At 36.6% G+C, this 53,777-nt stretch overlaps 2 protein-coding genes across 2 annotated transcripts; both read left to right on the top strand.

Annotated features, from left to right (window-relative positions):
- The first annotated feature begins 4,679 nt into the window (after nucleotides 1–4,679).
- On the top strand, nucleotides 4,680–6,132 carry LOC133336741 (ruvB-like helicase 1). The gene is made up of 2 exons (XM_061545020.1): nucleotides 4,680–5,702; nucleotides 5,770–6,132. The coding sequence occupies exons 1-2, from the start codon at nucleotides 4,687–4,689 to the stop codon at nucleotides 6,122–6,124; spliced, it is 1,371 nt and encodes a 456-aa protein (XP_061401004.1). The 5' UTR covers nucleotides 4,680–4,686; the 3' UTR covers nucleotides 6,125–6,132.
- Nucleotides 6,133–10,633: 4,501 nt separating this feature from the next.
- On the top strand, nucleotides 10,634–52,497 carry LOC133336745 (serine/threonine-protein kinase par-1-like; the record flags this gene model as incomplete). Its single annotated transcript, XM_061545023.1, has 7 exons — nucleotides 10,634–10,657; nucleotides 43,796–43,971; nucleotides 44,045–44,244; nucleotides 44,320–44,537; nucleotides 44,612–45,209; nucleotides 46,546–47,829; nucleotides 51,697–52,497. Coding segments are annotated over exons 2-7 (3,250 nt in total), but the record flags the coding sequence as incomplete, so codon positions are not given.
- Nucleotides 52,498–53,777: the final 1,280 nt, after the last annotated feature.

Here is a 53,777-nt window from a genome sequence, read left to right as displayed (position 1 = left end):
ACTGACTCACTGCCTTTCCATTCCCTCTATTTATATGAGCCCTGCCTGTCGCTACAGAAGTTTCTAGACGATCTGGTAACACCTAGATCACGAACAATCTACCAATGCAACAAACACATTGAGTAACAATAACAACAACAAACTTACTGAGTGAACAATAACAACAACAAACTTGAGTAAACAAACTTACAATAACAACAACACATATACAGGCGAGGGAATAACAAAGAAAGAGGAATAACGTTTAACAAGAATTGTACGACAATAACAAAATAGAAAATGAAAGAGGAAATGGAAGGATGTAGAAAAATCTATACAGTGGTTGTTGTTGTGAAGTTATTCAAATAAACTGCGTAGTAGAAATTTACGTTACAATTCAAATTCTTAAATTAACGGAATTCATCTAAATTAACTTAAATCTAAAGTTATATTCGTAACATTGCCCCCCGCTTAAGCCTGTTCGTCCCGAATAGGCACAGTTCCCGTTCCGTAGGGGGTCAGCCGCTCCAAATGTACAACTTTCATCTTCGACCTGGGACTGTCGCTCCTCTGGATGCGATAAACGACGTCATTTATTTTCGTGACAATCTTGTAGGGTCCTTCCCAGTGCGTTTGCAATTTGGGGCATAGTCCTTTCTTTCGTTGTGGGTTGAACAATAGTACCAGTTGCCCTTCTTGAAACCCATCGGTATTTGCCGCTCGATCGTACCTTGCCTTCATGCGGTTGCTAACCATTTTTATTCGATGTCGGACTGCATCGTGGACTTTACTAAAAGAGTTTTGGCTGTCTTCATCTTGGTTCACATCGTCGTTTGGGGTAGCGCCGAATATCAAATCGCCAGGTAGCTTTAATTCATTTCCGAACAGAACTTTGGCTGGGGTCCGGGATGTGGAATCATGAATGGCCGATCTATAAGCCAATAAAAACTTTGGAATATGCTCATCCCAGTCTCGTTGGCCACTGTCCACCACTTTCCGTAGATGTTCTTCAAGGGTGCGATTGAATCTTTCCACCATGCCATCTGATTGTGGATGTAGGGGCGTCGTTCTGGTTTTCTTAATTCCGTAGGAGTCACACATTTCCTTGAAGATCGCTGATTCAAAATTCCTACCTTGATCGGAATGAACCTCAGATGGAACACCATAGCGACAAATCCAATTTTTGCTGAACACATCCACAATTGTCCTGGCTTCTTGATTTGGGATAGCATAAACCTCCGGCCATTTACTGAAGTAATCCATGACCACTAAGACATACCGGTTCCCAGAGTCGCTTGTGGGGAACGGTCCAGCTACATCCATTGCGATTCTTTCAAAAGGGGCTCCTGAATTATACTGCTGCATGTAGCCTCGACTCTTCCGTGTTGGACCTTTAGCTTTTATGCACCTTTCACAATTGGCGATCCAGTCGGCAATGGATTTTTGACAGCCGACCCAGTAGAATCTCTGCTTTACCTTTTCAGCGGTCTTTGCTATGCCAAGATGTCCTCCACTTGGCCCATCGTGAAACTCCGACAAGACATCTCTTATTTTGGAGTCTGGGACGACGATCAAGTTCCGGTGGGATTTACCGTCCTCACTTTCCCATTTGCGATATAGGCAACCATCTATTATAAGTAGACTGTCCCACTGGGCCCAATAGGATTTTAAAAGAGGGCTTTCGGAGGTAATTTCTTTGCGACTAGGTCGCTTGCCCGTTTCTATGGCCGAAATTATTTTGCCCAGAATGGGATCCCTTCGTTGTTCCGTCGACCAATCTTCTCCCGACTCAAACTGCAATCGTCGGACATCCACGATATTCTCTTTGCACTCAGCCTTTGAGCAGTGCCTGTATTCTACCTTGCATAGCCGACGAGACAGGGCATCAGCATTACCGTGTTTTCCGCCTTCTCTGTGCTCGATTCTGTTTAACGGTGACTCATTGGTGGACTGTTGAGCCATTCTTCTACCATCTTTCGTTGGAGGTGGTGACGATGACCTGGATCGTTTGCGCTTAGCTCTGCATTCGCGCGCAATATGACCTGCTTTATCGCAGTTGTAGCATCTAACCCTGTGCTTAGTCATCCCAACTAACTTTGTTTCTTCTATTACCCGCCTCATGGCGTCCTTGATCAAGTTAACGAGATATTTGTGTTCGCAACATTCGGTCTCCAGTTGGCTAATCTTGTGGGTCTGGGGCTTAACAATCATTCTTGCCGTCTCTTGGGCAAGGGCAAACGACACAGTTTCGGCAAACGACGCTTTTGGTGACGCATATGTTGCACATTTAATCTCAGGGTCACGTATGCCATTCACAAAGGTTTCGATTTTCATACGGTCCAGCAATGGGTGATTCTCTCCTGGATACGCCATTAGCACCAAACGTTCCACCTCAGCTGCAAAGTCTTGTAGCGTCTCGTTTGCCCTCTGTACTTTTCCCCTTAGTTCCATAAGGTAGATGTTTTGTTTATGTTCGCCACCGTACTTACGTTCCAGTGCAGCAATAACATCTTCATAGTTGCTTCTAGAAGCGACAGGAATACTCTGTATAACATCCGCAGCACTGCCCTTCAATGCCAGAAGTAGTGCAACCGCTTTGTCGCTGTCGTTCCACGAATTTCTAGAAGCCACTGTCTCGAACTGTAACTTGAAAACATTGAATGACGTAGAGCCGTCGAATACAGGAGGTTTGATTTTTAGTGTGTTACCAGGAGCTCGCACCGGACCACCTTTAATTTCCAGTTCCGAAATTTTCTTCTCCAGATTCGTAAACCTGTTGTCGTGGGCCAGAAATTTCTCGTCAACCGACTGCACTTTCTTATCCAAATCTTTAATTTGGACCTCCACGGTTTCCACTCTCCTTCCAATAACTTCCGTAATGTTCCCGAGTGTCTCGTTCATTCTACAATTCTCTGCCTTGAGTTCATCTAACTTTCTGGAATTCTCTTCGAACATTCGTCTCGTGTTTTCTTCTAACTTTCTGGAATTCTCTTCGCTCCTTCTGAAATTTTCCTCAAACATTTTGGCCAGCATTTCTCTGAAATCGTCACCCCTGGCAGCTACTGACGAGACTTCCCCACCGTTGGATTCGCCCATTTCCGATAAATCCACTTCATCCTTACTGTCAAACTCATATGTATCGATGTTCATACCACGGCGCTCGAACTCATCCAACAGACGTTTTTGTAGTTCAGCCTTGTTGCCAGTAGAGGACAATTCCAATTTATTCAGCTCCTTCTTCAAGTCTTCCACTCGTAGATCCTTAAACTTCATCGTAGTACTATCGTAATCTCACTTCCGACACCAATTGTTACGTTCTTGGATTTTACTAAATCCCGTGTAGACGTTGTTTTATTTCCCGATACAGTTCGTACCAAATAAAACGCGGGTTCGTTCTGATTACGATTATTACAATGATTTTATTCACACAACTTTACTTTGCACTTCACTTTACACGACGGTTTCAATTCGCGATCTGATTCACAACTGACTCACTGCCTTTCCATTCCCTCTATTTATATGAGCCCTGCCTGTCGCTACAGAAGTTTCTAGACGATCTGGTAACACCTAGATCACGAACAATCTACCAATGCAACAAACACATTGAGTAACAATAACAACAACAAACTTACTGAGTGAACAATAACAACAACAAACTTGAGTAAACAAACTTACAATAACAACAACACATATACAGGCGAGGGAATAACAAAGAAAGAGGAATAACGTTTAACAAGAATTGTACGACAATAACAAAATAGAAAATGAAAGAGGAAATGGAAGGATGTAGAAAAATCTATACAGTGGTTGTTGTTGTGAAGTTATTCAAATAAACTGCGTAGTAGAAATTTACGTTACAATTCAAATTCTTAAATTAACGGAATTCATCTAAATTAACTTAAATCTAAAGTTATATTCGTAACAATATTTTCTTTACAAGCAACAATGACGCGTAATTAGTCACTACGGCGTAGTTTATGCTTCATTCATACTGTGTAAAAACGGCCAAAACACTTTTCATGCTCTCAGAGACACAAAGCCTATACTCCCAATTGAGAGGGAATATAAAGGTAATTAACGAAAAATAAATAAAATGTGAAATAATTCCCACATTACTTAACTATATTTATTAAATTATTTACATTTTAATACATAAATAATAAATAACACACACTTATCTGCGTTTTTACAAAACCTCAAAGTAGGCAACATTTTGCCGGCAAAACAAACCAGGGATCTATAAGTCGATAAGTAAATAGCCGACTTACCTAGCCCTGGAAAATAACAATGCTGTTTGATTTGATTTCCAAATAGTTCCTTTGCTCCATATAGTTCCTTTGCTCTTTATAGTTCCTATGCTCCAAATAGTTCCTTTGCTCCATATAGTTCCTTTGCTCTTTATAGTTCCTTTGCTCCATACAGTTCCTTTGCTTCAAATAGTTCAAAAAAGGAACTGGATCAGAGAAAGGAATTCTATTAATTAAAGAACTGGAACTAGTTCCGTTCGTTCCTTTCTCGGAATAGTTCCAATGAACTAGTTCCAACTCTAACAACGAGCCAAACGTGCGATTCCGACTCAGTTGCCTTAGAAATAAACAACAAACAAACGTTTTCCGGGACAACGACGGAAATTCTAGAAGAAAAAAGTTATTAAAAATAACACACTTGAATCGAAACCCTTTGCGCCAGTGCCATTATTGTTGAATCATGAAAATCGAAGAAGTTAAAAGTACCGTCCGTACACAACGCATTTCGGCCCATAGCCATATCAAAGGTTTGGGTCTAAATGCCGAGGGTGTCCCACTGCCCATGTCTGCCGGTTTGGTTGGTCAAAAGGCGGCACGTGAAGCTGCCGGCATTGTGGTGGATTTAATTAAAACCAAGAAAATGGCTGGACGTGCCTTACTACTGGCAGGACCACCTGGTACCGGCAAAACTGCAATTGCATTGGCTATTGCTCAGGAGTTGGGTAACAAGGTGCCCTTCTGTCCAATGGTTGGCTCGGAGGTATTCAGCAGTGAAATCAAGAAAACCGAAGTTTTGATGGAAAATTTTAGACGTTCGATTGGTTTGAGAATCCGCGAAACCAAAGAGGTATATGAGGGTGAAGTTACCGAGCTGACACCAGTGGAAACAGAGAATCCCATGGGAGGTTATGGCAAAACTATCAGCAATGTTGTTATCGGCTTGAAAACCGCCAAGGGTACAAAACAATTGAAATTGGATCCCAGTATCTTTGAGGCATTGCAAAAGGAAAAGGTTGAGGTTGGTGATGTCATTTACATCGAGGCCAACAGTGGTGCGGTGAAACGTCAGGGACGTAGTGATACCTTTGCCACAGAATTTGATTTGGAAACGGAAGAATATGTCCCCTTGCCCAAGGGTGATGTCCATAAGAAAAAAGAAGTCATACAAGATGTTACCCTACATGATTTAGATGTGGCAAATGCTCGCCCGCAGGGTGGCCAAGATGTTTTGTCGATGATGGGTCAATTGATGAAACCCAAAAAGACTGAAATCACAGATAAATTACGTATGGAAATCAATAAGGTGGTCAATAAATATATTGATCAGGGTATTGCTGAATTGGTACCAGGTGTACTGTTCATTGATGAGATTCATATGTTGGATTTGGAAACATTTACTTATTTGCATAAGTCATTGGAGTCGCCAATTGCACCAATTGTCATCTTTGCCACTAATCGCGGTCGTTGTGTTATACGGTAAGTAAACATTTAATTTTTTTGGAATTATATTGCTTATCTTGTTTCTTTATTTTCTTTTTTATAGCGGCACCAATGACATTGTCTCACCACATGGCATACCCTTGGATTTGCTCGATCGTTTGCTAATCATACGCACCTTACCATACAGTTCCAGTGAAATGGAACAAATCATTAAATTACGTGCCCAAACCGAGGGTCTACAACTGGAAGAGCCAGCCTTTACTCGTCTCAGTGAAATTGGTAGCAAATCAACATTACGTTATGCTGTGCAGCTGTTAACCCCAGCCCATCAAATGGCCAAAGTTAATGGTCGTACACAAATCACCAAGGAAGATATTGATGATGTTCACGCTTTGTTCTTGGATGCTAAACGTTCATCGAAACATCTCTCAGAGAAAAATAATAAATTTATGATGTAAAACTAGAATTGACATAAAACCTCAATGACATAATTTTACTATGTTCTTTATTAATATATAATACAAATAATTAGATTTAGAAATAAGAATGTGAAGATTTTTGTTATGTGGGAATCATGGGTGGGAGGTGAAAGAAAAATCAAGAAGGTTACATAGGAAATTTATGTAAATGTCTAGGCTATAGAAGGAAAAGAAGTTGTTATTTCAAAGCATTCACTGCACCGGCACTGGGCAACAAGGAAACTTGACACGTTCTATTGTTTTCAGAATGCATTCAACTTAAGAAGTATACCAAGTTAAAGTGGCCGAATTAACACCAGCCATTACCGCCCTATGGGCGGTTATGACAAAAATATAAGTAATGAAATCGGCTTGGGAAGGGAAAAAATAATTGAAATATTTTAGATTATAAAAGGAAAATATTTTTTTTCAAAATCATTTTTGTACCCTTCGCAAGGATATTACAGTTTTGTGTGGCCCTAAGAGTTTGTAACGCTCCTAAATATTTTTGTATACCAAACATCATATATCGACTAGCTGAGTCGATCTAGACATGTGTGCCCATCTATCCGTCATAATTTGTAACAGGCTACAGGTTATAGTTATGGACCAAACGTTGTCTTTAGCTCCGGTTCTGACCTAGGGAGATCAACTGGACCAAAAACTTTATTCGTATCTGTTTTTCTGGTCGCTCTAGATACCAAAATTATCTTCCGAACGAACACCACGCAATTTTACATGGGTAAGGGAATGGAGACAAAGAATAAGTAGGATTGCTTAGATGAAGATCGGTCAATGTTGCAGGCCCTCATAACTGCCTAAGTCCGTCCCTGCACGCAAAAAATTGCGTGAAAAAACCTTTACGTGAGACCTTTTTGCCTCCATGGCGGTCTCCAAACCATGCTTATTAACCCTAACTCCCAAATGGGCGAAATGATGGGGGAGCTAGGGAAGCTAAAAATGTTAAATAAAAACTCCAGGACACTGAAATTGGGATAGCAGGGTTGGGACTACACCCTAGGGAAAAGATCGACTATGTTAGCCGGAGTCAGAATGTCGCTATACGTTCCAAAGACAGAGGCACACGTAACATCAATATCTAGCTGTTAAAATTGTCCCAGACTTTTATTTGATACTCCGGAAGGACCTAGACCGGAGAAGTTGTTGTATATCCTCGGATGATCGATGTATACTTAAATATGTACAGGTATACGTATTCTGATAATATTATGAAAAGAAGCGCTAATGGATGGAAAATTTTGCATTAGGCCTCGGTTATGATCAAGGTCGATAAGGATCTGATGATATTCTAAAATGAAATGGACCGAAAAATATATTTTTGTCTCTGTTTCTAATCGCTCTAGAGAAAACTATTATAAGCCAAACATCGCGACAGTTCCACTGGGAGGGTGGCCGGACCAACTTTTCGATAGTCAATATATAGCTGGTCAAATTGTGCCAAGACTGTTATGGGTAATATAATAATTCGGAAAAAATGCCAGGGTAAGGGAAAGGATCCGTTGAACCCTTATCAGTCAAGCGGGTGCCAATATCACGAAATATTTCCCATATTACCCAATGGTAGTTGTGTGGGGTATCATATAGTCGGCCTCGTCTTTCTATACTGCTATGCTGTGTTATTTTATTCAAATATCATTTTGATCAAATTTTCCTAACCTCCTCTAGACAGTATAGCAATCAATATACACTGGCGATTCCAAGATAGAAAATTATAATATCGCGATCGTCTGCTGTCAAGCACTATTCATCAATATGAGCCACAGTCTATTGATATACCGATCCACAAGTCTGTTAGAACACACCTAACTGCTACAAGTGCCGAGTGTTTATGGTGTAAGGTAAATTCGGGCGGAAAATGCGTCTAAATTTTTAAATTTAGCAATATCTGGTTGGGCGTTATCGTCGGAAACCCTGAGGCACGTCAGAAGAGATCTTCATGACCTAGAAAAAGAGGTCGTAAATTACAACCGTGAATATTGTCACCCCTGTCAAGTCCTAATGGACATGGAGACATGTATTTCAGGATCAATTAAATTGTGGACTCTGGAAGACACGCGCATACATTGTTACTACTCCAAAAGATTTTTGAAATTGAAAATGGGATATATCGGTCCTTATCTCGGTATAGATCCGGTCTCAAAGTATTCGGTATTTTGACACATTTTTAAACTGAATCGGCTGTAATTTTGCATTTTGTGTCCTAATTGGATTTCGAAATCTTATTCCAAAAATTAGATTCCTATTGGGTGTCAAATTCTCCTACCAAAAATGGTCAATCCCAAGGCAGAAGGTTCTAGGAAGCCGGATTGGCCCGATACTTCTAGGCCACCGGCTTCCACCCTATTCATATATGAATTTATTCAATTACGTTCAGGTTGGTGTAGTCGTCTCAGTTCGTATTGGCCACTGATTGATGATCACGTGCAGAATAGCTGAATTTCCTAACTCGGAGACAAGTCCAGAGCCAGACTGAATCGAACAGGAAGAATAATATATGGTATGTTCCCGTACCACAAGAATCTACTGCATTTAACTACGATAAAAAAACTAGTAGATTCTTGCAGTACGAGAACAGAACAGATTTTGTAAGAAATTCACAATCGCATCGCAGGCTTATAAAAATCAAGATCGATTTTAAATACCCGCCTTATGGTGAGGATATATAAAGCTGTCCCCGGCTGAACTTAACTACTTGTTTGCGGATGATTTCCTTTACTCCCGAATAAGCCGGCCCAAAATGAGACGGTGCCATTATAAGTCCCAATTTAGATTAGGCGAGTTTACTTGCAGCAAGTCCTTGTTTGTAGGAGAGAGGGGTAAGGGGAACAGAAATGGAAAAAAAAATTGCTCGTACCGGCAATTGTCTGGCAATTCGTTTTGTGTATTTTGTTTGTAGTGCCAGTTTCCACAAAAATAAAAAATCACAAAATGTCAAAAAAAAATTTTTTTGAAACCGACTTGCCTTGTATAGACGCCTAAAGCTAGTTCAAAAGAGAACGATAATAATTGTCGCAAGTGAACTCGCCTAATCTAAATCAGGACTAAAAATGATTTTGCAGTTGTTTTTACCTGGTATCGATTCCTGTGAATCTCTTTGTGTTTCATTGTGGGTGAATTTATTCGAATTATCCAAAGCTTACCTTTGGTGTCTGCCTGATCCCACAATATTTATGAATATGCATCGACATTTATTGCTGTATTCGGAGGCATGCTAGGTGCTAAATACAATTGAAAATTAAACTTTTTAAAAACCCATAAGAATACACCATTTGTTAGCAATAAAATTAATTAAATTATTAATTTCCAATTAGAAAAAATCTTACTAAACCGTTAAAATATCTATCAGCTGTTTTAAGGTTAACCATTATTTGATTTGATCGATTTGTGTTATCACTTCAGTGTGAATGAAAAAAGAACAATGTTTCAGTAAGTAGAAATAAATAATAATATAACTGTTTTTATTGACTTTAATAGAATATTATAAATAATAAAAAAATAATACAATAATTTATTTGTAATTCTTTTATTGATTTATATATCAATAATTAATTTATTTATTAAAACAATAATCGATATCTTTGACCAACCGGCATCCCTAATCGACAATTCTCGCCATGTCTCTCTTTCTCAACAATACGCTCCATAAGCGGTGTCCATCCATCACACTTCATTCGTAAATTTTACTTTTCACTTTGAATTTCTTCTTTATCGAACATTTTTTTCTCCCATATTTGTGCAGCAGCTATGGAACGTTTTTAATTTAGAGCCGACTGACTTGTGTCACTCTGACACTAGTTCTTATAACATAACATTTTCTCATTCGAATCGAATAAGACGCAGCACCACCAACCAATCACGCAGAAACATTTCTTAATTAAAAAATACTTAATTAAACTAAATAACAAAGTGCAAGACAAACAAAAAAAAATATAAATTACAACAAGAAAACCGACATCGTATAATAATATTAAGTGAAAAAACAAACGAATAGAAATTATTAAAACAAAATAAGAAGCAATCAATTTAAACGAAATTTATTAGGTGGTGTTTGTGTGTGAGTGCGTGAGTAGTGATTAATAAAAATATATAGTGGAGATCTCCTTTTTAAAAAGCCATAAAATTAAAAGAAAAGAAGGCTAATTGAAATTTTTGTGGTATATATTGCAAAAAAAGATTGAGCCAATCGATTGTGGAATAATGGCTGGTTTAATAAAATGATGATAAATGATGGAAGTGTGCTGCTGCAAGCAGTCAAAAGCAAGAGGATTGTGTAATTTTGCCAAGAATTTTTGACAAAAAAAGAAAAATACGAAAAGATTTTTTATTGTTTGTGGCGTTGAGTGAGTAGAGTAGGTGGAACAGCAGCAGCGAGCGAAAGCGTTAGGCGTAACAACAAAAACAATCGTTGGCCGCAGCAGCAGCAGGGTGGAGGAGACCATCAAAAGTCAGCCAATAAACAAAAACAACAACAAAGGCAGGAGGCATTGCTGGTGACGACAACTACGCCGAAAAGTGAGTATTATTGCCCAAAAAAAAAAACAACAACAACAAAATAATTTTACGAATGACAAAAAAAGAGTGACACCGCGCCCGCCTTTGTCAAAAAAATGAAATACCAAAACGAAAATGAATTAAAGAGCATTATAAAATTCGTGTTGATTTTCTTTTTTTGTTGGTGACTGCCGGCGCCGCTGAACCCACCCACACACAAAATTGGGTGGGATTAATAATCATGAAAGAGCAGAGTGGGGGTTTTGGCAATTTTAATGAGTTTTTTTTTTTTAAAGAATTAATAGAAATATTTTAATAAAGGTAAAGTTGAAATAAAGTAAAATCAATTATTTTTTTCTTCCTCTTGTTATATACATTAGACTTTCTATAGTTTTTGTTGCTTTTCCATTTAACTAAAGTGCCTTTTGTTATGTTTTGAGAGTATTGATGAATGACATTGTAATCACAGTTAGGAGTGCTGTCAACTCTCATTGCGCCATTGATGAACATAATGAGCCCGCCAGAGCACATATGGGTTATTCATTTGACAGTTCATTTGTAAAGTAAGAAGGGTTTCTGTAAAATAAAATAGGATTTTATTAAAGGTATAATTATAAAATATTAAAAAATAATGATATTTTTAATAATCTATTTCTCTAGTTATTCACATTAGACATTTTCAACAACCTTTCATTGTTGTTGCTCTTCCATTTAACTACAGTGCTTAATGCTTTTTTGAAGAGCATGAATGACATTGCAATCACAGTTAGGAGTGCTGTCAACTCTCATTGCGCCATTATTAATAAACATGTTTGAGCATAGTTGGGTTAATCATTTGGCAATATCATTGTAAAGGAAAGACGTTTTCTTTAGAAGAAAATAATTAAGGATCAGAATTTTTAAAAGGCAAATTATAAAATATTATAAAAAAAAATATGTTTTTATAATTTTCTCTACCTCTCCTTAGTTTTGCAATTGCATACAATTTGGTGTTTGCCTTTCCCCATTTAATTTAAAGTGTGTTGAGTGTATTCATTGGATTGTTATGAAGTGCTGCCTTTCATTCCATAATAAGCCACTTGCCTGTGAACTTCCTTCATCTAGATGATGGATTGCAGGTACTGCTAATGCTATGCTTGTTCTTTATGCACCTTCAACTTCATGCTAAACAGCCAGCCATCCATCCATCCAGCCAATCCAACCAGTCAGCAACGATTATAACGAGTAGGCAAGGCAGCCAGCCAGCCAACCAGTCAGCATCACCAAGGTGAATACTAAATTTTTTTGCGTCCTTGTGACCTAAAACAGCTGGGCACACAAACAAAACCTTGACGATTTCTATTCGTTATGTAGGTCAACATACATTCGTACGCCTTTGAAATAAATCCTGTGTTTATGTTGATGTGTGGTGGTGATGATGAGGTTGCTGCTGGTAGTTATGGTGGTCGTCGTACTTGTCGTCAAATGACATTTATATTTCTGGAACATTAACAAAAGGATGTATAAATGTCTCCGGTATTTGATTGGAGGGATGGATCGATGGTTGGTTGGTGTCGATATACCAATATCGATTATGTTTTAATATGCACAATTTGTTGTACATCCGTTTAGAATGGTTTGTATTTCATAATCCAAATGCATGCAACCAGATATGATGGAAGGCAGAGGAACTTACCACAGCTATGTGGATGTTGTATTGCAATCTTTGTTGTTGTTATGATAGGTACTAGCATTGAAAAAGTATTTTTTACCACAATTCTGTATATGATATTATTGATTTTTAGTATTATTTGTTGTTATTGCTTGGCTTTAAACAAGAAATCGGGTTAACATTTTAATCAATGTCCTTCATTTCATTTTTTTTTTGTTAAAGCAAGCAACATAGTTATTTCTCGTTTTTTTTATTATATTTTCATTCATTCTACTTCTACTCCTGCTCTTTGTTAACAGCTCGTTTTTTTTTTTTTGCTTTGACCCACAAGTAGTTCTATGTGAAAAAATTCAAAAGAGCCTTTTGAAACATAAATTATTCTAATAGAAAAAAATAATTTTTTTTCTTTTTCTTGTATGAACTTTGCCACTTAACATTGGCGTGTCTTTTTTTCATGTTTTTTATGGACTTCTATGACAACGTGATTTCTTGGTGTAAATGGAAAAATAATTGGTTACAAAATGCGGCAACGTCTTGCATTACTTGGAGACTTATTCGTTCATTTTGTTTGCTTCTTTCGAATATAATTGGTACTTAGTGTCCTGATTATATATGAGTGTCAAGTATTTTTGGTCTATTGGATAAATTCCAACTATGTTGACACTTTCTCTTAAGTGGTTGTACAGGATATAATAAATTAAATAAATAAATTACTATTAGGAAAATTGTAGGAATTGTATGGGTTTTAAATCTGTTATTGAGGACAATATTCTATGATGTCTGAGAGGCCGTTTTATGTAGACATTTCTTTCTTTTCTTTTTAGTTTTTGTTTATATGTCAGTATGCCTTGATGGCTGAAGCGAACGATAATTCACGAAAGGAATTTGATATAAATTTTATTTATTGTAGCATACCATTCAAACTTAAATCGAATATGAGGATATATATCTGCAGATAACACCGACCACTAATGATTTCTAAACTTCGTATAGTGAAACAGAGAGTTCCCCAGGGATGGGTCATATCTCCGAAATTATTTCACCTCTACCTTTCTGAAATTCCATAACCACGGGACGGCATAGAAACTGTAATGTACGCGGATGATTGTACGATTAGGGTGTAGGGTCCCGTAATTGATGACATTTGTGAGAGACTAAACTTCTTCCACATAGCTGATCTTGTAAATTTCTTCCTTCTGACAAATATGAAAATATTCGCCAACAAACTGTTCACCAAATAAACGTCTGAAATGAAGCTGCCGCTGAGCTGATTCCGACCACAAATTACTCCCAGATACTGGGTATAACGTTCGACAGGTGATTCCAATCACAAACTACCACAAGATACTGGGTGTAATGTTCGACAGTCTTTTCAAGTCGTCTGTGCAAGCCACTGCTTTATGCGATAAATTGAAAGTAGGAAGAAGGCTTCAACTGGCAGCACTTGGGGCGCTGATTAAGAAATCTTCTTGACCTCTTATAAAGCAATAGTCCGGTCAGTGGTAAGCTATGCGGCACCAGTGTTGTTTGGAAATGTAAATGATACGCAGTGGATGAATATGTAGACCTGCCAGAATAATCTGCCATGAAAGCAGGGCGTCTCCTCTTGACTCTAGTGGACCATCTTCATGAGAAGACTAAAACCTTACCCGTCCATCGACATAACCATATGATATGAAAAATGAAATGAAACGACAAAAATAAAGCTCCCGCTCGATGGAGACCTGATTTTATGCGATAAGATGGAGGCGCTGACAAAGAAAACCTGTTGACCTCTTATTAAGCAATAGGACGGTCAGTGATAAGCTTTGAGGCACCAGTGCGGTGTGCGAATATAACTGATACTCAGACCTGCCAGAATGCTGGCCTGAGAACTGCAACGCCGTGTACAGTGGACCATTTTCATTTTACACGGTCATCGACTAAATCTATGTTATGTTCTCGATGCAGTACGTGTATGTGTTTGTATTATCATTGGGAACACATTTGTTATAGCCTTCTGAGCAAAAATCACCCACCCAGATATGTCGTTAAAGATCTTCGTAATCTATAGAGACAGAGATAGGTCCAAAGGTACAAACGTAGATCAACATGGCTATCAAGCAGGTCTGAATTACATTCACACAGATGATGCAGTCGCTCAGGCAGTAGAACAATATCGTGGGAATACCATAATTGAGGACCATCCCACCACCCATCGGAGCAGAAGAGAAACAGCTGCCCGGACAAACACGAGTAGTCTTTGATCATGATTGGTTTAGATCAGGATGGTGCAACCGCCTCAATTTCTATTGGGCACAATTTGACGGCTCGATACCTTACAATTGTCCTGCATGTGGACTAGGATCACATAACATGTTGCACCTCTTCAACTGCCCAGCTAAGATTTACCTATCACCAAATTCCCTACGGACACAACCCATTCATGTTACAACATGTTTATACCCTCAGCAATATGGCTAATGAGGGTATATACACTTTGATACGGTGAAAAAGTGCCTCATGGAAGGGAATAATCGATGTCATCCAAACTTTGCACATCTTAATATTTCTTCCAAACTTAGTTTAAATTCGAAGATGGGGAATATCGCTTCATTCCTTCTAGTACTTCCCCCACAATATGATCAAAATTGTGTTAAAAATTGATTTTATAATAACATGCAAAAGGACTATCCGATTTTAACCCATTATCATTATCAAACCTAGATCAATGTAGGAAGATGGGACCCATTGATCCACTCCTTCTGGTACCTCCCCAACAGACGGTCAATATTTTCAACATTTATAAATCCAATATAAGGCTTATGGAATGTCCGATTTGAATACAAAAGGACTATCCGATTTTAACGAAACTTTGCAGAACATATTATCTTTACTTAGCCTAGATCAAGTTTGAAGATTGGAGTCATTGCTCTACTTCTTCTGGTACCTCCCCCCACAAATAGTGAAAAAATGTTGCACAACCTATTATCTTTACCAAGCCAAAATCAAGTCCGAAGATGGGACCCGTCTGCCCTTTCATCTGGTGCCACCTACAAAAAGGGTCAATATTATATATTTGATCAAAATAAAATCCAAAACATCTTCAATTAAACATATACCTTATATAAAATGGATAATAAATAAAACCTGTGTATAGCTCCGAAGACCTCCTATCTTTGTTACCTCCCTTTTAGAGGCTATGAAATAAATGCCTCTAATGATATTTTAATGCATTACCAATTTCTGGTCCAAATCGTTGACCTTTATTCAAATGCATTTCAGTTTGCTTTCATTACTCCTCGTTTACTTTAGCTACCCCTACTGTTCTTTAAAAATTATTATTCTATTTCCGAATTGAATTCCATAACTCTAACTCAAAAAGTGAAATGTTTTGTTTTGTATTTCTTTTTTGTTTTTGTTTAGTTCAAAAACCAAATATCATACTTTATTTATGGTTACATATCAAATTAGCCGGCTGCTCCAATAGATAGCAGCGGGTATTATTGGTATTTTTGTCGCTTACGGTTCAGTTCAGTTCAGTTTCGATTTGTTTTTTTATTTTACTTCTTCTTCTTGTTCGCCGAATAAAATTGTTGATGATTAATGTTTTCGAATTTTTGCTGTTCTATGTGTATGTATGTTATGTTGCTTATAATTCCCCGATTGGTATGATTGTTTAAAAATATTTAATGGGTTTCATAGCCGAGCAACACCAAGCAGCAACAACAATTCGACAAAACAAAATAAAAGAACTACATATTAGAGAGCACAAAAAAAAAATAGAGTTGTAAAACCACCCACTAACATTAGTTTTACCACAGCATTGAATAAAAAAATATAGGCACGCACTCAATACTAATAGTAGATACATATGTATCGATGTGTGTGGATGCATGTATTTAGATGAGACGAGATGATGAGGCGTGTTCAACACGTCACTTTATATAGAATTTTGGGTTGTAAAAAACACAATTGTGGATGTGATTGCCAGTCATTAGTCAAATATAGATCGATTCCATGTTTTTTATAAGTTTGCTTTGTTGTTTTTTTTTCTTATACTCGTGGTAGACATTTGTCTGACAAAGTATAAATATTATGACGCTGTAAATTGTATAGTTGAGGAGGTAACATTATGTTTCTCAGGACAATGATTTGTTTGATTATTAACATGGTGACAATAAATCCCACATAGGGCAGATTACTAAAATTTGAACATTGGTCCTAGTGGACCATCTTCATGAGATAATCTGAAATATAGGAACAAGGTCTTCCAGTCTCTAGACGTCACAAAGAAACCTTTTTGACCTCTTATAGACTGGTTAGTGGAAGGCTATGCGGCACCAGCGGTTTTGCGAAATTAAGTGATACGCCTTGAATTGCGAATTGAAGTGATACGCCCTGAGAACTGCCACACCGTATCCAATGGACCATTTTTATGAGGAGACGAAGATCTTACCCGTCCATCGACACAACCGTATGTTATCGATACAGTAACTGCATGGGTATTGTCAATGGGAACGCACCTGTAATAACCTTATGGACAAAAGTCACCCTCCCAGGCACGTCGGGAGAGATCTTCGTGATCTAGAGAGGCAGACCGAGGTCCAAAGGAACAAACATGAACCCCTATATCAACAAACCTATCAAGCAGGTCTGAATTGCATTCACACAGATGCAGTCGCTCAAGCAGTAGAACAATATCGTGAGGACCATCCAACCAATATAATTCAGGACCATCCAACCATCGATCGTAGCATAGGGTAGATTATTAAAATTTGAACATTTATCTATGTGTACAGGTCCCAGTTAAGGCTTATCGTCGTCAAATGTTGTATGGAATTCGGGTTCAGGCCAAGGTTATTACTGATGATGATTAGTATTAATAAGTAAATGGAAATGTAAATCGACTCATACTGACAATTTTCAGCAAAGATGTTTTTACAATCCACCAAGCAATATAGCCAAATTACAAAGATTCGGCTGCAAATTGCCACTAAAACTTAAAAAAATACTCTTAAATTGGAGGGTAACTAATATGAGGACTATCTATATATGAAAGCTACCTACATCGAATATTTTCTGCAAAGATATTTTCTTTTAAAATACAGAAATTGGGCGGAAATTTATATATTTGGGAAAATGCCAAAAAATAATCCTATATTGAAGATTTTAGGCGACGATGTTTATCAGCCTTCAAGAATTTGAGATACCAAAGTGCAGCTTCTTCGCTAGAAAAAAGTTTGAGATCTACATCATAACATGGACCTAGATCGAATACTTTCTCCAAAGATATGTTTTACCACCCACTGCCTCATTGGAGCCATTTCCTTTGATTCCATTCATCTGACATCATTTTTGTATTTTTTGGAAATCCGTATCAGACAAGGATTCGATTTACAAATGTGTGTTCTTCTGTCTGACCGGCTGGTGCGCACGATAACTCTCGAAGGGTGTAACCGATTTCATTCAAAATGTAAACATTTGTAATATTTATTCCCAACTTATATCAAATTGGAAGATGCAGGATATCCATCCACTTCTTCTGGTGGTACCTTCCACATAAAAATTGAAACTAGTTTTACAATATCACGCGAACGGACTATCCGATATGAATCAAACTTTGCAAAACCCATTATCCTTACCAAGTCTTATGTCGATGTCGTCGGCCTAGGCTAGTAACATATGCTGTTTGGTGTACAGAGTGCCATTTCTGTTCACATTTGCATCGCGTTTGAGCTTTTCAAGTAGGATGTTGAACACATCACACGACAAACTGTCACCTTGTCTGAATCTTCGTTCGGTATTGAAGGGCTTCGAGAGGTCCCTTTCTACTTTAACTACTGGCATTGTACCAGTTAAAGTTATCCTGCAAAGCCGTATTAATTTCGCAGGAACTCCAAACGCAGACATGGCTTTATACACCTCTGAACGGATAGGGCTTTCGAATGCGGCTTTATACTCGACGAATAGGTGGAATGTGTCGATGTGTGGTGGATTTGCCAGGCCTGAAGCCGCATTGGTATGGCCCAATAATGTCATTGACCATTGGCTTCAGTCGTTCACACAGCACGCTGGACTTATTCCTCTATAGTAGGCACATATTGTCTTGTCTCCTTTTTTGTGCACGGGACACAGCATGCTGAGGTTCCAATTATTGGACATGCATTCCTCTAGCCAAATTGTACAAATCAGTTGGTGCATGCTCCTGGCCAGCATCTGGCCACCGGTCTTGAATACTTCGGCTGCCAATCGATCGGCACCTGCTGCTTTATTATTCTTCAGCCGATTAATTGCTACTCCGACCTCATCTTGGCTACTACCACTCTATACCGTCATCTCTTATTGGTTCTGGGGTATGTTCGTCACCGTTGTTATTTGATACCAGAAGCTTTTGAAAATGCTCCTTCCAGATCCTTAATACGCTGTATGTATCTGTCACCAGGTTTCCATCTTCATCTCTACAGGAGGATGTGCCTGCACCAAAGCCTTCGGTTTGTTTTTTACATCTGTAGCATTACGACACTCCTGATGGTACCATGGGTTTCTTGATGGTGTTTTTTGGTACCCAAGTGTTGCTTTTGCTGCAGTTTGTAGGGAGTGGGCAATTCTTTGCCATTGTGTTTTTATACTATTATCGGGACAAGTGCTTTTGTCATGCAGGTGTGTAAGTTGAGCGGAGTAGGTCTCTACTACCTGTTGTGTTTGTAGCTTTTCGACGTCGAGTTTCCGTGTTACATTACATCACACATTTGCTGCTACATTAAGACGAATCGATATTCGCTCCTCGTATATTCGCTATCACAACATGATTAATTTGATTTCTCGTTACTTGATCAGGAGAAAGGAGAATCTGGTGCTGCTAACTACCATGTTTTTTTGCTGCCGCGAAGTCAATCAACCTCATGCCGTTGTTTGTTTCTATCACAACATGATTTTTGCATTTTAATGCCCGTGGCTAGGGCAGCGGTCATATGCAGTTTCTAGGCACTCGTAAAAAATGTCTTTGGTCTGTTCATCTTTGTCTTCCGTCGGAGCACGGGCGCAATTAAGTTTGATGTAATCATCCGATTTACTTACGCCAGTCCCTTTCCATCGCATTCCTGTAAGGCAATAATAATAATTCTTGAGTAGATCCGCCAAGGCGAAAACTGTGCATGTTCTGTACAGCGCATTCCAAGTGCAAATTCGCAGATCGTGGTCCTTTATACGTTTGCAGGGATCGTCAACAGGCAAGAGAGGTTTTCAGAGTATGGGCAGCTAATCCGACGTCTCAAACATTTTTTTCCAGTTCTTATGGGTGAACTCGCGGCACATATCAGCTCACTATTGAGATGAAAGAGGGACCAAGATAAGCCTGGGCTTCGCCATGTTAAAGCCAATCAGAGCCCCTACGTCATCCTTGATTTAGTTAATAATATAATAAAAATGTCATGTCCGATTTTTGCATCAAATCGGATACTATGTTCGCATAATATTTGATTTTCCTCAACATTTTCGCAAGAAGGAGAGATATCGGAAAATGTGTTTTTGGGTGAATTCAGTTATACCTTGGTGAATTGTTTCTAAATCGACTCCAAATTGTCTGAAGGGACTTCAGTCACAAAGACTGGTTATTTAAAAAAATCACATACATTTTTTGAGATGTATATACTATACTCCTATTATATATCCTCTAAGAGACCTACTAATAGCCTATAACTGGAGAGCGTCTTCTATGAACAAACATATTTGTATCTGTTTCTTCATTACTTTCCGCTACACCCTCTAACGTGGTTACATTTACACAATTCAAGTTCAAGACTGCGATTGGTGGAATGTCATTAAGAAGCTTTTGTTTCCACATTTCTCATGCCCGACCAGGAGAAGGAAGGGGGGAAATACATTTTCTAACTTGTTTAAACCATAAAACAAATATAGGCAAAATATTCGAATTAAATGACTGCGACCACCCGGTTAAAATAGCAGCACACACATCGACACACTAGCGCACAACATATCGATGACGATTGCAAGTCAGCAGAAAACACAAAACAACAGCAATTTGGAATGGTATCCACTTATATGGTAGGTACAAGTCGTCTTGTTACTCTTTCGGTGTGGAATAACAGTGTGTGGTAGATGGGAATGGATCTGTTTGGTTGACTGTTAGGTTTGTTGGGGCATTAGTAAATTATTCTCAGATTCAAATGTTTGCTCTCTCTCGTTATGGCTGTCAATATGTTTTCTCTTTTGCAAAACATCGATTACATTGATCACTACTTAGACACCCGCTTAACATTGCTGTTGTGCCCCATACTTGTCAAGAAAATCTGATTCATTTTTCATGGGAATTGTAAGCCGCCATAAAAGACATTTAAATTAATAATACTTATTTGTTATTATTGCTATCCCGGTCAATTGCCCGCGTTATGCCTTGCTTTGCAAACGCATTCTAAGATTCATCGAAATTCCAACGAAATAAAAAAAATCACCACCAAGCAAGTATTTGAACGTAGGCTGTTTTCAGATTAGATTTTAGTACGACAATACATTCTGTAAATATCGTTGTGGTAGCTGATCAGCAAGGCGTTCCAATGACAAAATGTGGTCGGAGAATTTATACTTATGTTTATGGTATTAAAAAGTTGTTTTTTATTTGCATTGTTTTATATAGAATTATATCTTGCCACCTGATCCAGAGAGCTAACAGTTAGTAAGTTCGGCATGGAGTGTGGGGAAATTTATCCTTGACATTGAACTTCGCATAAAACTCCATTTTGGGGCATTATGAGATAGAATTTACACCAGTCATGCTTAAACATGCTTAGCTACCGTAACTGAGCGTCGATGTTTAAACATGCATTATATTTTTTCTCTTTTCGTCAGTCGATTTTAACGATGCTAAAGATGATCACCCACACTTTTTCTTAATTTTGTTATGCCCACCTGATTAACAATAAAACTCTCAATAGGGTCTCCAAAAATTGTCTCTAGGACGCTCTCTCACTAACTCTCTCTCTAGTTTCCTCTTTCTATCTCAGTTGTCCGAATGACTGTAAGAATATTTCTGTAAGCTTTGGGGACTCCTCCATCTAACTTCTGTGTCATTTGCTAAAACATAGCAGGTCAATTGAAAAGATTCCGCCGGTCTACAGCAAGACATTTTTGTTAACCCTCAGGTTCTATTCACTTTGACATTACTACAAATAATTCTCATCTCGGTAAATGTCTTTCGACAATTCGACGTATTTTGTGTATTTTTAACATCCCGTGTTTCCACCACAATTGGTCAAGACATTTAAAATCTCTATTTGTATATGCCTTCTGAGCTGGGGCATCCTCATCCATTCATACAACATGATCTATCCACCCTAGTCGCTGCAGTTCGAAACGACTGACTATGACTATGTCCGTGTATAGATGGTAAAGCTCGTGGTTTATTCGACGCAGATCGGCTCGTAAATCTTTCGGAGAATTTTTCTCTCAAAAACTCCAAGAGCTGCCTCATCTGCTTGCGCAAGTACCCATGCTTCTGATCTATACACCAGCACGGGTTGTATCAGTGTCTCCGCTTCTAAACTGGAGGTGGCTGTTACCGCTCTCAATGTTCCTTTCCGACTTTATCCTTGTGGTAGTTAAAGATACCCTGCCTAATTTATGTCCATGTGTTTTTCATGGTGGATTTGCCAGGTCTGAAGCGGCGCTGGATAGCACTTTATATTTATCTATATTTGGTATATATTGTCTCCTTTTTGAGCACGGGATACAGGATGCTAAGGTTCCAATCATTAACCCGACGCCTCAACCCATTTTTTATAGTTCTTATTGGTGAATTCCTTTATTTCAACGGGTGTTGAAAGTCAACACCGGTCAGTGTCCACAAATGATATGAAAGAGGGACCAAGATAAGCCTAGGCTTTGCCATGAAATAAATAAATACTTAATGAAATAAATAAATATAGCCAATCAGGGCAGTTGCTTGGTATCTTTCATCCCCTATGTGGACCAAATCCGTTTCACACAATTTGGAGTCGATTTACAAATGTTTGTCCAAACTTTGTGCATCACGAAATTTCTTCCAAACTTAGTTTCAGTTCGAAGATGTGAAATATCGGTCCACTCCTTCTGGTACATCACCAAAAATGGTCAAAATTTCGATTTGAACCAAACTTTGCACAACCTATTAGATCAAGTCGAAGTACAGGTACTGACGGAAGCATTAAGGTGGCAAATTATAATTAAGATTTTGCTAGATTATGGTGTTTTCAGTTATGGAAGTTCGACTGTAATTTATATATAGGGATATACCTGAGCGTGGACCGATGGATAATTTGTTTAGGAAGATTTTCCACCCGACGAGAACCCGAAATATTACATTGCGCAAAATTATGTTGATTAACGTGTCTAAAATGTTTTCGAAATACGAGGTTACCCTTATATGAAGGCTATAACAAAACGCCGATCCACATATCATACTTTTCAAAGTTTTACCTTTAATATCTTCAACGTGACTTCAACACATCGAATATATACTCCATCTCGTGGTAGCGGGTATAGAAATTGTTATTCAGATTCTACACTATTTTGATCAATAATTGTTCATTCCTAAAGTTCTGAACAATTTTGATCTTAAAAAAAATCAGGTGACATTTCCTGCAGGCAAAAAATTTACCTTAGTTAATGATAAATTTTCTTCTATAGAAAAAAAAAATAATCCATAGGAACTGAAAACATATTTTTTCTACTATTTTTCTATTTAAACATGAGTTCCTGGGCAATTTGTTTCTATAAAAAATCAAATCTATAAAATGTTCAAGTTCCAGTACTGCGATTACCAGGCCAAATTCCTGCTCAATTCCTTCATCGAATACCAATAGTAGCATATTTAGTACCTTTTATTACCATTCGTACACTTTTGCAACGATGTGCAATAAAACATTCTGAATCGACCATTACCACCATTGCGAAAAAGTCTAGATGATAGCTTTAGAAGTTACGTCTGGGAGTTGATGGTTCTCTGATCTTCATTACCTTAAATTATTTCTTCAATATGAGCATTTCTTTCTGTGTGGGTCTTCAATATCATCTCTAAAATTTAAATTAATTAATTCCATTATTTTACATATCCATTACCCTTTCTCTGGTTCTCATTTGATATACGACCTTCAGTATTAAATTTGGTTAATGATAAAAATCTTTTTGTCTAACCTTATCTCTTTGGGGGTTAAGATTTTGTGTGTTATGTTTTGTTTTCATTTCTTCTTCCCAAATACATACATCAAAAGAAATGAAGAACAATACCAAATAAATTAATTTATTAAATTTAAAAAACACACAAATCACAATGCTACTGTCGGCATCCTCCATGCTTCGTTGCCACCGTTCACATTCATGTCGATTGGGTGTTAAATGCAGCTAATTAAATATGTATATCTTTCTTTTTTGTTCTGTGAATGATTAAATCTGAACCAACAAAAAAAGCCTTTTCAAAATCTGATACAATCAACAGCCAACATTGGAGATGAGTCACCTACCTATTCGTTAATAAAACTGAAAGCCCATACAACAATTCATGAATTGTTTAATGCCTCAAAAATTAGCCAAAGTAAAAAAGAAGAAATAACGTATTTGTTATCTATTAGTTGTTGCTGTTTTTGTTTTGTTATCTATCTTCTTCAAGTTTATTTTTTCTTGTCTACTAAATTTCAAAGTTAAAAAAAAATTAGTCAAAAAGTAATAGAAGTTAATTTTGGTAGGTTGTTGGTGGTATGTCGCCGCACCTCTTAAGACACCGGAAGTTGCTATTTAATTTGTTAGTCAATAATGGGTGTTACAATGTTGATTTTTGGTCATACAACTTGATCGGCAGCGGCGGCGTCATCGTCGTCGAGCTACTTAAGAACAGTAACAGTTTTACTTGGTAGCTGACTGGATGGCTGGCTCAAACGCCGACTTAGTTAAGCGCCGCTGCCACAGCTCCGTTACTAATGCGACGACCACACTTAATGTTATTTGACGTTTAATTGCCCGAAACTAGCGTCTAGTCTCGTCTATTCGTCGTTGTCGGTTAGTGATTTAATTGATACGCATGCTTAACTTTAGCTTTGAAATAGTCAGAAAGCATATAATGGAATCTTGCTATACGAGTATTACAAAGAGGATTTTTAACAAATCGTGAAACCTTTATATTCGGACATTGCCACTTGCACGTTACCCAATCCAAATAAGTCCGACCTCACGAAGATTGTGATCATTCAAGATTTCGTTTTCATTGCAACTTCGATCATGTAGCCCATCACGAAAGAGAAATAAATAAAAACTTTACATGGAGGATTTTTTGCTCTAAGAAAGACATAAATCTCAAAAATTCAGCTGAAGTCCAGCTGGGATTTGGTTCCTATGGCATCTCTCAAGTGTTGCCCCGCGCCTTAGCATTCAAAGCCAAATCCATAACTTCCGAAGGTTGCGCATTATGCAGTTGAATACCATGCAAAAAAGTCTGTTACTACAAAATCTGCCCTGAAAAGGGATGTTCTGGTGTGATGACAAATGTCGAACTTTGATACGGTTGTATTTAATTCTTAGATAAAATTTCGAAAGAAATTCGACATAAATACAAAACATCAAGCATGGACCATTGTATTCCTGATGAGCCGCTTAACCAACGGATGAAACATGTCGCATACCTATTGGTAATGTATCTCTCTTGCTTTCCGTTCCATTGCAACTTCTATCATGTAGCCCATCTCGAAAGCGCTGCTAGAAATATATACTCCACCATAATGTAGCGTTATAAGAAATATATCGTAGGGTCCTTAATCAGAATAAAATTCGATATACATTTAGTTCTCTCTATTGATCACTTGATAGATAGATATACCAGTCTAGGTTTTGGTGTAATTCTAATTTAACTATACCGCCCTCTTTTGGACATTTTAGGTTTTAGCTTTCCTTTCCATTGCAACTTCGATCATGTAGCTCATCTCAAAAGATAAAAAAGGAAATTGTCACGGTCAGGCAAATAGATGGCGCTGCTAGCATTAAATCAATGTAATTATATTATCCACTATAATGTAGGGTGATAAGAAATATATCGGCCCCCGATATATTTCTTATAACCCTACATTATGATGGTCGCTAAAATAAACATCTTCGAAAATGATCAACTTTGGACCATATTTGACAGCCTACATAATTATCAATTATTTTTATAGACCTAGACACATTTTTCTACCAAAGAGGCAGTAATATCGGACACGAAGTCAACGACCACACATGTGGCTACTCAAGATTCTAGGATCTAGGGCTCTCGTTTCACTAGCCTGTAGTGTCTGTAGAGCAAAAATTCAAGCCTGCTGACAACATATGCCATAGGGCGATCTGTAATAAACTATGCGTAACTTATGTGGTTATGCAATGGAAAACGAATAGAACCCTAAAACAATATGTCTTCTTATGACTCACAAATACCACTTCCACAAAAAGACAAATATAAGTTCTCTGATGCTAATGGATAGACATCCACCATCCAGGCACATCCGAAAAGATGTTCGCCCTCTAGAGAGTAAAAAATAGAGGTTTAGAGATATACAATAAGTACTCTAAAACAGAGAAGCATATACATCGAAACTGCTGAGTTATTTTTTCCTGTTACTCCTCTTGTGAGCATAGGGCTTTAAGAAACCATCATCATACTTCGATTAGTCCTTGCATTTGTTTCGTTATTCATCGTTGTTTTCGTCATATGATAGTCTGTCCATCTAGAATTGCCTAGAAATAACATCTCTTAAAATTGTATGCAGTGGTTGTAATCCTTGCTTATTTAGTGTGGCCAATTTCCTCTTGGTGGCGATACCTCCTATAACTTGTAATATCCTCATATTTTATTTTATTTTATCCTTCTGTGTTGACGAGGTAGATTACTATAATATAAGGTAAGGAGGTACCTGGAGGAAGACGTGAGCTAATTTTTACAAGAAATCGACAACCACTTCTCCTTCGATCTATCGTTGTCCCCAGAAACAATGTCCCCATATATTGTATGTGGTTGGGTTCCTTACTTATTTAGTGTTTCCATTTTCCTCTGGGCGAAGCTATCTTCTGAGATTTCTATTTTGTTATACGATCATGTGTTGATATTATGATTGGTTATTATCAGGCGGCTTTGGATGGATATATTTCATCCAGAGGGAGAAGTAAATTTTTTTTACAAAAAAATCCACAACCACATAGAACAAAATCTTTCTCATCCCAGGGGCTGTCATCTATCATTGGCTAGAAACAACGACTCCAGGGATTTTATGCAGTGGTTGGGGTCTTTGCTTCTTTAGTTTTGACATTCTCCTCTGGGTGGCGTTATCTCCGATCATTCCTATTGTGTGTTGATGCCGAGGTTGGCTATTATAATATTATGGGGCTTCGGATTTATATATTTTATATTTCATCTGGAAATGTGTGTAAGCTTATATATTCGAAGACGATTTTGAAGGAATTTATTCTCGTCCAAATGATTGCCGTCCAAATGATTGCCAGAACCAACGTCGCCTTGAATTTTGGGCAGTCGATAGGGTACTTCATTATTTAGTGTCGCCATTTTCCTCAGGGTGGCGCTAGCTCCTGTCATTCCTCATGTGTTTATGCCGCGGATAGTCATTAGATTATCAGGGAATTTTGGATGGATGAATGTCATCCAATGCGCCAGATTTAAAATGTTTACCCTTTGTGTGATTCGATAGGCGGCTCAATCTTTGGATTATAGGTTACTCTCCTCGGAAGTTATTTTGAATACTAATCCAGATAGACGGAAACAGATTTGGCTTCTTATAAAAAAATCAAATAACGAGAGTTTTATTATTTTGTTGATTTTTTTCCTAAGGAAACCACTGTGCACAATTTTTGTGTAAACTTTTCAATAATATCAAATTCCAATAAATTTATCTTTATTTTTTTTTGTACTTATCTTTTAAAAATTCTTTGTTCCTAATTGTTGTTTTTATTTTTTTTTTTTTTCAAAAAAAAGTGTTAATCACAAGTCCAGACAAGCCTTGAAGTTCAATCCAATAATTGATTGTCATGACAAAGAAATACGGGTACATGCTGAGTAGAAAATCCCCCATCGAAAAAATAATGTATTCAAAACAAACAAATTTTGGTGATTTTGCAATATTTCATTAATTGAAATATTGTGAAAAAGAAGGAGGGAAAGAGAAAAAATGGAAGAATATATAAAAAAAAATCCCATCTATAAATTACAAGAAAATACTATCGAATAGCTTTATGAATTTGCATAAATTTGCCGTATGGCTGGCGCGGCAGATGTCAGCTGCACAAAAGGTAGGACAGACAGAGAGACAAACCTACCAGTTGAACAATTGTTCTGTTCGCCTATCCGCCCCTTTTGCATATCTTATGAATTTATCAATGCCATTGTAAAGTGTTTTCACCTTTTTCAGATTGCATTTCGATGGCGACAATATTTTTGGTAATATCACAACGAAATTTATCAGGCCCAAAATATGTTGCAGCTTATGACGCTGATAGGACATTTGTGCAAAAAGTACGAAGTGTAAGACATTTTTCTTTGACATTTATTGAAAAGGTAATGGCTTTTCTCATCACTTTCAATGAGATGCTCGGGTATTTTTTGTTTATATTTCAAATTAATTGGCTAGAATGTTTTTTTGTGTAAAACAAATACACAGACACACTGAAGTGTGTTTGCCATCAAGTGAGTTGATTCGTTTTTTGGCTCACAATTTTATTAAGTCCAATGGAATGCAATATTTTAGAACAAAAGGTCAATTATCTTTATAGGAGATTTCATAAATATTTATAACAGATTTCCTTAAGAATTAGAGACCTATAAGGTGACCTTTAAGTCGATCTATAATTTATATGAATTCTCATGCGTCTTTCAAAATGTTTAGACACCAATCATTTAGCATCGGGTTTCTATCGGAGACCCTTGATGTGGATGTGGATAAAAGGCTGCACAACATACCTTAGAACTGGGATACGGAGGAGAAGATGGACGGACAGTAACAAAGAAAGGAAAGCGACGTACAAATTTACGTTTATATTGGACCGACTAGGATCTCGCTTCGACTTAAATACTGGTTTTCAACTGATGGGTCATGATTCTCCGATTTTTTGCAAACAATAATGATGTGATATGGTAGAAGACTCGATGCATATACCGACGATATGCTAAGACTTTAACGAAATTCGAGATTTAGCAAGTATGGGTATAAAGAATGAAGGATCAGGATGGATTTCATATTCCTTCAAGAATGTGTTGTTAGTAGAAGTATATATAGATGGATGGACGGTAACAAAGAAAGGAAGGCGACGTACGAATTTATTTGTAACGCTACATTTATATTGGACCAATCAGAATTTCGCTTCGGTTTAAGTACTGGTTTCCTACTGAAGGACATATACATAAATCCAAAACGGATTTATGTATGTGTTAGTTGATAGAAGACTCGATGCATATGCTGACGGAATGCTGTCACTATAATGGTATTGGAGATTTTGCAAGTATGGGTATACGGATTGATGGTATCAACGCGCAAGACGTCTAGTAGCTTTGAAATCCGGAGGAGAATAGTGTTGATCAACAGATGCTACTATGGTCTGAGTAAGTAACTCAAATGTAAGCCACCTCTCGCCAGACCTAACTCACACTCTACAAGATGCTGATATTACCCGTGCTGTTTAATGGATCTGAAGCATGAGTACTTGCGCAAGCAGATGAGGCAGCTCTTGGAGTGTTTGAGAGAAAAATTCTCTGAAGGTCGAAGGGCCGATTTGCGTCAACTGTGAATTAACCATGAGTTGTAGCATCTATTCTCGGACATCGACATAGTCAGACGAATCGAACTGCAGCGACTACGTTTGTAAGAATGGATGCAAAATCCCCATTCAAAAGGCATATAAAAGCGAGCCAAGTGATGGTTCACGCAGAAGGGGAAGGCCACGAATGCGATGGATCAGGTAGAAGACAACATCTCGGAACATGGTATTTTAAATTGAATGAGATGCGCACAAGATCGACGAGCTGGGAAATCATTTTTAAGCTCGGCTTATGGAACAACCGTTCTGTCACAAGCCAGCTAAGTATGTAAGTAGAGTATAACGAGCGTGACATTTGAGTAGGGTACTTGAAAACCATGCTACCGATGACTGCTGAAGATGTTTTTTCGGTTGTACATTGTGGGTAGCTATGTTTTCTGTAGTGGATTCAACCTTTTCCCATCTATGTGTATGTTGTATCGACTACCAGTGAACGATGTGCTGCTTGGCACAGTGCAGTTTGATCTTGAGGTGAGATGTATAAGTATCAAATACAAACCAGGTTTAGTATCGAGAGTAACATTATTGTCTCAGGCCTATACCTCAGGCGGTACAGCACTATCCTTCAGAAATGTGTTGTTACTATGTGGAGTACTATATAGTCGGACAGAACCAAAGAGAGGGTGACGTACATGTTTTTTTTGTAACGCTACGATGGTACTGGACCGACCAGCCGTGCCCTTTGGCTTATATACTGGTATTCTACTGACATATGCATAAAAGAGAACCATCCCAGACGAATTTATATGGGTGTGGGATGACAGAAGACTCGAAGCATATAATGAAATTAGGGATTTAGCAAAGAATGGAGGAGCTGGGTGGGATTTTAGTAGAGTGCTCGACGACGATCGAAAAGTTACCTGCTTGTTGACGAAGTTTTATTGTTGTATATAGGTGGTTGCGATGTTTTCTGTAGTGGATTGCGTGAGACTACTTTAATATCCGTATGGTGATGGTCCGACGTTGCGGTACTAATGGTCGCTTTGATCCAGCATTGTAGCTGGTTCTCTTGTGTTATTTTGGTTACGATACCAGAGCCCAGTGTCAACTTTTAAATTTTTTAATACAAAAAGTCGATTGACTAGTTGAAAGTCGATTTACTCATCCCTAGTGGACAAAGGGTTTGGGATTGGAAAATGTTTGATATAGCCTTCAAAAAAAAAAAAAAAAAATGTTCTAGAGATCTCCTGTCAATATATATTTGCAGGTATTTTTCGTTTCGCAGGATTTAAAAGTAAGGTAGAGCTTCAAATTTTATTCATACATAGGTACAACTGCCAGGATGTTTGGAACTTAAAATGGAAAATATCTTTCCACGTTTTCATATCTTTTGGCACCCTTCGGAGGGTTGTTGAAACCATCATTATATAAAATGGATTCATGATTGACCAAGGCGTTTTTGAGGATCCTAGATGCAATATCCAAGTGAAGTGACTTATTTGGTATTCGGTTTATTTTTCAAAAAATGGTATTATAGCTCCATGTTTCTACAAAGTCCTTCTGAAAGATCCTGCCTCATTTTCGGTATTTTGAAGGTTCTACCCGCATTTTTTTTAATTTATGGGACAATTGGCGATATTAATGCCCAACAAATGGGGGAGGGTATACAATCTCGACTTTATCTAAGTTATCGATTTCGTCCATGAAATTGTTTTTAGCGTGTCAGCCAATGATAAAATGACATTAATTAACCTGATAGTTAAATTCGAGTATCTGCAACAACATTTTCCTTCCATATGGTCCGTCGACTTGTTTTATGTGAAGCAATAACTTCATATTCTATTCGAGCTCCCTAAATTTGTTATTTTAGTGTTATATAGTGTATCTTCCCCTTCGATTCCCCATCTGTGTTTCGCCTAGAAATTTATCTAGAACGCATATAATTATTACATGACGATTTTTAAAGTCGCAGTCTCTGCTAGAAGTATTTTGGAAGTATATATTTTATTGGCTATAAAAGTCTTATTCATGCTTTTAAAATATATTTAATATTTATCTAATATTTTCATTACAATTATTTTTCTCTCAGAATACATGTTTTCCCAATATGACGCAAAATGTCCAAAATCATTAGCACAGACAAATATGTACTTCTAAATCGCAATTTGTCTGGCAATGGTTTTCTATACATTTTTCCTCTTCTTCTCCTCCTCATCCTCCTTGGAAGCACATTGCAACATTGTTGCATACAATACAAAATTAAAATATTTTCATTATTATTATAATTCATTAAATAACATTAGCAATCGAGCATCACTCAACGATTTCGGAATTGTATTCTGAGGCCAACTAAAACCGGCCATCAGTTCTCACGAAAATCTCTCTCGCACACACATTCCTTTTCTCTCTATTGTTGTTCGGTGGGTAGATATGGTCTAGCCGGCTAGTTAGAGATACATTTCCTACAAAACAGAAACACAAACATCAATTAAAACGGTAGCCAGTCACATCCTCCTCCACCACCTCATTTTGTGTTGTGTGCTATGAGTTCGAATGGTCCGTCCACCCGCCGAACATTTCAAGTCATTTCGTCAGACCGTCAATAGTAAATATCAGGGATAGAATTTGACAAGTGCAAATGGGTCAATACTAAACGCGCAATGTTTACGACCTTTAGAATTGACGGCAAACAAACAGACATGCATACACACACACTCACTCATATATCTGTACAACAAAGCAGACCTAAAGACGATTGCGACAGTTCTTCTTGTTCGTCTTATTCGAATTTTACAAATAAAAAGCAAAGAACTACAGTCGCACTCACAGTAAATAGATATATTCATGTGTGCACTGCAAGAAAATTTGAGGTCTCTCTGAACCAAAGCTGGGTCTTCAATTCGTCGATGACACGATAGAAGTCTTTTTTAGGGTCTTCTATAGATAGACGACCTTGTTGGAGATCTTTTTACAGTTTTTTATAGATAGACTATCTTTTTACGCCCTTCTATTTATAAAACCCGTTTTTACGGTCTTTATAAGATAGAAGAACCTTTTAAGGTCTTTTATAGATAGAAATCCTTGTGGATACTTCTTTACGGTCTTCCACAGATAGAAAAACTTTTTACGGTATTCTATAGATAGGAGACCTTTTTATGGTCTTCTATAGATAGAAAATATTTTTACGATCTTCTGTACATAAAAAATCTTTTTACGGTCTTCTATAGATGGATACAATTGAGGATGGAGAGAAATTTGTATAATAGCTCTTCAGTTTTCCAACCTCTTTTTCGAATATGTAAAGTTCAATTACCCCACTAGACATATTTAACTACACAGTGGGCCCATTATTTTCCTAACATTATTTCTCTATTGGAAGACAATAACCTAAGGGATACTAATGGGTTTTTAATGCTCAGCATGAGTTGTGGCATTCCGTCTTACGTAATGACCAGAAGGGAAAATTGCTGGCAAAACAAATTGCTAGCTCTACGTTCTGTATGGTAAATGAGGAAGCCCCCACTAGAATCTGATAATCTGTCACTAGGTTTTATAAATGACGTCAACTGTAGCCTCACAATAATAGTCTCCAACAGCAGATCGCCCGATTTCATTACCTCTGAACACCGTACTTTACTTAACCAACTGGCAAAGATACAAAGAGTTCACCAAACATATCTTCTGAGAACTTTCCATTCCTTCTGCTGTATGTGTAGCATAATACAAATTCCGGGACATCATTGCAGCTGCACTCGCTAGATTTATACTGGTCGAATACCCGAGATTAGAGCTAATTTCCCAGCAGCTCGTTCCCACCATTGAACGAATTGAGAAGGAGTATGCCAAAGTGGGACTGGCAGTAAATGGTGAGAAAGCCAAGCTGGTGGTATCAAAGCTCAAGACGTCCAGTAGACTCGGAACTTTACAACTATAGTTGGGAGGTAGTCAACGATTTTATATACCTCGGTACCGCCATAAATAAAACTAATGACATCAATTTTGAAATTCGGAAAAGGATAGTGTTGGCCAACAGATGCTACTATGGTCTGAGTAAGCAATTTAGGAAAAATACCACCTCTCGCCAGATCAAAGTCATACACTTTTAAAATCTGAGACTACCCATGCTGGTGTATGGATCTGAAGCATGGGTACCTGCGCATGCAGATCAGGCGGCACTTGGAGTTCAAGGTCGTCGTGCCTGGAAATCTTACTTAAGCTCGGCTTATGGAAGGTAGCACAGCATATTAACAGCGCTGTACGCCATCTCCACACATATTAGTCGAGGATTTAACGAGAACCGGCTGTGCATGGAACAGTGTTGGCAGTGCTTGACCTACGAAAAGCCGTGTGGCAATTATGCCACACTGTTTGAGGACATCGAGAACACTTTCTCACGGCCAAATCTGACGGTATTGAGATCGTTGCGTATGCAGATGATTCTGTGTCAGGTTCTATCGTTGATCACATACATCTCGCCGATTTTACAGGTTTCTTCTACGCGAAGAATATAAAAATATCAGCCACGAAATCTTCGGCCACATGGACTGGGGTTATAAAAATGCCATTGGATGTGAAGGGGTAACATTCGACAGCATGTTCAAATCTTTCTCTCAAACCACAGCTTTCGGTAGCATATAAGGAAATCTTGTTGTCTTTTATATTTCGTTAACCAGCTATGCGGCTCTAGTGTCGTTCGCGAATACTAATGCTACCCAAATGAAGAAGTATTCAGACATGTCAGAACACCGATGTGGTAACTGCAAGATAGTGCGTCTTCATGACACCTGTGGACCATTTACGTAAGGATAGAGGATAGTGGTCTCTCCGTACGTCAGCATAGTAATGTGAAGGAGGAGCAAATAATTTCGAAAACCAACTACCCCCAAAATTATCGGGGTCACATTCGATACCATGCTTAAATCGATACCATGCGCAAAGCACAGCCATCTGCGATAATTTAAAAATAGGGTGCAGATAAGGTTTTAAAAGATAGGGTACCAGTGTGGCTCGTGAATGCTAGCGCTTCGCTAATAAGTGTGTGCAGCCGTATCAGAAAGCCGAACTAAGAACTGCAAAGCGATGCCTTATCCTGACACTTGTTCATCACCTACATTAGGAGACGAAGATACTTCCCTTACGTCAGCATAGCAATATGTTTTGGCAGTACCTGTTTGGGTGCTTCAGGGTGCATCGTCCTAACCTTCATGTGGTGGGTAGTACTTCTATAGAGAAAGAAAAGAACATATAGGTCAATATGCCTATCGAACTGCTCTGAATAGTTTTTCAGCACGACAGCAGTTGTTGAATGATGAATGCCGAGTATTGGCATTGAATGAAGAAGTATTCGGACCAATCAGAACCCCGAACTGAAGCAGGGTGCCTCCTCAGGAAACCTGTCGACCATTTACATGAGGAGACAAAGATCATTTCCTTCAGCATATCAATATGCTTTTGTTGCAGTACCTGTTTGGATGCTTCAGAGAGTATCACCCTATCCATTATATGGTGGATGGGAACAATTTTCCGTATTTTCCACCGGACGAGACTTCGGTATTTTGAACCTTTAAAGCTCCATTTATCAACCTTATCGACAGTATGTGGCCATATAGGGACTCATACTGAATACAAATTTTCTACAAATAAATAATAGGTCTATATTTATGAAAAGCCACCATACAAAGGACCCGCTGCTTAATGGTCGATATGTTAAAGTTCTTAGACCAGAAGTCAAACTATGATGACAGTCGATATCGAGTGAGTTTGTATTCGAATATACATTTTGATACGAACATACCTACAATAATGTCCAAGACAAGTTATAGATTGTTCGAGAGTAACCGATAATCCATCTGTCAAAAATATATTTATAAAGAAGCCACAAACTTACAGGCATATTGGTCAGAAAAATTTGTCCGAAATTTGGCCGATATCGAATGTAGTTATAGTAAGTTCAAAAACATCGTACCGATTGTCATAATTTGACCCCAAGTTTTCCAATCTGAGTGCCTATAAAGATCTCTGCTGATTTAAGGAAACCCTTTTTGACAATCTTATATTCTACATTTTTCCGATCTTTTCTTCTGTGTATTCAAATCAAAATTTAGCTAACAAGAGTATTTTGAAATCCGTCAAGATCTCTTTCTCTTTATTTTTGTATTATTTCCTGCGTCAGCTGTGTCAGTCAATTGGTGAGTTCGTTTTGTATTTTGGTGGCGGCTGTTGTTCATTATTTAGTTTTTTGTTGTTGTTATTTTTGTTGCTGCTTTTTTTAGTTTCGGATTTTGCTTAAATGTTGTTTTTCTTCTTAATCGCCATTGTCGACGACAACAACGTTGTCAGTTTGCCTTCTCATTTATTTGTGTTTTCTTTTTGGGGAATTTTTTGGGGGAAAAGCTATGTGAGTGCGCCCGATGCTGCGATGGATGCATTCCCATCCCTGAAAAAGAAATACATTTTTGCTGATTTGTGTGTTTCTCGCGCTCGTGCCAGCAGCAGCAACAACAACGAACGAGCAGCAGCGACTCTTTTTCGTCGTCTCCCATTCTAATTTATTTTTAGGATATTTTCGTCTGATTCGACGATGAGATGATGATGATGAGGATAGGAAGATACCAACCCAAAAAGAAATGTTTTTCAGATTCAGTCGATTTTCACATTTTCTTTCAATTCGTTCGTTTTGGGGTTTTCTTCTTTACGCACAAGTAGAATTGCTGCGGCACATTTTTATTCTCATCAAAAAAATTTTAAATAAAACTCATTTAGTTTGTCGGTTCGTTGGGTCGCGGTTTGCATCGATCGATCGCGTTTCTTCTCTAACTCAGTTCGTTGGTTTTAAAAAGAAGAAAATTTTTTATATAGAAGAAAAATTTTAATTTTATAAAATTAATTAATTTTTTAAGTGCAATTTAATTAAAAAAAAATATTGAAAAAGAGGAAAGATAAAAATATTTGGAAAAGTGATGAAAGAAATGAAATCATGAAATCTCAAAATGATAACTTATTAAAAATATAAAAAAAAATTATTGAAAATCACTGAAAAGAAAAAAATAGAGATCCATCCCCAACGTTTATAAATTTTATTGTTTAAAATTCTAAAAAGAAAAAGAAAATTATTTTCTAATTGGAAAAAAGTGTCATCTTCATCGCAACGAGAATTGAAACAATAAAAAGTAATTTTTATTTTATTTAAATATTTTTTTTTGTGTTGCATTTTTTGTTGAAATAAAATTTTAAAACATTTCAAAACCCCTCTTTAAAAAAAGATTCACGGAAATTCTCGGAAAAATTGTGTATCTATAATAGATTTTCTTCTCTTTTTCCTTGCCTTATAGTAGTTTTTCATTTTATTTTTTCGGTTATATTTTTCTCGTTACTTTTTTTTTTGAATTCGTCCGAATATCGCTCTTTTAAAGAAAGCGATTTTTTTTTGAAAAATTCTTGTTGCGTGTTTAGCTAAAAGCTATTTATAAATTGCCACAATAACAACAAAAAAGAAAGGAAAATAAAATCCAAAAGAAAAACAGAACAAAAGGAAATAAAATATGCCGAAAAAATAAACCAAACTAACAAAGAAGGAAGAAAGATTTTCCTCCTCACTACACAAATGAAGAGAAGTGGCGGAGAAAGTGAAAACTCAAAAAAATCGTAAAAGAAATGAAAAAATATAAAGTTTGAAATATATATTTACTCATTGTTGTAGTGTGCTGAGTGTTCTGGTGTTTGGAGTAATGCATTAAAAAAACAACAACAGCAAACACACACATTAAGTTCCACACGCAAGCCAACAGCATCACCCATCCATCGTCGATCGTCGAGAAAATCCAACCCATCCGAAAAAATAGCATTCCTCCCTTCCGTGTGTACACAACATTTATATATAAAAAATTAAAAGAAAAAAAACAACAACATCATCATCAGTATATTTTGTAGACAAAAATTCCGAACAACAGCCGGACAATTGGACAGATATATCTTTTTTTTGTTTTGTCTGTGCACATCTTCTCACATATTACGAAAAGTAATTGAACTCAAATCCTCCCGAAAAAAATACACGCACACACCAAATCAGTGATACACACACATACATATATACGCACATCATCATTGCATGTTTATATAAATATATATGATTTTCAAAAAAAAAAAAGCGAGAGAAAAAATCTCAACATTCCTGCTAAATGATGATCGAACTGACCGGCTGCTACTGCATCTTTGTCCCATATAGGGGGCAATAATTAAAAAAAATAACATTTCATAAAAATTTATAACCACAAAAGATGGAAGAAAAAAACAGTGACCTGAAAAAAATTAATAAAATATATGTCCATAAATTCGCTTAAGTGATTTAATAATTGTATTATCTTTTTGTTCGTTGTGATACAGTGATCTTATTGTTATTAACAAAGAGTATATATTATTAATATATAAAATAAATTGTTCATAAAATTTTTATAAGTGGGTTAAATCATATAATTAAATAATGGAGAATTGAATAATTGTGTCAAGTGTTTGAATTCATTACGAATAAATCAACTTTCAAAAATCCAGGACTCTATGGTCTTAAACATTTAATAAATGAAAAATAAAAATGACACTATGTTCGGACAAGATCCTACTGGATAACTTGTATATCAGCTCTAGTGGTATTGACTTCAATGCGTGATCTGAGAGTACCCTATACTTTTATTTTTCGAAAGTTCGTTTTTTGTTTATCATGTATTTTTCTCAAAAATAACACATTGATTATAGAGACCCTCCAAAATTTCGATACAATTTTTGTGGTATAATTTATATATAATATAGCTCAGTTTTGAAGATCATTTCTATATTTTGCAAAATTTTCTTCTCAGTGATCATTCTTTTGGGATTTGAAAAAAAGGGTGCTCGATTTGAAAAATACGGAAGCGAGTGAAATGGTGACTTAGGAGTGAAGTGATGGCCTTAGGTACCTAAATTGTCCGGTATAGAAAATATGATATATCAGGTCCACGTTTTACTAAAGTGTAATTTTTCAATTTATTATTTAATTAGGAATTTACGAGCTTTAGCACTTTTCATGTTCATGGCGGTACTTTTAGTGCCATAATGTATAATGATAGTACTTTTTAGTACGAAATCCGATACACTCTTTTTTAACCTTAGATGAACGGTCATTACCGATCATTTTATACGTATCGATGTAAATTTGTTTGTAGTTTTTGTATGAATTTCCAACCCATTAGATTTAATTTTTATTCAAGAGACAATATTGAGGACATTTTTAAAATATTCGGCAATTTACGTTTAACTGGAACCATGAATTCAAAATACGAATTTTCAAAAACTATTTTTTGTCACTTGCTGTCTTTACATCGACCATGCAAATGTTCAAGATTCACGCTTCAAAACCCAGGCGATTTTTTGCACATACATCTTCTAACTGAGACCACCTATACTGTAGATGCGATACACCCGAAGCCAATATACAATGTCAACTTACAATTACACAGTGATGGCCTAGGCCGTCATATGAGTGTGAAATCGGACGACAATCTAAGCGAATGTAAGAAGGGTTCGATCATCAACATTGTAAGCGAATGTCGGATGGGTATTATTAAATGGTGCCTATTAGGATCTACAATGGGATGGGTGAAACTAAAATTTCAATAGTTTTATTCTCAAATCATTTTTTTATAAACAAGTTAAAACGATGTTAAGTTCGGCCCGGCTGAACATTTAATAGTATGACATTCAAAATAAATAAAATTAATAGGAGCTCCTGGAGAAAATTCATGTTATGAGAGGACTTTGAATATACCGAAAAATACGTAAGAAAAAGATGATTGCCTATGGCGCTATACCAAAACGTGGATCATTACTGATCAATTTGGGTAGTGATAGAAATGTGAGGGTACTGTTATATGGTGGCTACACTCAATATTAATACTTCTTAGTACAATAATGTGATATACAATGAGAACCCAAAATAAACAATTTGATTGAAAAACGTGTCCAAAATCTCAAAAATACCGAACATTGGGGGTACCGTTATATGGGGGCTAGCCTGAAACTTGAGCCAATATTAATCATTTTTAGTACAATAACAACCCTAAATATCCCAAAACCTAACTAAATTTCAGCCAATTTAGTTGAAAGAACGTGTCCCAAATCTGCAAAATAACGTATATGTGGAGGTGCCGTTATATGGAGTCTACCCTGGGTCAATATTAATAATTTTTAGTACAGAGATGTGTTATTCACTGAGAACTCAAAATACCAAATTACAGCCAATTCGGTTTATAAACGGGGGGGCTATACCTAAACGTGTACGTGTATATATCTCATTTCAATATCAAACATCCTAGGAGTACTAAGAGTGACTGAAAGACGGACACCTATAAATCGACATAGAATGTCATCCTGATCGAGAATATATATATATATATATACTTTATGGGGTCTCTGGTGAACAACAAGCAATGTCCCTTTTTATTGTGGGACATTGTTTTGAAGTGTCTGGTCCTGTGAACTTTGAAATAATTCTCAATTGTTTTGGCGTAATTCTTTCAATTTGATCTCTGACATAGGAAAGCTTCTGAAATAAAGAAACAACACATATCACTTACTATACTGTTTATTTTTTCATATTTATATTTTATAACCACAATTTACAACACCTTAGAAAATGTAATTTCACTTCAAAGAATTATAAAAACAAAAAGGCATATATTGCCTAATGGAAATGTCGCCATTATACCTCAAGTCTGTTTGGAACAAAAATTCAGACAATTTTGAATCGATTTCGAAATGAACGTGCATTTCTGTCTCGATAAGATTTAATCTATGAATATACATTTTTGTTGAAATCTAAGGTTCTGGGATGATAAAAAATGTTTATATGCGGGCTGTATCAAACCATAAATCGAAAAATTTCGATGAAAAATGTTTTTACTAGCAATAGCCCAGAATTCAAAATTACAGTCATTTTGATGTATTGCAAACGGATTGTTTTTGAACAACATTTACGAATTTTTAGGTATTATTAAGGGAACGACATCGGTCAAAAATAAACAAAATGGCGGACCTTTGAAAAAATATTTTTGGAAAATCGCCTATTTTGGATCACAAACTAAGTTAAAAAATAAAGATGATCTCCACCGATTGGTATTATCCTATTTCATATGATAGCTACACACTCACAGAATAACGTCCCAAAATTTGGAATCGATTGGGTTATTAGTTTTTTAATAATAAATAAAAAACAATAAATAAAAAACAATACAATCGTACCTATTCTTAATTAAAAATGATGTAGAATTTTCAATAATAGAGATATTTCTATAAAATTTTAAAGAATAATTCCTGAGATGTTTTTATTTATAAGTGTTGAAAAAATTATAAATATTTTCAATATACAATCGCTATATATTTTTTATAGCTATTACATACGTAGATCCGTAATTGGATTTTTTTATATGAATCCAATTTAGGTGTTTCCCAGTTCCTCTGCAATTTTTTGTGACCCAAGAGAGTATAAGACCATCAGGACGCGATACGTCCGTAACTACATCGGTTTTCCTTTGGCATCGTGTGATTACAACAATGCTTATTGTCCTTTATTCTCAAATTATTCTTACTTTTTTCTATAATCAAATTGAAATGATTTATTACTTTTCAGTGTCATCAATGATATAAAAACTATCGTAAAATAATGTTTCAAAATGTGCTTAAACACTTGAATATTGCTTATATAATTGAAAAAAATTAACAGTTAATAACGGACAATAATCATTGTTTTAATCACTTTATACCAAAGAAAACGCGAGGTGTTTGCGTAGAGGGGCTGGGAAACGCCGAAATTAAATTCCTTTGAAAAAGAATTTAAAAAGCTAAACTCATTCAAAAGATATAACGAAATTACTATGAGTGTTCGATATACATTTAAAAATGGAAGTTCTTATATATTTTTCCTTAATGTATATAAAAATTTGAGTTCTTACAGATCGACATAGACTAAATTATAGAAAAATTGTATAAAATTCCCATTTTAGAATATTCTCAACGACAATAAAAGGCAATCAATTCAAAAAACTTTTTTTTTAACAGAAAAACTCAAATTTTACACGAAGAAAAATAATATTGCCAAATGTATTTATTTACATACAAACTGAAAACTACAACATACGACAGTTCCGTTGTGGGGTGAAGCGTATGCGTTAAGGAAACGCATACGCTTCACATTTTCGGTTTTAAAAAATGTTATTGGTTTTCTACTTAATTCGAACCTATGCACGATAAATCAAAAACTAATAATCCAATCCTTTCCAAAATATAAGATATATAAATTGAAAACTACAATTTACGGCCCCCTTTTTCGGTTTCAAAAAATGCAATTTAGGTTTTCTATTTAATTCGAACCAACACTAATTCACTAATAATCCAACCCGTTCCAAATTGTAACTCGTTATTCTGTACGTACATGAATATAATCGGACAAGATCTTCATTTTTCTAGCTTGGTTTGTGGTCGAAAATAAGGGATTTTCCAAAAAACTAATATCATATGTGCCCCATTTTATTAAATCTGCAAAGTTAATAATCCTATTCGAATGCCGTTGGAATTTTTGGAATCGGGCGTTCCAGTGATCGGAAAACATGCATCCAACGAAAAGAGAGAATTCTCGTTAATTACGAAATAAACATAAAAACAAAAGTATCATGATTTCATTTCATTTCACAATTGTGGTCTCCAGAGTGATCAGAAAAAATAAGTTATTGGTTCATTTGATTCGTTAAATATCATCCGATCACCTCTGAAAAGGTATCGTCTTTGACCGGACTGTGGTCTGTACTTTTTTTAAAAATTATAATGGACAGACACACATGTCTAGATCGATACTTCTGGGTCTAGAACCAATATTTCGATACTCGCTACATATTTTTGCCCAGTTAATTATTTAAAAAAATCTAATAGTTAAAAATGTTGTGCACGTAAAAATCGATTGCATATATTATAATAGTGCCCTAAAAGTGTATAATTTACGAAATCGTAAAAAACGTTGGAGTTTTAATAAAGAAAATCCATTTCTGGGTTCATTTTTAAATTACTGCTTTTGGAAAATCTTAAATCAAGAATGCGAAAATGTAATGCAATTGCAATGCTCTTCTATAAATTACTATTGTAAAATTTTAAAGCACTTTTTAAATCTACGATTTTGGGACTACACTAACCTCATTTAACTGCCAAACAATTCCGAAGCATCTATTTGCCGATATAAGAAAACTGAACTATTATTGCTTATTTTCAATGTCATTGTATTTGTCATTATGGATCATAATCACGAACACCGCCCTCTAGTGTAATAAATATTTTTCTAATTTTCTTGATATTTTGGTGATTGCGTGATCACCATATTTACTTAATATATTTCTTTTAAATATACTAGATTATAAACAAGTACAATATTGGCAATCGGTGCCTACAGATATGGTTTGCGGAAGTCTAGGTAATTAATACAAACTCGGCTTATAATTTATTTTTATCATATAGTTGAGCATCTGTGGATATATAGAAATATATGTTTGAATGTTTGGGGAAGATAACAGAAGGTGTAGATTGATGGGTCCCATCTTCGAACATAATCTAGGTTCGGAAAAAAGTATTATGATGCGCAAAGTTTGGGTAAACCGGACATTGTATTTACATTTTATTGAATGGACGAATTTTTAAAATTGTTGACACTTCGGGGGGAAGGTACCAGAAGGGTCCCATCTTCGAACATGTTCTATTTAAGGTTAAATCATTATGATGTGGAAAGTTTGGATGAAATCGAACATCCCATTCGCTTGATATTGTATTATAAAATTTCAAAATAGTTTCAATTAGTGGGAGAGGAGCCAAATGGAGTGATCTAATGGTTCCAATCTTCGGACATAATCTAGGTTCGGTTAAAGTATTACGATGCGTAAAGTTTGGATCAAATCGGATATTGCATGGCTTGTATTGAATGAACAAATTATCAGAATGTCGACACTTTATGGGTGAGATACCACAAGTAGTAGGCCGACGGGTCACATCTTTGAACACAATCAAGGTTTGGTAAAAGTATTACGATTTGAAAAGTTTGGATCAAATCGCTTTATATTACATTTATAAAAATTTAAAAAACATGTTGACCATTTTGTGTGTATGATACCAGAAAAAGTGAATCGAAATATTCGAACTCAAAATTTGGATGAAATCGGTTCCTACCTTCGACAGTTATCGTGCACACAAGCCAGCCGGAGAGACGGACATTTGTAAATTAACTCTAAATTGTCTGAAACTGATTTGGTCCAAACAAACATGGGGTCTAAAATCAATATTTCGATGAGGCACATATTTGTCGTAGGAAAGTGTATATGCCCTCATTAGCCATTAGGCTGAGGGTATTAAAAAGTCAAAAAAGCATAGGCGTATGAGAATATTGAAAAATTGTGAAAATACAAACAATTTTCAGAGACTATAAAAAAGTGTTTGATCGTTGGGAATGAATCTCAATGCCTTGGACGACGAGACGCACCAGCTCAAACATCGATGCTTACTTTTAAAACATTTGTTTATCAGACCATGTATAATACTATGGAACTCTGCCTAATCTATTCTGGAATATTTTTCTGATTGTTAAGTATTTCAATTTCAAAAAAGCAACACAATTCTAATTTTTGTCATAATATCACTATAAAATCCTTTACATCAATATAATCTAACATATATTTTTACTTATTGTTTTGCAGTTTCAGCATTAGTTAAGCAGCACAAAAATGGTTATAGGTAATCAAGATACAGGGGGCACAAATAGTGTGCCCCATCCTTCGGGAATTCCACAAGATAAAATCGACAATATAATGAGCGGCATTGCCAATACGGGCGATGTGAAAATGAATAATCACAGAAAAAAACTGAGACAGAGGTAAGTGCCATAAATATTACTTACCCATTTTTAGGGAGACAAAACTAATTTCCGCTTCTTTCTTTTATTTCAGATTTGATATAATTAAGAAATTAGGTCAGGGTACCTATGGCAAGGTGCAATTGGGTATTAACAAAGAGACTGGACAAGAGGTTGCTATTAAAACCATTAAGAAATGTAAAATAGAAGCTGAATCGGATTTAGTAAGAATACGAAGAGAGGTACAGATTATGAGTTCTGTACAGCATCCAAATATAATACATATTTATGAAGGTGAGTGTCGAGCTTCCTATTAGGAGATTTAATTTATTTTTATTAATGTTATTGTTGTTTTTTGTTATTTTCCAGTATTTGAAAATCGTGAAAAAATGGTTCTGGTAATGGAATTCGCCGCTGGCGGTGAACTTTATGATTATTTGTCGGAACGCAAGGTGCTAAGCGAGGAGGAGGCCCGACGAATATTTCGCCAAGTGGCCACCGCTGTTTATTATTGTCACAAGCATAAAATTTGCCATCGAGATTTGAAATTAGAAAATATTTTATTAGATGAACATGGCAATGCAAAGGTTAGTAATTCCATCTCTTCGAATTTCTTCACTAGAATAAAGAATTAATTGTTTTTGTTTTGTTCCCTTTTCAGATTGCCGATTTTGGTTTGTCAAATGTCTTTGACGATCAACGTTTGCTGGCCACATTTTGTGGCTCACCCCTCTATGCTTCGCCGGAAATTGTCGAAGGTACACCCTATCACGGCCCTGAGGTAGATTGCTGGTCTCTGGGTGTACTGCTATATACTCTAGTCTATGGTTCTATGCCATTCGATGGTTCCAATTTCAAAAGACTTGTCAAACAAATTAGCCAAGGCGATTATTATGAACCAAAGAAGCCTTCGCGTGCCTCATCACTGATACGTGAAATGTTAACTGTATGTCCCCGCAAACGTGCCAATATTGAACAAATTTGCTCACATTGGTGGGTAAATGAAAACGATAATGTTTCGTGCTTAGAATTGGCCGAAGATTTGGCCAATCAAACACCCGTACGTTTAGATGTGCTGTTATCGTTGACACCGGCAGCTGTTACGGCCGAACAATTGGTAGTTCCTTCGGCAGCTGATGCAGCTGTTGGTGCTAAAGGTGGTGCCATACCCCGAAGTCATTCGGTGGGTTCAATACGTGAAATTGGACCACCCACAACAACTACGGAAGCGGAACGTAGAATATTGGATATGGTAGCTGGTAAGTTGTTGGAGAATTTGTTTTTTGTTGTACTTTAAACGATTGTTTTGTAGTACAGTAGGTCCAAACTCTCTCTATGTACGACATTTTCAGATGTTAAATCGTAAAATGGTTGATTTGCAGTGCAATAAGTCAAATCTCTCTCTGTACGACATTTTCAGAATTTAAATCATAAAAAGGTTGGTTTATCATACCCTCCAACTTTATATGAAATTAGGTTAATATACAAATTAAAAAAAGGGTTCAGTATAATATATATGGTCCATATCAGGCCCCCATATTTACTAGATGCTTCATATTCGATTTTTCAACTTTAGATGCAATCAGATTGATATATTTCCGCCCTATTTGGTATTACCTTCATATAGCCATACCTTCCCAGTTTCAATACTTGGTGGGTTTAACCCCCCACCCTTTTCCCATCGAAATGGTTGGAATTTGCCATTCGGAGTTATTTTACGGTAAAATACTTTTTAGCTGACATATAAGGTTCCACTTTGACATACAAAACCCCATATGAATCCTCCGTCCTATTTTAGGTGTTTTCAAGGTCCTTGCCTCATTTTCCCATCAAGGAATGGTACTTCTAAGAAAAAATTTAGAATAATATCAACATTTAATAGTCTCTTTGCTAGGGTCTCAATAGATATACAAAAAATTAATAAAACCCGGAATAATTTAAATAGCAGTCCTAGTATTAAACAAGTCCTCTTGTTAGGGTCCCAATCGATATTGAGAATGTGAAGGTCGAGGTAGGTCTATATTGCATGCTAAAGAGGATTGCTTCAACTTTAGGAATATTAATATTTGGAGCCACTTCGAGTCTTCCCCTATATTTCAAATCTTTAAACCCATTTACGATTTATATCTGAAAATTTTAAAGAGAAAATTATCTTTCCATACCTCCCCTTGTTGTAAATTATCAAACTATTCTTGTTATTGTTGTTTTCTTCTTTTTTTGTTATTGTCATACAAATTGTACTTCAAATTGACTATTTCTCTAAATTTGGTTTTGATGTTGTTATTATTATTTTTTGTTTCTAAATTCCAAAACACACACCCTCCACCCTCCAAAAAAATAAACACCAATGCCTAACCTCTCTCGTAAACCAAACCCTATGTCCTTGAATTATCCACTCCTTATTTCATTTCCCCCCACCTCCGCTCCTCTCCCCGTGTAACTACTTTAATTAATTACGAACAAAAACAATTATATATCTGTTATCGTCCACCTCACCCTCAACACATTTAAGTGAACTAAACTTCACGAACTCACATTTTAACATAACGCTCTCTCTCATTTGACCCCCGTATTTTTATTTGCCCACTCTTTTAGCCGGTGGTGAGGCAGCGCTTATGCCATCTCCTACACGTACCATTACACCTGCACAAAGTCCAATACAGACAAAACGTAAACTTGAGAATACCGTTTCAACAGAAAATGCCACCGGTGTTGCTCTGAAGAAAAAGGAGAAGCCCGGCAGTACCCATACCTTAGCTGGTGTTGGTGGGGCCGAACAGACAACAGCCACCTCCACCATTGTAGAAGAAGAACCTACACCAATGGAAACCGAGGAAACCACTTCTGCTGCGGCTGACGAGCCTTTACCACCCTCCGCGGCTGGTATTAAAAGTAATGCCTCACGCAATTTCTCCGTCAAGGATATCCAGGCAGTTGGTGACATATGTGAACAGTTAATACAGGAACCAACACCCAGCACCGCCGCCACCAACATGCCAGCTGAACGGTTCTCTCCCGAAAAAGAACTAGTTCGCCAGTTGACTAGCACAAAATTGGACGCTAACGCCGCCACCAGTGCTGAAGAAGATCCCGATAAGACTAAAGGTGCCACCAAAGTCATTAAGAAATTTGTCAATAAACACAAGACCGCCGATTTGGTTAATGTCATTGGTAAAATTGATGCCGACGAAAGTGCCAAAGCCTCAGAGACTACAAAAACGAAAACTGCAACAGAATCCGCCGCAGCCACCACCAAACCATTTGTGCGTAAATGCAGTTTACAGGATGAATCTCCACTCAATAAGTTCAACAATGAACGTCGAAAATCACGCATTATGGAGACTGCAGAAAAATTCCAAGCAATGAATGCCGGCCAGGCTGCTGCAGATAAACCCAAAAAAATGGTTATACCCGGTGTCAGTGTGGGCAATTATAAAAAAGAATATGAACGTAAGGCCTCAACTCCGGCCACCGTTCCGGGTCAACAGTTAACAGCTGGTGAACGTCGTGCTCTGGAAGAAGTTGCAGCGGCAGCCGCTGCTGCAGCAGCTGCTGAAGCTGAAAATGCCGCACAAAATGAAGAGCTAACAGAAGCCAATGATAATACATCAAATGTAGAGGCAAGCGATTCAAAGGCTTCCGTATCATCATTTTCGCTGGAAGATGCCCGTAAATCTATGGAAAATTCAATAGCCTTAATACGTCAAGCCCAATCGGAATCATCCAAAGAACTTAATAATTTATGTGCCAAACCCGAAACGCCCGGTGTTGGTGGTGTTTATGAAACGCAACAAATTGGTATGCCGCAACAACCGGCTGTAGAACGTGAACAAAAATTAAAGAATGCTCGTACCATCATTGGAAATGCTATACAGCCAGGTAAGTTATGCGAAGTGATGTAATTTTTATTTTATTTTATGTTTACAATTTGAATACCTCTACCTTCCCTTATCCAACCAAACCGATTGTTAGTTTAGTATAATGCTCTTCCTACAATGTGATTTTTGTGTGTGAAAAATATTCCATGGCAAAATGGGTGGATAATTATTAATTAAATAATTCAAATAAGCCTCAAAGGGATTGACTCCAAATTTTTAGTATAAAATATTTCAAATTAATTTATAAAATACCAAGATTCTGAACATAGTTGAGCCAACTATATTCTATTTTGTCTAGACATGCCATGGATGATGGCAGGGGTATGACTCACTATGTATTCATAAGTGTCATCAGCAAATATTAAGCACTTGTTGGCTTGTTAATCTGGAGGCGTAATACTTTACCTAGGTATTCCATAGACAAAATAACTTCTTCAGGTCTTTAATAGATATAATATCCTTTTCAGCTCTTCTATAGACATAAACCATCTGAAGACTTGCAGGTTGCCAGCTGCAAGTCTTCAAAATATTAATATTTTTTCTATATATAGAACACCGTCTGGAGTACTATTATCGACAGATTGTATACATAGAATACCTTCGGCAGAGTTTCTTTAGAAAAAAGACTTTTTTCTATAGAAAGTATGTCTTAGTCGATTTATAAATGTCCGCCTGTCTGGCTGGCTCTTACACTCGATAACTCTCGAAGGGAGTAACCTATTTTATTCAAATTTAGAACGTTTGTCAGTCACCTTTTTTCTTTTTAACAAATTAGAAGATGGCTAATAAGGCTAATCACTTTTATAAGGCAAAAATTGTCAATCAATATTTTAGAAAATTTTGATCAAAATTTTTGAAGATTGTTACTTGAATATGAAACGAATGAAGTGTTCGATTTGATCTAAACATTACACATCGTAATATTATTACCAAACCAAGATCATGCCTGAACATGAAACCAATCGGTCGAATCCTTCTGGTACATCCCCCACAAAATGGTCCAAATTGTGCAAAAAATTCGGGTTATAATATCATGCGACCCGACTACCCGATTTAAACCAAACTTTGTACGACCCATTATCTTTAACAAACCTAGATGAAGTCCGAAGGTGGGACCTATTGAACCAAACCTTATATGTAAAATTTTTATAAATCCAATATCAGGCGAATGGAATTTCTGATTTGAAGCAAACTTTGTACAACCTATTATCTTTACCGAGCCTAAATGAAGTCCGAAGATGGGACCAATTGGTCCACTTCTTATAGTACCTCCCCCACAAAGGGGTCCAAATTTTCAACATTTATAAATACAATATGAAGCGAATGGAATGTCCGATTTCAACCAATCTTTGTACAACATATTACCTTTACCAAGCCTAGATCAAGTCCAAAGATGGGAGCTATTGGTCCACTTCGTATAGTACCCCCCCACAAAGGGTCAAAATGTTAAATTGAATATAAATTCAATATTAAACGAAAGGAATGTCCGATTTGACCCAAACTTTACACATTGTAATATTTTTACCAACCCTAAATCATGTTCGAAGATGGGATCCATCGATCCACTCCTTCTAGTATCTCCCCCACAAAGTGTCAATAAAATTTAAAAATTTCTAAATTCAATATAAAACGAATGGAATATCCAATTTCATCCGTATTTTGCTAATCGTAATGCTTTTACGAAACCTAGATCATGTTCGAAGATGGGACTCCTCGGTCCACTCTTTGTGGTATCTCCCCCCCTACAAAGTGTAAAAATTTTGAATTTTTTTAATACAATTCCAATTTTCGGTATTTTGGGATTTTTTGAGTTCGTTTTTCAACAGAATTCACTTTAATTTGGTACATTGGGTTCTTATTAGGTAGCAAATCTCTCCCTATAATAAAAGTAATTTTTTCGGGTGCATTTTTCCAAAAGAAATTCACTGTAATTTGGTATATTGCGCTCCTATAGTATACCCAATTTCTCTACTAAAAATTATAAATATCGGTAGACTCTTTCTGGCCCCCATATAAGGGTACTCCCAATTGTTGGTGTTTTGGAGTTCCTGAGTGCGTTTTTCAATCGAATTCACTGAAATCTGCCACATTGCGTTATTATTGGGTACCAAATTTCTCTAATAAAAATTATAAAGATAGGTCCACCATTTTCGGATAGCCCCATGTAACGGCAACCCCAAAACTTCAGTATTTTGAGGGTTTTAGCGCGTTTCGCTGTAATTTGGAATTTTGTAGTCGTATTTCACCTTTTGAGAATATGCATAGAATCAATTTCTGAGTGGATTTATGCATGTCCGTCCGTCCGTCCGTCCGTCTGTTGATGTTACATTGTAAACAAAGTACAGGTCGCATTTATCAACCGATTTGTCATTCGATTTGCACGAAATTTGGCATAGCGTATTGAATTAGGCCTAAAATGACGTACGTGAAGTTTCGTGAAAATCGGTTAAGATTGAGATATAGTTCCCATATATATTTTCGTTCGATTTAAGGGAACCCCCCACCCTTCTCGGTGTCAACATTTTTTTGATTTAGTTCGAATCTACCTTCGAATCTTCCCTTAATTGAAATGGTGCACCAAAGTTCTTATATATATTTCGTATATTTCGAAAATGCGACGTCTGTTAGGAGACCAAAATATACCCAAAGTGGCGAAGGGTATCATATAGTATGCCCAGTCTGACTTTACTACTTTCCTTACTGGTTATATAAAAATAGTTTTTTTTTCATATCATGTAACAATCAGTATACCTATTGTGGAGGGTATCCAAAGTTCGGCCCAGACGAACTTAACGCTTTTTTAATTCTTTTTAAATATTTTTAGTAGTATGAAGGTGGATTTGTAAGAACAATGGACGACAAGTTTTAAATAATAAATTCTAACATTTTTTGGAAGGTGAATTTTAAAAAATATATATTTTAAGGCCTTTCATTAGCACACCCTTTTTATTAAAAAATTTATCATTTGTCGGATACTTTTTAAAGAACCTCAATAGGCGTGATTTTTTTTTTTGGTGTGGATTTATAAAAATTGTTTTTTATAATGAAGTATATTTTAATTAGATATTTTCAGGTATTAGTAGAGTTTTCCAACCGAAAGGGAACTCAGGAACATTTTTGTCATTCCAATAATTGTATTTAGTAATCTCTCCTCCAATTTTCGCCATGGAATATATTTTTTTACTTCTCAAAATTTTTTTTTACCCCAAAGCGAATTTCGCAATCCCAAAAGTAAATCAAAATAAAGGCATTCATTTTATTTTTGTTAATTGTATATTCTCTTATCCATCCATCCATACATACCACCTATCCATCATTTGTCGTGTATATATTTCATGCTAATCACAAACACAACACCCCCCTTTATACTGTACGGAATGAACGTGTATTGGCCATTGTGTGCCAACATTTTTGATATTATGTTCTATTCTATTTATTTCACTTTTTATATATAAATTTTTTTCTTATTGTTGTTTTTCAAAAAGTTAGTTATGGTCCTAACTACTACGTTAATAGCTCAGAGGCAAAACAATGTTGTTTTCTATACGTATATACCCAACTACATATATTTAATACCTACAATCTCCGTAGTACCCTAATTGTAATAGATATACCTACGTTATAGAAGATAATGGTGTATAAGATATTGTGTGTATTATTTTATTAGTCCCTTTTTTCACATTCATATTATATTCTATAGATATATATATAAAAAAGAAACAAAACAAAAAATATCTCATATATATCTCTATATGTGAGCATTCTATGTGTTCTTCTTGTTTGTTTGTGTATTAACAACATCTCTTAGCAAATAATATCTTCTCATCTCATCATCTTCTTCTTTGGTATCATCATCTGTATATTTTAGTTTTACGTCACAGGCCACAGTCAACACAGCCATTAGCATGTTCTTCATCGTATTTCGGCAACGGCGGCGGGGGCTATGATCAAATGCGTGCCAACAGTGGAAGTTATTTAGGATATGGCGGTAGTAGTAATGCCGCCGGTAAATCATTTACCGGTAATGATCCCATGATGACAAACCGAGGAGGAGGATTCGTTGGACTTGGAGGTAACAAAATGGGTTATAACGAACCAATGACACCGCCATCTCCAGCACCAGCCGCACCACCAACACAATCCATGACAATGCGTAACAGACCCGCTGTAGTACAGCATAGTACAACACTGCCAGCAAATGCTGCCGCCCTCGCCGCTGCACGGCAAACATTAATGGGGCGTTTAGCTGCTGGCGGTATTGGTAGTTTTCCACCACCGGTAGCGACCAACACACCAATTGGAAATGAACATTATCATCATCCGCAGCAGCAACAACAACAAACGAAATCACTACACAGTATGCATGCACCAACACCACACCAACAAACATCATCATCACCATTCTATGCAACATCACCATCATCACAACAACCACTTGCACTACCGTCGTCCTCCTATCCACAACACCATCCACTGTTGGCAACGCCATTTGGTCCACAAACAGCCACCGCCACCAACGCCACCATCAGTCCAAATGCCAAAGCCGTCTCCAATAAAACCAACAACACGACCACCACCTCCACAATCACCTCGAATGCCATAAACACAAACAGTACGCCAAAACCGTTTTACAATGCATCTTCTTCTTCCTCGACGCCATTGTGGAAAAGTAAGTTTTAGACGTCCTTTGTCACACACACGCACACACTTCTCAGTCGTTAGTTTGTTCGTTCGTTGCCTTTCGTTTTTGTTAGATTTCTAAATAATAACACCAATCAGTCGAAACAAACAAGCCTCGAACCAAGCCAGCCTATGTTACCTTTATTTTGTATTTATTTACTTGCTGTTGTTGTTGATGTTTTTTTATATACTTAAACCTGATCTTTATAAGAATTAAGCTGATTGTAGTATAAATGCCACCAATTTCAATGAAGTCCTAATTTTTAATACGTTTTCCCTGAATTATTGGAGGAAGGTTTTGTGTGATAAATGCGTTTTCAATACGGCTATAGTTAACCGGTTTATATTGTTTTGGCATTCCAATGTTGTTGTACGCCTGAAATCTACACTTTTGAAATATACCCCAACAAAAGAATTCACTAGAACAGAGGAAATGTTTTATTTTTAAACATATCCGTATATAATTAAAGTATTTCCAATTAAAAAATGAAAGGATTAATGAATATATTCGTATTTGTACAAAGTATCTTTATACTCCACTTATTTACTTAAAAAATTCCTAGCTAAATTCATTTTTTTATCGGATAAATTTTTAAGACGTATTCTAAGTCTTCCACAGTATTCAGACTTGCCGAAGATCGCCCATTGGTACGACTTATGTACTAAGTCGAAGGTATCTTACGCGTGCTCGGCATCACAGAGTACAGTTTATCTCATCATTTTTGCAATTGTTTTAATTGTCTCTGCAGGTGCAACTTGGGAGATCTTCACAATCGAAAGAGAAAGATCGATCGAGAGATACAAACTCGAACCCCAAGATCAACAAGAATATCAAGCACCTCTGATATATTAATGTAGGGATGTGGAGTGATTTGGAATAGTGTCAAATCTTATTATCTTGGCACCTAATACATCGCCATACATGACATAACTGACCATAGATTTGTACGTTATCATCGTCTCCGCTATTGCTTTTATGGTCCAATAGGGAGTTATAGATTCCGACTTGCGATACCGAAAACGATACATTTTTATAAGGTATAATTCCTAACGCATTTCAATTGGACCTTAACAATTATTGGTCTAGGGATCTTGAAATGACTAAAAGGAACATTAAAAGTCTTACCTAATCAATTAAATTAAAAAAGGAGAAACAAATATGTGGGGCACGGACCTACAATGGAAAAATTTTCCTCGGGAAACCCCAATACATATAACCACATCAATTGGCTACAACTAACAAAATTTTAATATCAATCGGGATCTTTA

Source organism: Musca vetustissima, unplaced genomic scaffold, assembly GCF_032173495.1.
Source record: "Musca vetustissima isolate MV318-11 ecotype Yass unplaced genomic scaffold, APGP_CSIRO_Mvet_v1 utg102711, whole genome shotgun sequence".
Classification (NCBI taxonomy): domain Eukaryota; kingdom Metazoa; phylum Arthropoda; class Insecta; order Diptera; family Muscidae; genus Musca; species Musca vetustissima.
The sequence above is the reverse complement of the archived record's forward strand: the minus strand, read 5'-3'. Positions and strand labels throughout refer to the sequence as shown.

Excerpts from the sequence above, each read along its gene's own strand:
- LOC133336741 (XM_061545020.1), top strand. The coding sequence starts at position 4,687 with ATGAAAATCGAAGAAGTTAAAAGTACCGTCCGTACACAACGCATTTCG. Across the intron at positions 5,703-5,769 it reads CGCGGTCGTTGTGTTATACG|CGGCACCAATGACATTGTCT; the intron begins GTAAGTAAACAT and ends TCTTTTTTATAG.